Source organism: Grampus griseus (genome assembly GCF_964374135.1).
Source record: "Grampus griseus genome assembly, chromosome: 8".
Classification (NCBI taxonomy): Eukaryota; Metazoa; Chordata; class Mammalia; order Artiodactyla; family Delphinidae; genus Grampus; species Grampus griseus.
In genome coordinates, this window is record NC_139002.1 from 1,484,004 (window position 1) to 1,552,912 (window position 68,909).

A 68,909-nucleotide genomic window follows, 5' to 3' on the forward strand; every position below is an offset into this window, starting at 1 on the left:
TTTTCTCATTTGAACCTTAGAGCATAGTCCTAAGGTGAGAGAACAAGCATCACCCCATCTTACAGGTGAGCAGGCATAGGCCAGGTGCACGGGGACAGTCGAGTCACCGCGGACAGTCGGGGTGGAGCTGTGCACCATCCCAGCCCAGCCTGGGGCTACACCAGCGATTCTCCAGTGCAGCACAGACATGCAAGTGTCTGGGGTAAAGGCTTGTGAGTAAGGATGGCTTTGGAGGCTGGTTCCCGCACATTAGGGCAGCAGGTCCTCAAAGTGTGGGCCTGAGCCACAAGGGGCTCTGCAGGGCGAGTCCTCAGGCCTTTCCTGCTTCTCAGGAGGGCTGGGCCCAGACCTGAGATTTTCACTGATGCTCCTAACGCAGGTGGACCCGGAGCCGCTTGTGGAGAAGCACAGCGCTAGGGGCTGAGAGGAGGACATCTGGAAAAGCTTGTTCCAGCTCAGGGCGAGGACGGTCGGGAGAGGATGTGAGTGATGGGCACCATGTGGGCCTGCGGTAGGTGGAAAGAGAAGGGAAGGTGCTGGGGGGGGGGGGCGGTCCAAGCCACGAATAAAGAGGGGGCGGAACAAGGACCCTTTAGAGCCAGGGTGTCTGGGGTTCACGGGGTTCCCAGCCTCCCCAGTTCAGTGCGTGCTCCTGAAGAAGCTCATTCTTTGGAATTTAGAGGAGGAGCTGCTGTGTTTTTCTTATGCAGGAGGGGGATCCAGATTGAGTCGAGGGGGACACGACAGGAGATGGAAAAGGGGCGGGAGCAAGACAGCTGGGAGGCTGTGCACCTTTGTGGCTCTGCTAATCGCATCAGGCTCACAGCCATTCCTAGTGAACGGCTGGGTTCGTGCTGCCAGCTTGAGGGGCAGAAGAAAAGGACTCTGTCCTGATGGGTCATCAGCCAGGAGAGGAAGGCAGGAAGGACCAGGCTGGGGAAGATTCTGGAAAGGAGGGTTGGGAAAAGCAGGAGGTGGGGTGGTGTGAGGGGTTTAAGGGCCCCTCCGTCCCCGGACAGTGACTAGTCTGTCTTATGTGGAGCAAGTGAGGTCGGGGGGCAGGGAGCTTCCAAAAAGATGGGGCTTTTCCCCACGTCTGTGGAGCAATTCATTTCTGAGAATCAGAGAATCTTCTCCAGGATGAGTCAGGTTGGGGTTCAAGGACTGTTCAGGGGTCTCCTTTCCCCGAAGTCAGTTGCAAACAGAGTTCCTGGTCTCCACGTCCTGCTTTTTGAGGCGGCAGGGGGGCCTGATACCCGCTCACTCTGGCTCTGCTATGAGACCCTCCTAGGACGCTCTGGGCTACAGCAGGAGCTGTCCCATCACAGCAACTCCCAAATACGCCACCGCAGGTGACACGGTCTACACTAGGGCTGTGGCTGCTGACAGGAAGGGAGCTGGGGAGGCTGCAGATAGAATTGAGAGGAACTTCCTGGGAGACTTGAGAATGATCTTAACGCTTCACAGAGCCGTTCGGGTGCCAGGCCATCATGGCCTGAGAAGAGTGTAGCCCCAGTGAAGGATGCTCACGGCTGTGGCGTGGAGCCCCTCTCTCCTGAGTGACGTGCCAGGCCCCGGTGGCACCGAGCCCGTCCTGTTTCCGGCACTCATCCCGGTTCTCGCTCCCGGGAAGTTACTCGGAGCACGAGCCAGACTGGGAGGCATAACAACTGGCCCTCACGTTTGTGACAAGCCTTGTCTGCAAACTACAAGCCAGGCCCATGATGTCACTGGTGCACAGGACACCGAGGAGGAGGTGGTGCAGCATCACGGTTCCGAGCACGGGTTCTGGAGGCAGCTGCCTGGGTCCCAGCCCTGCCTCAGCTCCTGCCGCTGGTGGGATCTTAGGCAAGGGATTTCATTTCCTCTTCTGCAGAATGGGGATGTAACAGAGTGTCCCACCTAGCGTCACGAGGATTCAGTGATCTGCTCTTTGTAAAGTGCTGGGAACAGGGCCAGTGCATAGGAGGCTCGGTTAGTGTTAGCTGCTTCGGGTCAATAAAAGGAGAGCTCAAGACTTAGCGGGGTAAGTGAGCGGCCTGGTTTCAGAGCTAAAATTTGGCAAGGCTGGAGCTCAAACGCAGATCACCAGCTCTCAGTCCCTCTTACCAATCAGATCGGTATTCTCTGCACAGACTAGTCAGCTCCCGGGCTAGAGGGCCATGGGCTGGAACCCAGGGCTGCTGCCCTCGTCACCCTGCCAGGCATGGTGCTGGGGGCCTTGTGGTCTTCAGCTCATGTGACCCTCACAACAGCCCCCGTTTAGAAGACCCCAAAGTCCAAGGATTGGGACTCGAACGTCACTGACTCCAGTGCTGCTCTGGGTGCAGATCAGGGAGACCCAGAGTCCCCCCCTCCAGAATGGCCCAGGGGTCCCCGGCAGGTGGAGGCGCTGTCCGCAGTGCTGACTCTGCTGTCACAATCCTCAGACCAGGGGCTCTCGTTGCTCAGAAATTGGGATGCTGTGTAGCTGGGAGAGCCATCTCTCCTGGGAGCGGCGGCACCGAAAGCTCCCGTATACGGCACGGAGTGTGCAAGTGTGCATACACGTGACGCGGGTGCTGGGCACCGGCGAGCGTCTTGGAGGCATCTATCCGTATCCCCGTGGTTCTGCGCAGGGCCACATATATGTGTGAAAGCACGTGGGCGGCAGGTCCGAACGTGGTGCCACAGCACCTGTCCGCGTGGGCGGTGAGAGCCTGTGTCCCTGGAGTGTGTGGCGTGGAGAGTGAGGACGGGGGTGAACGACTGCAGCGTGTGGTGCTGGCGGTGCGGCGTGGTGAAGAGCCCCGCGAGCTGGGCTTCATCTCCATCTCCGCCCCGAGCCGCTCACGCAGGTGCACACACGCGCACACACACACCTGCACCCTCAAGCCTGTCTACACCTGCGTCTTCCACATCCACGGGCACAGGCAGCCCAGCAGTTGTGCAGGGCACGCGCACACAGAACGTGAGCACGCGCGTCCACTCAGCTGCCGCCCTGCGCCTCCGCGTCCTGACCTTCAGCCCCTCTTCTCCGGAGCCCCTGTTCCTCGTGCTCCCCTCCAGCCCCTCGGCAGTGGGGCTCCTTGGCCTGGTGCTTGTGGCAGATCCACTCACGGGGCCTGGCACCTGCACGGCCGCTTTTCCTCCAGACGGGCTTACAGGCGGCTCCTGCTGGCGCCACCTGCTGGTGGCCTCTCCCCAGTGTCTGCACAGGTCGGGGTGGGGAGCTGGGCCCCCGGAGACAAGAATTGGGGCGAAGCCCAGAGCCGCCTGGACGCGGGGCCCAGGGCGAGTCTGACGAAGGCGGACGTCACTGGACAAGGCTCCTTGGGGCCTGACTTAGGCAAGAGGACCGGATGCCATGCTGGGCCTCCTGGCTGGGAAGGCAGGAGGTCCGTGCACGTGGGACGCTCCGGGGCGGAAGGCTGAGGCACCCACCTGCCGTGTGAGAGCTCGGGAGGATGTGCACTCCGCAGGCGTGTACAGAGGTGGACATGACACGTGCGTGGCTGTGAGAAGAGATCCTGCTTATGGAGGTGGGCACAGGCGTGCCCTGCATCACATGTGTGATTTTTCATGTGTGAGTCCCTGCAAAGGTGTGTGCACTGTGTGTGTTTGTGGAGAGAGATGGGTTCCAGTGGTACAAACACGCCACATGGTAAAGCCTTGGCGTTATCATGCCAAAGGCTTCAACCTAGGCAGGGACCTGGGACGGGTCCACATATTTTCCTGGGCTGTGAACCCCTGACCCCACCCTCTAAACATGCTGCCCGATTTCCAGCTGTTTCTTCCCTTCTCTCCCTTTCTGCCCCCTGTAAATACCCGTCGTTCATGGGGGACAGTCAGACGCTGGAATTCTGCATAGAGAGAACAGCCTCTCAGGGGACTGAAAGCGGAACCAGCCATGGACCCCCTTCTTGTCCACCAGGGAGGACCGTTGCTGCTGAGACTGCAGACCATCTACCCAGCCCCGTGACCCGCGCCTTTCTGCAGGGCTCATGCCTCAAAGAACCTCCACAAAGGACAGCAGCCCCGGGCAGAGAAAGACTCTTTCTCCCACAGCAAATGCTCTTTTCAAACCAGCCCCCTCCTGTTGGAATGGAGCAGGGTCGTCTTGGTGCCCCTCAATTAACCTTGGGAGGCTGCCAGGAGAGCAGCCGTCATGACAGCCTGCCCCCCTCCCCACCCTCTCTCTGCACAGCCCTCCTTCTATGGGCTTATTGTCTGGGTCCCCCATGGGATCTTCTCAGCGCCTCAACTGGCCTCTCCCACAAACCCTCCTGCCCTGGGCTTCCCTGGCAGCCATGACTCCCCGCCCCGCAAGGCCATGGGCTTTTCCAAGTGGGTTTCCTAGAAAGGGAGGGGGGAGGGAGCTTAGCTTCGAAGCCCTCAGAAGTTGGGGCTCTGGAAGAATTCTCCTCCTTTCCAAAATGGCGCTCATCACTGTTTATGTCTTTCTCCCACCCTACCCCAGGGAACACACCCTTCTCAGAACACACGCCAGAATCTCCCTATAGCTGGTTCTTCCCGGGTTGGGTCGGCAATCCTCTCCTGTGCAGATAAATCTTCACTCTGTCACATTGTTTCCTAGTTTCTAACCACCTAGAAACAGACACTGGGCTGCAAGCAAGGTTAGAGGTTCAGCACCACCTTCTAATTTTAACCGGCGCCGAAGCAGCTGCGTCCCACAGGGGCTCCTGGTACACCTCCTCCTCCAGTTATGGACTGGCCACTGCGCTGACCGTTAGCTCTCTGTATTCTTCTGAACATCCCTATCGGCCGTTAGCTGTAAGTTCTGTGACAACGAGGATGTGTCTGCCTTTTGCTCATCCTGCACCTCGCGGGGTGTTTGGCTCACAGTAGGTGCTCAGTACACATTTGTGAGTGCCAGCTGCTGATTACATGGTTGGACGTTTCTGGAATTCCCAGCGAGGCTTAGGGAAGTCGCACAACTTTCTTAAGGATGCACTGTTGGTGAGACAAGGCAGGGAGGGGACTCAGGTCTCCTGACTCTGGGTCCAGCAACTGGTTCTTTACACCATATTTACCTTGTGTCCAAGCACCATGGCAACTTGTTGCTGTGGTACCCTCTGCAATGGATGCTTTTTCCAAGAATAAATCCGGTTCTGTCTCCAGGCTCCCCATACGACTCTGAAACCCAACGAGGGGAGGAACAGAGAGGAAGAGAAGGAGAGAAAATTGGGCAGTGAGGGCTCGTGATAGAGGGGGCAGTGAAAGAAGGAGGGGGCAGGGGCAAAGGGGTGGGGGGTGAGGGTGGAGCCGCTGGGTGCAGAGGAGCCTGGGGACGGGAGGGCGGGGCTGCATCTGCACCCGACCTCTGGCTCCTGTCTGGTCCCCAGCCCCCCCTCCTGTTTCCTGCACCTGGTAGAGCGATGCTCATGCCAAGGCTCTGGGGGAGGGGGGGCATGGAATAAAGATGCCCTGGGCATGTCCTAGCACTCCCGCACAAGGCCCTTTTGTGTGGGGGCTGAGAACCAAGTGTGGAGGGGCCCGAGAAAGAGAGGGCTGGGGGTGGGATGTGTGCCAGAAATAGACCCGCTCGAGCCCTCCAGCTGTGGCCGCACCCCACCCCCGCCCGTCCATCTGTGGGTCCAAAGAGGAAGCGCAGCCCCTCCCCTTTCACTGCCTGGGCCCCTCGTTCCCCCCGCTCCCCCACCGCCCTTGGCCCCTTGGTTTTACTTGAGCCGATAGAGATGCTTCTCTGCAGCCTTTCCTGGCCCACCGGTTCCTCAGTCCTCCAGTGCAGTCTCTGCTGTCCCCGTGTCACCGTACCACCCCGCCTGTAGGTCCATCCCCACGCACGCCCACTGAGCACCGCCGCCCGGCAGGCACCAGGGTACGGAGAGCAGAGAGTGAGGCAGGCCAACTCTGCCCTCGGGGCTCCCAGACCAACAGGTACCCTGGCAGCAGCCCCTGTTCCCCATCCTGCCTCCTCTGCTCCCTCCCTGAAGGTTTAGCTCATTCCTCACACCCTCCACTCAGCTCTCACCCGTCTCCACCTTCTGGAGGTTCGAGCCTGGACCACAGTCTCTCCCCAGGCCCCCGCTGACAGAGTAATAAGTGTTGCTCAAGGGCCCAGCCTGATCCTTCCAAATGGCTGCTAAGCTCCCGGGGGACAGGGCTGCTGGCTTGTCACTCTTCTGTCCTCCTCCTCGGTGCCTGGCACAGTGCTGACTGCAAGCTGGTTCCGAGGCTGCCTGTCAGTTGGAGAATTCCTTCTTCTGCTGCGCCCTGAGCCCTGCTCCTTGATCTCTGCATTTCCTGCGTGGTGGCATGACTTGTTCTTTGGCGGATTCCCCATAAATTCCTGATCCTCCGCTGACATCAATCTTTTGCCAATTTCAATGAAGCCAGGAGCTCCAATCCATGGCTCCATGTGCCTCTGCAGAAGCTTCCACACTATACTAGAATCTCTGGTTGGTCAACGGTCTTGGGATGAGGCCGGGCCCAGCTTTTCTCCGATGTAATGCAGCAGGGGCACAGAACCGGAGACAGAGAAATAGCACATACGTCCTTTCAGATTCCTCTCCTGCAGACCCTCATCCCCATTACCTTCTCCTGCCCCCTCTATGGATGGAGAGAGTATGGCTCAGACAAAAGAATGACCCAGACCCCCAGCTTGTTAGGGTCAGAGCTGGATGGCCCCTTTAGACACCTGGAAGCCAGAGCGTGGAAGTGAGGGCCACAGCTTTCCACCTGCTCCAGTGCCTCGCTGCTGGGCCTTTAGTTCCGGGCAGGCAAGGGCAGACTCAGGTGGAGTCCTGTCAATCATTTTCTGTGACGCAGCCTTTGGCATGGTGAGGGGTTTCTGAAGAGCGACGGCCGCGTATTCCTGTGGGTACTTCACAGGGAGGGCTGTCATCAGGGCTCCTAAGCTCTGTAGGACAGATCTGATGCAAAGCGGAGAACCTCTTTCCTGCATTCTTACATTAAGCCGCAAAAACATGAAACATGTCTTCTTTGAGACTGTTCAGAGCTGGCCTGGAAGGCCACGAAGGAAGAGGAGCGTGGCTGGTAAGGCTGAGAGGGTTATCATCTGGTTTTCAGATAAAATCGTCCTATATTATGGCTCTACTTTCTTCCTAGGGCAAAAACTTGATCTCTTTTCAGCCAGACAAGAAACGAATACAGTTTGGCTAAAATTCCAAGAACTGGCACCCACCTGCTATGTCCCACCATACACACGGTTCTGCAGCATCACGCTCTGTAACAGGTGGGGTCCTGGTAGACCCCCTCCCATGTTTGGGGACCCATCTGGATGAGACATCATAAAATGATCCTATGTGGTGGGAACAGGTGTCTTAAGCCAGGAAGGCCCGGATCTGTCTCTGGGCCAGTCACCACCTCCATCTCACCAAGATGTGGCCTCCAGGGAAACTGTAACTGAGCAGGAGAATACTGGATATTCTGGGAAATTAGAATCATAATGAAGTTTGAGTTTTAAAAAGAAAAGTCTCCAGGAATTTATTTTTGGAGAGGACAAAGTGGACTGTTAGAATAGCTATTCAGGTCCAGAAAAACAACGTATGGCCAGAGGCTGCAGGTGCCTGCAAAGATCTGTGAGCATTTTGAGCTGAGATGGAAAATTCTTATGATAAGAAGGTTTAGAATCCTGCAAAGATTTTCCCCACTTCTCCTGCATCAGATCTTAAGATGAGATATTTATACTTCGGAAATCCAATTTCCTTTGTTTATTTTCTTCTCTCCTTCCAAGTTCTTTTAAACATGCTGACTGGTCTCTGGCATATTGAGAGAAAACAAGGTGAAAGAAGTTGCTTCATAAATGGGCTAGGCTTCCGTAATTGGTCACGCTCACATCCCTGTGTGCCTGGGACTGGTGGTGGCAGCTTGAATTCAAGCAAGAAAATTCTAAGATCTAGATGCTGTCTGTCTACAAATGCTTTCTTTCTAGGGATTTCCTCTAGAGTTCATTTTTGGCTGAATTTTGGAGACTGTTTTCCTGGCAAATTGTATCATTTCCCCAGTGGCTGCAGCACGACCTCCCATCCCACGAGCTTTGGGATGTGGACACTGCTCCTATCAAGAGGTAGCGATCTACATTCTCTGCCTTGGAATCGGGGCAGGGTTTTGACTCTGCTGGAAGTGGTGCTATGCGTCTTCCAGGGCTAGGACATAAAGGGAAGTCTATCTTCTGCCTGGTTCTACTGGGATGCCGGCTCTTGGAACCCGGCCACCATGCTGTAAGGAAGCCCAAGCATCCCACGGAGAAGCCCACCTGGAGAATAACTGCAGTTCTTTGCCTGCAGCCTTGGCTGCCAGCCAGCACCACTTGCTGACCACGTGAGTGAGCCGCCTGCAGCGCTCAGCTCCCCTCCCCCGGTTGGTCAGATGTTGTACGAAGCAGAGAAGAGCTGTCCCCACCATGCCCTGCCCAAATTGCAGATTTGTGAGCAAATAAGTGACTCTTGTTGCTTTAAGTCGCTACATTTTGGGATGGCTTTTTTTTTTTTTTTAATATGGCAAGATAACCGATACAGTTCCTGGCTATAGAAACACTAAACACCCTTTCTGGTGCTCATTGGGGTAAATTACTAGGACCTGGAGATGCCTCTCTTCCTCACAAGCAACTGTTCTGACGGCCGTCCTCACCTAGATTCTACAAAGAGGTCTGGGACCACTGAGGAAGGGGGGATGACAGTGAGTGAACAACTGGTTTTGAGTCCTACGTGCTCAGTGGATGTGAGGAGGGAGTGAGTACCCCCTCCTCTTCTAGATTTGAAGCTTCCACAGACACCTGTCCTTCAGGGCTCCAGGGGGATGTGTGGGTAGGTAACTAGATGGTTTTACATGGAGGAACTGATAAGACTAGCATTTTGTATTTCCAAAATGTAGGAGGGCTGACATCTACTCCCTTACCTGATGTACACACCTGCATTATTAGAGACACTGGTGACTAACCAGCTACACCCAGGAGCTGCTCCCAGGAGTGGCTTACATCCTTCCCTCATGTCCGTCTTGGATTGGGGTCCATGTTCACCTTGAGTCCATTACTGGACGTGTCCCATCCTTCTTGGGTCCCGAGATTAGCCACGTGCCAAGAGGGAGAGACTTAATTGTCTCGTTCCTCACTGGGACCTGACATTGTACATCTCTTTTGAGTTGATATGAAACCAAACTGAGACATGTCTGAGGATGACACTAACTTTTCCCTTTGAATCTCAACTTTCCTCCCTTTTCTCTCTGCCTTCTCTCCCCTGTTCTGCTGCATTTCTGGTAGATTTATCCAGAAGAAATTTAGTCCCCTTTTCAGATCTTTTGAAACCCTTCCCAGCCAAACTCACACTCTTAAGCTCTTTATGTTATGTTTTTCCTTTCAATCTGACAGACAGTTTTAGTTCCCTAGCAGAAACTACCATGCTGAGTAGGACAAAATCAATGACCAAGCAAATACAGTCAAGATGATGGTGAGAGTGGCTCCACCCCTTTCCTTACCCTTCAGGCCCCTAGAAGAATGTTTCCCACTCCTCTGCCGTGTTTATGCCTGTAAAGGGCTAGGGACTGGGGTGGCCCTGGGGGACCCAGCATTTCTCTTTAGGCGAGCTAGCTGCTTAGGGGCTTTAGAAAGAGAATCCTGTTATCGTTAGTTCTGCAAAGGGATCCCTTAAGGCTCATAGCCCTAGGACCCTGGTCACGTGTATACGTTGAGGGCAGAGCTCTAGCTGCTGGGGAGGGGGTCCCAGCTTTCCATCTCCTGGCTGGCAGTGAGCTAAGAGGGTTCACCTTCCAGGGAAGGCTGTTTCCCCAGTATTCAGGCCACTTTTGATGCATGGTCTGTGTGTGCGTGTGTGTGTGTGCGTGTGCGTGTGTGTGTGTGTGTGTGTGTTTTCTTAGAAGCAAGTTTCCCTCTTGTTTTGTTTTTGTTTGTTTTTCTTTGAGCTCCATGTCCTAGAGCCAGTGAGCTCCCCTTTGCTGCCCCTCTGTCTCCCCTCTGTGGCAGCAGCCCATCCTGGGGAGCTGTGCCCCTCTCACCACTGCTCTCACTCCTTGAAAGAACAGGCATCTTCACTTCAGCCTCAGAACGCCCGTGTGAGGGGATTGTTTGTAGTAGATGTTTCCATGACACTCGTTTATTTCTTCTGCAAATACAACTGCATTGGGGGAGGGGATGAGATTGGGAAACATGAACACCTTCCAGTTTCCTCCCTGTCCTCTACTGAAGGAATAAGAAATCCACTTTCCCTGGGTCCCTCCATCCCAGACCCCTACATTGCTCCCCAAATCCATTTGGCTTCATGCTGCTGATGGGGCCAGGCTCCCAGGAGGGTGGGGAGGGGGGAGGAACCTTGTGCTTGAGGAGACAGCCTTTTTAGGAGAAGAACAAACACTTTCACTGCTCAAAGTCGAGATTTCGTGGTGATGAGCAACTATGACCCGCACTGGGGGTGGCAGTGTGCACACGTGTGTTCCCGACGGGGCCCGTGACTCTCCCGCAGCTGAGCCAATGAATCACCCCAAATCTTAGCGACTTTTAGAGGTCATTTTAGTCATCCCCCTGCCTTCGGGCTGGATGGAGCTTAATGTAATCTCACGTTTGGGTGGGAGGGGGTGCGTTGGGGAGAAAAGAGTGGCCGTGTGTGGAAGGGAGGGGGTTGGTGGCGGTAGCGCGTGACCCCTTTGAAAAGATATCCGGCGAAGGACGTTCCCAGCTTCCCAGGCTGCCGTTCCCGGGTTTCCCCATCACTGAATCAGCACCATCCTCCCGGGACGCCTTTTTGCTGGATGGAAACCGGATGCTGGGTTCACTAGGTGGGCGGGGGCGCCGACCCCTCAGACCTGCAGGGTACCCGAGACTCCAGGGTCCCGTTAGCCGGCCCGGCAGCCACATTCCCTCCCCCAGAAACTTGCCAGGCAGCGGGAGCAGGGAGCAGAACCAAGCGGAGACGCGGTAGCGCCTTCTCCCCGGCAATGCGCATGATTCTGCGGCTCTGGGCTGGCCACACGTCAACGCACCTTGAATGGGCTCGCCCCCCTCGCCGCGACGGGCAGGCGTCCCAGCCAATCGGGCTCCGGGTTTGCGAGCCGAGCCCAATGGGCGGACTGCGGGGGCGGGCCTGGGGCGGTGCGGCCGGGCTTCTCCTCGGCGCTGGCTGCGCTCCGCTCGGGCTCTAGTGCAGGTGCCGCTGCGCCGGGCGGGAGGCTACGCGCCGAGCCGAGCGGAGCCGCGGAGGGATGGGGAGCGGGCCGCCCGGTCTGCAAGAGCCGCAGGAGCCGCGGGAGCACCGGCACGGGGCGTAGGCGGCGCGGGGCACTTTGCGATAGGATGAGGCTCCTGGCTGGCGCGCGGTAGTACTATGATTTGGTATGTGGCCACTTTGATAGCAAGTGTGATCAGCGCCCGAGGTCTTGCGGCTCAAGGTGAGTTGAAGTGCAGTGTCCCTCCCCTGCGCCTCCCGGCGCTCTCGGCCCCGTCCTCCTGCCGAGCCCGCGCCCTCCCGGCGGGCGCGCTCCGAGCACCGCGGGGAGGGCGGGGGCCGAGGCCGCGGCCGGCGGGAAGGGCCTGAGCCCGGGCTGCCGGCGCTCGGGAGAGGACGCCTCGGGCTTCGGTCCACTTCGCCACCCTTGGCCCCAGGGCTTCACAGCGGGTGCCGCGCCCGGTGCCCTTCTCGGGCGCAGCCGCCGCCCCGTGCGCTGGGGAGGCGGCGGCTTTCTGAACTCTGCCGCCGGGGAGTTTGCGGGTCCTCGGGCGGCTGCGGCACGCTGGACCCCGCGCAGCGCCACCGCTCCGCAGGAGAGCCGCTGTGGGGCTTGGCTCCGGCTCGCGTCTTTCCGGACCACACGTCTTGGCAGCTGGAGGTCGGGTCCCCTCGCAGGGCGGGGCGCACGGAGCCCCGCGAGAGGAGAAGAGTTGGTTCTGCGCGGGGTTCCTCGCCGGCTGTGAGGAGCGGCTGCCTTCGGCTGGCCCTGCCCGCGCCCCGCTCCGCCGCACCTGAGACTGGCCGGGCAAAAGTTCCCCGGGAGCGCGCCGCAGCCGGGCACAGCTGGCCGGGGGCGAGGGCGGCGGAAGGGGGTCCCCACTGCCGCGTCTCCGGGCGGAGGGAGGTTTTCCTCTTTCCGTTTTTCCGGTCTGAGCTGGGAAGAGGCCAGAGGGAAGCCCGCGCGTTGGGTGATGCGCACGTGAGCGCGCGGGCTTGTGCTCTGGAGACGGCAGAGCCACCTGCCCACCTCTGTGTGACACCCTGGCTCTCGGCCCTTGTATGGAAGTAGGAGCGGAGCCTGAAAGTGCCGGGTCTCTGAGTTCACGGTGCTCAGCGCGCAGACACGACCCGGCTGCGGACAGGTTCCTAGGGCTGGGAGGGATGGCTTCCGGGGAGAACCGCCGGGAGCGGGCGGCAGCAGGAGGACCCGCAGCGGGATACCCCGCGTCCGGCCGCGCTCGCGCAGGAGGGTCCTCTCCTCACCGTGTCTGGGGCTGTGTAGGGGGAGGGGAAGTGATTTGGGAAAGTTTCTGGAATGGAATAGGTCTCCGTGCTGTTTGGGAGTGTGTGAATACAGAGGAGGGCGAAGGGAAGGGTGATTTTGTTAAATGGTGTGTGACCTGGATGGTTTTAAAACTCTCCCTTTGTCAGGTGGGGAAACTGAGGCCAGAGTGACCGCAGAAGCTTGTGGAGTGGGGTGTGAGGTCGTTCGAACTGCGCTTGAGAACCCGTCTCCAGCCTCAGCCTCACCCTCTCATTCCCTTGTAGTCTTCCGATGCCCGCAGCTTCCTCCCCTCCAGTTTTTGGTATGTTCCTGCTATGGGACTGTGGCTGAAAGCACAAAAGGATGTGCTGGGATCTTTGAATAAAAAAGAAACTCCAAAGGGAGGCTCTGAAATAGCCTCCAAGCCTGAGACTTCAGGGGATGAGACTTCAGGGGAGGCGGATGGACTTTTTACAAGTTTAAGCACAGAATAAAGGAAAATGGGCTTTATTACAGCAGCACACAAGGCGGCTAGACAGAAGGAAGGACTTCCCAGCATTGAAGGTTGTTGGTTATGAAGCTTTTGCCTTCTGTCTGCGGTGGCTGGACATGAACCCCTGCCTGCCACCCCTGTGGGTCTTCGGGGTCTTTTTAGCCAAAGGGGCTCTGCGTGTGGTGGTGAAGGACCTAGGTCTAGTCACAGGACCTGGAGTCAAGTCTGGCTCGGCCACTTGCTGGCCTGTGACCTTGGACACGTTGCTTTGCTTCTCTGATTGTCACTTGCCTCATTGGGGGTTAACAACCTGAGCTTGTAGGGTTTTGGTGAACATTAGCGTTCTTTAGTAAGTAAGAAAGTAAGTAAACGATGATGATGATGGTTTCATTGTCTGGGGCTTCCAGGCCCCCCTCTCAATTTCTTTCCTTTGAGCCATTCAGGGCATTGGGAGCTGGGAATGCCTTGGGGTAAAGTTCAGGTGCTGCCTCTGTCGGGAACCAAGTTTGGTTTCCCAGGTGGACCTCGCCCGGGGAGATGTGGAGGGCTGCTCGGAAATCCTTTGAAAGATCTGTAAAACTGGAGTTTTGTCAGTGGCCAGAGCCTTGTGGGAAGGATGCAGGGAGCCCAGGAGGCAAGCAGCTCGTCACGCACAGCCTCCGGGGGCAGGAGACGGGCCTGTGAGGCTGCTGCCTGCACACTGCCAGCATTCAGATGCTGCTGTGTGAGCTCAGCTGTTCTCCGACTGGCAGAGGTGACTTCCGGGAGATTCCTGAGGGGAGGGACTCTGCGGTGCCAGCCTTAGGGTTTGGCTGAGCAGGGCTGCTCTAGCAGAGGGGCGAAAGGGTTGGGACAGAGGGAGGGATGAGTCACGTGTGTCCGGGGGGCAGTGGAGAGCTTGGGGAGGGTGTGCAGAAGAGCCTGGAAGATGGCTATTGGAGTCTGCATCCCAGACTTTTCCTGAACAAGCCTGGGGGGAGGACCCGGGCCTTTACCGCCAAGGCTGCCTCCTCCTGTTGACTACAAATCCTGCATGACTAGTGTCCCCAAAGAAAGTGGGTTCTGACTCAGATCCTGCTGGTAGCTGGACCAGTGCCCTGTACTCTTGGCCTGGCCCTGACCCTCCTCCCTCCCTTTGGCAGCCAAGGTGGGAGGGAGGAAGTTTAGGCCTGGAGGCTGCTAGCAAGACCCACGGGCAGCCTCTCAGCTGAGCAGGACTTGGCTCGGGACGTGGCCAAGTGGCATGTGTGTGCGTCTCCAGCACACACGCTAGAGGCAGGGGTGTGTCTGGCAGGCTGCGCTCAGGAGAAGCCGAGCAGGGTGTGTGTGTGAAGAATCAGCTTTCAGCTGCTGGCCCCAAGATCGGCGTGTGCTGGACCTGGAGCTGCCGGGTCCCAGGGCTGGTGGTTTCAGGTTTGAGGCTCTGAGACAGAAAGCTGGGATCTGGTTACCTAAGGAGCAGATGCTGCCTGGCCGGGAGGTGCTGAACTCCAGCTTTGCTTTGGCTGCCCTCTGTCCTGGCTCCTGGCCCTGTGCTCTCCTCCCTCAGATCTCCCTTCCTCGGGCCTGGCTGCCACAGCCTTGCTGCGCTGAGGGAGTGAGGGCGGACCTGGGCGCGAGGGGGTGAGGCCCGAGAGGGACGAACTCTCTCCTCTCTGAAAGGCTTCCTGCCCCCCTGCACGTCCCATGCCTCCTCAGGCTGGGCTCGGGTCTCGGGGAGCAGCTGTCTCCTGTCTGCGCCCGAGGATGGGTAAAGCAGCTTGTGTGAGAGTGGATCTGAATTGTGGAAAGAGCTGTCACTGGTGCAAGCTGCTGGAGGTGACTGCACACACGCGCGCGTGTGTGTGTGCGTGTGTGCACGCAGTGTGTGCAGCTGTGTGTTTGCATGTGCACGTGAATGCAGCAGACAGGCGACCCAGAGTCTCTAGGAACGAGGTGGGGCATCACTCCCATCTGAGTGTTGGTGGCCGTGGGTGGCAGTAAGGCTAGACTTGGAGCAGACGCCTGACTTTCCCTGCCCCCTGCTCCACACCTGAGTCTGGGCAGCGCAGAAGCCCCCAAAGTTGGAGGCTCAGCCCAGGGGCTGGTCGAAGGATGTCTGAACTCCCCGAGAGAAAGCCTCAGTGGGGACACACACGGGCAGAGCCCCAGGGATGCAGAAGACGGGTCTGTCTTGTAAGGTGGGCTCTGGTCTCGGCTGCCCAGTAGCCCAGACTCTTGAGTGGAGAAGGGGCTGGGTCCCTGGGGAGCCGGGCGCAGAGGCAGCTTGTAGCCTGGCCCTGCCCATAGGGGAGAGCCCAGCCTGCCCGAGGCAGCTGACCTATTTTTCTTAGGAATCTTCCTGCTTTTCTGTTCTCTCTTGCGTGAATAAGCAGAAGACTGGAGAGCAGAGTCGGGGGCTCCATGAAGGTTTTGGAGAGCAGTTCCTCGTGGGCCAGGCTGTGAGCGAGGTCTCAGCCAGCCTGCCTGTCCTCCTGGAAGGGAGGGGACTGGGTGCTGCTCTCTGCCCGACCCTCTACCCCGCCCCGCCCCTGAGCTCCCTCCTGGTCCAGGCCCGGCCGCCAGCTGTGGCAGGTAACTTGCACACACTATATGAAGGCAGCTGCTGTCCTGTTTTCTGGCTTCTGAGTAGGGAGTGCTGACGCTTCACTACGAGCAGACACGGGCTTCGATCCCCCGCTTACTCGTGACCACCTGGCGCCTTACCCGAGGGCTCTCCCGGCTCACGGGCACTTGGACCAGGCCTGTACCCGCCCGGCAGGCGGGCAGGGTGGGTGTCGCTGGGTCTGTCCATGGAGGAGCCGCTGCAGGAGCAGAGCGGAGGTTGGATTGCTGACTGCTTCCTGCCAGTGGCTCCTGGGGAAAGGCTCTTGGAAATACAATCTAGCCCAGAGCAAATTAAGGCTGCTAATACCGTCGTTGCTGCCTCTCGGGCTGCCTGGGCCAGGACGGTCAGGGTGGAGAGGCGCCCACGGAGGAGGGGGCCTGCAGATCCTGCCCCTCCCCCAGGGCCTCGAGAGAAAATGGAAAGGTTCCCAGCCAGGGCCAGGCTGGGCTCAACCGACCTTTGACTTGGGCCCTGAGAGTTTGATGGGGAGTGGGGGCCGAAGGGCCTGAGGTCAGCACTGGGGAGACCGCAGAAGGAGGATCTGCCCAGGAGGGGGTGGAGGTCCTGGCCGGAGGCAGGCTGTCCCGGTGCCCTCCGGCCCGCCTGCCTCCTGGGAAGGACAACCAGGGTGCGGCCTGACGTGGACACGGCCGTTCCTCCGCATCACACTTGGCTTTGGGTGGTATGTCTGTCCTCAGCTTTCCTCGTGCAAGCCTCTGGCTCTCCGCCCCCCGGGTAGGGGGTGGGTGCTGTTCCGGGGAGCCCGATCACAAGCTCCCTGGAATCTCCTGGAACCCCCTGGCGTGTCAGGGAGGAGGGACTGGGGGACTGTTGGGGGCTGTGCCTTTTTTGGGCTCAGCAGGGATTATTTTTAGGCTGGCAGATGGAGGTGGTGGCTGGCGCTGGTATTATTAGACAACAGGCCTGTGGTTTGGGAGCCCGGTGCCCGAGGGGGAGGGGGACGGGGTTGGGGGTTGGGGTGGGCGGGGGAGGGGAGGCTCCCTGAGGACTCGTACTCACAGAGGAGGAGGCTGGCGCCGCCGCCACACCCAGCCCGAGCTCCCGGGTCCCAGGTGGAGGGGGCTCAGCCCAGTGCCAGCAGCTGTCTTCTGACCCAGGCGCACCCCGCCGTCCTGCTTGGGTCCAGGGCTGCAGAGCTCTGGCTGTGAGAACCTGTCCAGAGTGTGCGGTGTGGAGGGGCTGGCCTGACTTAGCGGAGGGGAGGGGGCTGCTTCTTGGGTCGGCGTGGGAGGGGCCTTCGTCCTTGGTCCCTGGGCCTGTGGCCCGGCCAAGGGGAGACACGGCAGCTGGAACCTGCTCCGACCTGCTGCCCGGCGGGCGGCTGAGCCAGCCAGGGGGCCCCCAGCCTGCTCACCTGTGAAATGGAGATGGTAGTAGGCCTGTCAGCCAGCGCTGCGACCCAGCACGGGCCTGGTGTGTAGGAGCGGCCTAGAGGAAGGCGGGTTTGCCTGGTGGCTGGCTCTCCCGCCGTCAGACCTTCCGGTCCTGGCACCTCTCCTCCCCCAGCCCCGCCTGTGGAAGAGCCCCAGCTTGGGGGGTGGGGGCGTCAGGCCCTGGATGCCCCGTGGTCCTGTGCTCACGGGGGATCCAGTGGCAGCCCTGGACCCGGCTACCCGCCGGGCACCACCTGGCCCAGAGAGCAGGAGGTTTGTCCCCAGTGGGCTTTCGGAAAGGTCAGCCAGACCGCAGGGGCACCGCGTCCTCCTTTGCCCTCTCTGCCCACCAGGGTGTGTCCCCAAGATGCAAATTTGCTCTGCCCCTCCGGGTACAGCTGTGTCCTGCCTTCTCTGAAAGGGGTGTGTGGCATCCAGGACACCTCCCACCCCTGCGGTGCTCACCCTGCAGATGCCAGCGTCCCTTTGAGGCTCCCGGCCTTGTCCCTCCGCTGCTGCAGGCTTCTGTGCTGGGGAGGGGTCTGGGGCCTCCCCCCGCTGCAGCCCTCCCACTCAGGTCACCACCCATCCCTGTCTTCCCCTGCCCCCTCTTTCCTGCTGCCTTCTGAGCCAGCCACCGTGAGCAGCCTGCTGCTCCTGGACTAACGGCCTCCCTTCTGCCCCCTCCTGGCTCTGGGTCCTCTGAAGGCCTGTGTCTCTGTGTCCCAGGCTGAGTCCTGTGTGCCTCTGAGATCTCTCTGTCTGTTTGTCTCTCTCTGTCTCTGTCTGTTCGCACCCTACCATCTGTCTCCATTCTTGCCCCTGGACTCTCTTTCACTCTTCGACTTGGGTCGTGTCCTCCTAGGGTTGAGGTCATCTCTCTCCTCCGTCAAGCCCCTCTTCGGTCTCTGCTGCCAGGAATGTTTACTTTTTTTTTTGCAGTGAGCTTTTCTGGAGAAAGTGTTTTATTAGACATGCTTGGCTCAGAAAGGCTCAGGCTGAGGGGGAAGTGCTCGTGGGTGATGGAGTGAGAGCACACGCTGTGTGTGTGTGTATGTGTGTGTGGGTGTGTGTGTGGGTGTGGGTGTGTGTTGAGGAGATGAGGGAAGCTGACAAATATTTTAGGACTCAGAAAGCCAGGAGGGCTGGTCTGAGCGTGGGAGCTGGGGCAGGGCCTCCCCCCACCACGGCCCGCCCCGGCCTTCTTCCTGGGAAGCGGGTCTCTTTTGGCTTTGCTCCCGTCTCTGGACTGCTGGCCTCACCGTGTCCTCTCCCAGCTGCCGGCCGCTGGTGGAAGGGTCCTCGGGAAGAACCGTGGAGGCGGGGCTGAGGCCCGAGTGGGCCTTGGTGGGGTGGGTGCGTAGCCCTGAGTCCAGGCTGGCGGGGGCCGGTGTGGAAGAGGCTGCCTCGCTGCTATGCAGTGAGAATGAGGCAGCCCAGGTGCAGACCCTCACCCCGCCAGAGCCTCCAGAGCCTTCGCTGTGAGAGGGGGGCAAGCGACCCTGCCCCCTGCCCCAGGCGCTGGGGCCAGAGCCTGGGAAGGAGCCCCTTCTGTGGAGGCCTCTGCCCCCAGGTGACGGCCCCCGGGAGGAGCCCCCTCCTCTTACCCTGGTTCCTGTATTGCCTTTCTTCTCCTCCAGAGCCTACACACTCACACGTGCATGCACACACGTACACACGCGCACACACGCGCTCACACGCGCTGCTTTCCCTGCTTGCTCAAGTGGCCTGCTCCTTGCCCATCCCTGCAGGGTCCAGGAGCAGCCTCTGTGCCCGGGTGCTGCGCGGGCTCTGTCCCCACCTGGTGCCCCTGGGGTGTGGTGGGGGTGCCTGCTGTGCTTTCCCTGAGGGGCTGGAATTCAAACTTAGCCTAAAGCAGGGCTGGGAGGGTTGGAAAACCGGCTGGGGCCTCAGGCAGGTGAGGGCAACAGTCTGCTCTGCTCCAAAAATACTCTGTGATCTTAGCTCTTTCTCTAGAAAACAGTGATGTCACCGGTAGCCAATCAGCTTCTGGAAGGGTTGCCTCCTCCTTCTTCCGCAATTTGCAGGAGGAGAGGGAGCTGGAGCGGGAGGGAGAAAAGGAGAGACAGACAGAGACACAGACCCAGAGAGGTGGAGGCAGAGCTCACCACGGAGACCGGGCAGTGGAAAAGCAAAACCCCTTCCCCGGCACAGGCGAACGGAACCCCACACGTTCCCCCAACACACACACGCGCTGATAGAGACATATAAACGGGGAGGTGGGGAGAGACAGGCAGGTAGACAGAATCACCCATGCAGCGGGGAGCTAGAGAGAAATGACAGAGACACAGCGAGACAGACGTTGGAGGAGGATCCGGAGCCGAACAGAGAGTCAGAAAGACACAGAGACACGAAGGAGAGACGGACGAGAGGTGCGGGGCCGGAGCCCCCAGGGGTGGAAGGGGTGGTCAGAATCAGGCCCAGAGGCGCGCGGTGGACGGGGGCTGCTCTCCTGGGCGTCCCGGGCTGGGAGCCTCCGCGGAGCAGCCGCTGTCCCTGGTGCTGCCTGGAGGGGTCCAACCGGGACTGGAGGGGAGGGGCGGGGTGGAAGGGCTGGGGTTTGGGGGTTAGTGTGGGTACTGGAGGGAAGGCAGCGGGAGGGGCCTCTTTCACTTTGGAAGGGAGCTGGACAAGGTGCCTTTGGGCTGAAGGTGGGGTTGCAGGCCTCGGGGCGGAGCCTGGGTTAACCGCTTCTCTCTGCGGCTGGACTGGGGGTGGGGCTGCTGGGGAGCCTCTCCCGGCTCATCTCCCGTCCCTTCCAGTCCCTTTCGGGAGGGTGGCCGAGCCCTATCCAGCCGTGCGCCTCGTCCTCTGCCGGAGGTGGGGATGTTCCCCTTAGCTGGCTGAGGTTATCAGCCCCAGGGTCCCCCTCCTGCGTCCCTAGTCTCCTGCGGTATTAATGGTGATGTCTGGGGCTTCGCAGCCTGATAGGCTTGGGGCGTGGAAACTGGCGGGCTGGAGGCACCTCCCGCTCCCTCCTCGGCGGCACGCGCGGCGGACCGAGGGAGGAGGGGCAGAAAGGCCAGCTCCGGCCCCCGGGGTTTTCCGTCTGCTGATGCCACGAGCACTCTGCGCAGCCTGTTAGGGATTCCCCGCTCCTGCATGGAGCACTCTTGCTTCGCGCTGTGAACATCAGGCTGAGCTGGGGGCGGGGCGTGGGACGGCGGCTGCCTCTGCAGCCCCTGCCAGGCTCCATTGGGAATCATCCTGGTGCAGGAAGACGTCCCATGTTCACCCGCTGCAGCGCCCGGGCCACGGTGTCCACAGAGGGGCCGAGGCCCCTCCACCTTCTCAGTGGCCACGCTCCTCAGAGCTGGCGGGGGTGTCATGGGGGAGGGCGCGGTCGGGCTCCGCTCTTTGGGGTTGGCAGGGCAGGGGTGGCCTCTGGGGGGGCCGGGCAGGATCTCCTTTCACCTCCTTCCCTGTGTCCCCGTGTGGCTGTCCCGATAGGTGCCCACGGCCTGCGAGAGGAGCCCGAGTTCGTGACCGCGAGGGCCGGCGAGAGCGTGGTCCTGCGATGCGACGTGGTCCACCCGGTGACGGGGCAGCCCCCGCCCTATGTCGTCGAGTGGTTCAAGTTCGGGGTGCCCATCCCCATCTTCATCAAGTTTGGCTACTACCCGCCCCATGTGGACCCTGAGTATGCAGGTAAGGCCTTGCCGCCTGGCTCCAGGGCCCCCGCACCGTCCCTCCTGCCTGTGTCTCGTGGCCTCTTGTCTTTTCCGACGGGCCTCTTATCTCTGTTTTCCAGTCGCTGTCTCTGTCCTCCCATCCTTTGCACTCTGGTAGGTTTTAATTAAGTGGCGTGAGGAGAGGGACACGGAGGTGGGGCAGACACAGAGCTTCCTGCACAGCCCCGCTGGGCCGCAGGGGCCAAGGCCAGAGGAGGAGAAGGGAGCCCAGGAGCCTGATGTGTGGGAGAGGAAGCCGGCGGGAGGGCGGCTGGCTCGGCAGGAGCAGCTGCGTCAGAGCCATGGTGGCCACCGGGTTTGCTCTGTCTGGCTTTGCCCACTCCCTCCCTCTGGCTCTGAAGTTGGGGCCTCATCCAGTCCTGAGTGTGGGGAAGTGTCTGGGCGCCTGCTCCACTAGGTGCCTCATCCTCCGGCCTCCCTTCTCCCTCCTCCTGGCCCCAGTGCTGTCTTGCTCTGCAATTACTCCTGCCAGTGGTGGCCTCACTGAGTCACTGTCAGGGCCTGCCCGCCAGGGAGGAGGGCGTGGGGCGGTGTGAGTGAGGGGCGTGTGTGCCTGTGCGAGGGTTGCACGTGGGCTTGTGTGTGTGCATGCATGTCTGAGTGTGTGTACGCATGCGCGTGTGTTGGGGTCTAAAGGAAGACAGGAAACTGGTGGGACACAGCTTTTATCTTTACCTCTGATTTCTGAGGTCTGCATTGCATTTTTCTCAGCTTCTATTTTTCTCTCTCCCTCTTCCTCCTCCTGTGTCTGTGTCTCTTCGGCCCTGGTTGGTTTTGACTGTCTGGTTTGTAGGCAGATTGCCACTACCGAGGAGACAAGGAGGAAAGCACAGGAGGTCGTGACACTGGGGCGAGGAGTGGGCCTGAGTGGAGAGTGGGCGGAGGGGGGACCCCGAGGGCTGCTCTGGGGAAGGGAACGGAGTTAGGGAGGGCGGCTCCGGTCTTTGCTCGCCTGCCAGCCACTCCTCATTCTTGGGCTACAGGCCCTGCGGCCACGCTCGGAACCTGGGCTCTGGCTGGATGAAAGCTCTGCTCTCTGGCCTCCGCGACAGGACTAGGAGGGGACGCCGGCACCCTGTCCCCAGCGGCCTCTTCTCTGCCCACCACAGGAGTGCTGGGCAGACAGGGTGCTGGGCGTGGCAGCCACGGGGACCTGCTGGGGCGGGGTCCCGCTCCTCTTCTTCTGGGCTCTCTGGCCCCCTTCCCGCCAGCTCCGTATCCCTTCTGCCTTTCCTTGGCTCCAAGAGAATGGGAAGTTGCAGGGAACTGAGGCTTTCTCGGTGCAGCTGGCGGGCAGCGAGGCTGGGGCTCTCGGGGCCGCCCTGCTCTGGGCCTGCCCGGCGGCGGGCTGGGGTCACAAGGGTGCTCTGCGCGCCCCTGACCCACTTTGTCCCCTCTCCACAGGCCGCGCGAGCCTCCACGACAAGGCATCCCTGCGGCTGGAGCAGGTGCGCGCCGAGGACCAGGGCTGGTACGAGTGCAAGGTGCTCCTGCTGGACCAGCAGTACGACACCTTCCACAACGGCAGCTGGGTGCACCTCACCATCCACGGTGCGTGCGTGGGCCTGTGCGTGCGCGTGCCTGTGTGCAGGCATGAGAGTGTGCGTGCGTGCGAGTGAGCGGGCAGACGTGCATGGTGCGTGCTTGCGTGACTGTGCACGCAGGCGTGTGAGCGTGCGTGCGTGCGCGTGCGCCTCCTTCCGGCGCTCCTGGGCTGGGGGCCTCAGGCCCCCTCGCTCGTCCTGGAGCCCCTGGGGGCCATGGGCACAGAGGCCTGGCAGCTCCCGGCACCAGGGCGTTTGCTGCGGGCGGGGTCGTCAGAGCCCAGCGCAGGGAGGTGGAAACCGGCACCCGAAACTGGTAGGGTTAAGGATCTGCGGGGCGGACTTGGGAGCAGCCGCAGGAAGGCTCTCTCCGGGCACCTCCCCGTTACAGCCTCTTCCTTTAGACCGTTCGCCTCAGTAACCGTTGGGCGCCAGTCTCCACGCTGGGTGATCCGCAGCAGCAGAGCGCACCCAGGGCCGGGCGGGGATCCTGCTGGTCCCGGTCCGGAGGGTACCTTCTGATGCCCGCGGGTACTTACTGCCCTCGTGCTGTGCCGTGCTTCCCAGGGGCCGGGGTTTCCCTGGACCGAGGGTCCCCTGTGCCCTTGGGAGCCCTCGCTTGGGAGGGGACATTCCGGAGGAGCCAGGGGGCGCCGGAACCGGCAGAAAGTGGAAGAAGTGGTCCCCATGGTGGAGGGGAGCAGGGTTTTTGCTTTGATTTTTTTTTTTTTTTTTGTGGTACGTGGGCCTCTCACTGTTGTGGCCTCTCCCGTTGAGGAGCACAGGCTCCGGACACACAGGTTCAGCGGCCACGGCTCACGGGCCCAGCCGCTCTGTGGCATGTGGGATCCTCCCGGACCGGGGCACGAACCTGTGTCCCCTGCATCGGCAGGCGGACACTCAACCACTGCGCCACCAGGAAAGCCCTTTGATTTGTTTTTCTGACCATACAGTTACTCTTGCTTCAGTTTATGAGCCGACGTGTTCAGCCACCGCGTGTTGCAGACGCTGCACTGGTTATTGAGGTGTCAACAGGTGTGCTTTGGACACGCCCCCCACTGCTTGCGTCTTTCTGGGTGTGATGTCTGTGACCCTGGGTGCCACGGTCTGGAGAGAGCAATGGGCGCTTGCCTGGGTTGCAAGTTTCTCTGAGCCTCGAGGGTCCCTGCCTTGTGGGGTCGGGTCAGGCTGTGCTCCTTCCGCCTTGAAAACCCATCCAGGGCCCTGGAAGAACAGAGTGTTTTAGCCAGAGCACTGGTCTCTGGAAAGCGAAGTTAGGGACGGTGGCCCTGGGTCAGTGGTCCAGGCTGCGTGAGCCCCTGGATGCAGGCGCATCTGCTGGTCAGTCCCCAGAGACCGATTGGAGGCTTATTTTGAATCTTGGTTGGGCTGTCCCCACCACCCGCGAGTTTTTGAGTCATCCCTTTTCGACGCCAGCTGTTGTGTGTGCCCAGAATGAAAACGGCTTAATATTAGCCCAAGCAGAACATAATTAGGAAGGTAAACCTGCTGCTGACAGCGTCACTGATGAGCACCGAGCCAAGAGCCCCACGCTGCTTGCTTGCTTCTGCCCTTTCCCGAGGCGGGCCGACGCCTCCTGCAGCCTCACCTCCTCCCCTCACATCACTGCTGGGTCCGGTCCAGCGAGCAGAGAAGCAGGCATGCGCAGACACTGCGAGCCGGGACGCAGAGCTTCCTCCTGTTAGAGTCGTGTGTCCTGTTAGAGCTCGGGCTCCGTCTGCACCAGGCGAAATTCGTGGCTGGGAATTCCTCATTGCTCGGATGGACCGGCATGGAACGCGGCCCGATGAGACTCAGCTTATTTCACGGATCCACCGCGTTAGCTGTCTGATCCCTGGCACCCGTATCATTTCTCTGGGCTTCCCTTTTGTGTTTCCAAGAACAAAGCCTGTTTGTAGGGCTGTTGTGAAGGTTAAGGGGAACGCTGTGGGTGAAGACGTCTGGCACCGCGCCTGGAAGGTTGGCTGCGCAGGGTCATCGTGTGCAGAATGCTGGTTATCCTCCTCCTTAGGGGAGAAAAAGATGAAGTCGGGTAGCACAGGAGGCGCCTCAGGTTGGGAGAGGTGGCCTGTGGTGGTCGGAGAGCCCTTGGGAATACACCCACAATCACCCATTCAACACACATTTCTGAACATCCACTTGGCCGGCTGTGGGGAAACGCAGTGGGCGTGACCCAGACCCAGCTCTGAAGGACACGTCACGAGGCAGTCAGGTCCAGAGAGGATTGCAGTATGGGCTTTGGGAGCGTGAGGGATGGAGGGCTTCTCTGAGGCAGTGAGCCCTGGGCAGAGACCCTTCGGGGAGGAGGAGTCTGCCAGGTGCGGGGGCAGGAGGCGGGAAGGGTGTTCCAGGGCAGAGGGAACAGCATGCCTGGAGGCCCAGAGGAAGGAGAGCCGGCGCACTTAGGCAACGTGGCAGGTTGTTCGTCCGGAAGGGTCAGCCTTTAGCACTGGGGCTCATCATTGGATGCTTCCCCTCACCAGGGGCCTCCCTCTCCAAGGGTGGACACCACAGGCACCTCCCAACGTGAGCGATTTCACCCTTTCTTCCTCCTGCATTCTGAGGTTCCTTCCCGTGTAAATACTTCCATTATCGAAGGAAAGAGTTTGGAGCACCAACATTCCGTTGCTTCCGAACTAGAATATTTAATGTCAGGCATTTCTGACTGGGATCACCTTTGGAAAGTGAAAAATTAGAATCACAGATTGTCTTATTCTCCTTCTGTGTTTTCTCGAAGACCGGTTGGGAGGAAACAAGCCCAGTTGTTTCTTTATTGCATATAAAATACCTGGAAAGCCAGAGTGAAACCTTGCTTTAGGTCGACGAATTGCTTGGAGGAGAGGCCAGCCCATTTCTAACCTGCACGATTAATTATAGGGCATTTGTGAAGAAGAATTAAGCCTAGAAGTGCAGCTGGTAAGCTCACACCTGATCCAGTAAATAATCCGGAAAACTCGAAATTGTTCAAAGTGCTTTCCTGATTAGCACCTAAACAGTAAAGTAATTATGTAATTAGTAATTAATTTGTCACTTCAGGATGTAATTTATCATATTATCTTTTCTTTAAGTGTGACGCAGAGGTAACAGAGGCCATGGCTGTGTGAGCTGGAGTTCAAGGGCAGGCGTGGCGGGAGGGCTCTGCTGGGGTGAGCGCACGGCCAGGCCAGGAGGGGCCTGGGGTTCGGATGCCAGGTTCCCTCTGCAAGGACTTGGAATGAGTTTTACCATCACTTTGGGTGTATTAGACGTTGGGTGAGGATGGACTTTCTCAAGGATGTGTCGTGAGTGATGAAGCCTGCTTTCTGGTCACCCAGTCCTCACTCCTGTGCCCCCTGTGCGGCCACGCTCAGCGGAGGGGTGGGGAGATCGTCGAAGAAAGCCGTCTCGCCATGGTCTTGTCTTCGGTTTTGCGTTTGCATTTGTGTTGCTCTGCTGTGTGTGTGTGTGTGTGTGTGTGTGTGCGCACGCATGTGTGCAGGTGTGTGGCTCCTTCATTGCATTCATCCGTCTGTTCAACCAATGTTTGTCGAGACTCTACTACGTGCCAGGAACTGCGCTAAAAGCTGGGCACATAGTGGGATTCTTGGAAATCTCTGCTCTCAGGAGACTTGGTCGTAAGTGCTTTAAACAGTCTTGAGGAGACAGGAATGCAGCAGGTGCCTTCCTAGCCCGGCTGACCAGGTGAGGCAGAGGTGGCATTTTAGCAAAGGCGAGCAGGCGCCGAAAGGGTGAGATGTGGGTCCAGCCCAGGAGGGGGGTGGCCGACGCAGAGCCCCCAGGAACGGAAGTCCTTGGCACGTGTAGGAAGACGGGAAGGCTGTTATGTCGGAGCAGAGTTGAGGGGTGTGCAACGGGAGGTGAGGCTGGTGGCAGGTGGTGGGTGGCCGCGACCCCCGGCGTGTCCTGGGCCTGGGGCAGGGCAGCCTCCGAGGAGACCCCTCTCACAGCTTCTCGTCAGGGCCTCAGGAGCCCTGGGCGGCCGACAGCAATGACAGTGACGACAGAATGACCACCATTTCACATGTGTACGTCTTACCTGCTCCTTTCACGGACTTTACCTCGCTAATTCCTGCCACTGGTCTTGAGGGTGGGGTTTAGGTAGAGCCCAGAGCGGCTGAGCCCAGGGTTACAGAGTGAGTGGCAGCTGGATTTGAACTTGGAGCCTTGAGCCCGGTGCTATGGACCCTAGGCTGGTGTCAGCAGTGCCCCCCACTCCAGAAGACCCCGCATGATCGTCCAGGGGGTTGGGGTTGATCGGGTGGCTTCTATAGGCAGCTCAGACAGGTGAGACAGAGTGTGTTATTCGTACCGGATGGGATTTTAGTCAGAACTCCGAGGCAGGTGCTGGGGACAGTCTGGCACAGTCTTAGAGAATTCAGGAGCGAGCAGCCCGTGGACCGGGCCGTCTGCCTGGTGGGGGGTTGTCGCTGCAGAGCCTGGGCGAGTCTTTGTCACCTGGCTTGAGATCCGTGCTAGGCCTGACAGGGCTCAGACGGCAAATGTCCCAGAACCGTGGGCCTGGTTGGGCTGGGGTTACAGGAGGAGGGGCATCTGGACGATCGTGGGGTGACGGGTGCCTCATTCATTGCCGCATCCCTGGTGCTGAGCATGGGGGCCTCCCTGTGGGTGCTGGACAAACAGTCCTTTATTGGGAGTTGGGTGTGTGCAATGGGGGAAGTTTAGACATGGGATCCAGCCATGCTGAGTTCCAGGTCCCCCCGCACAAGGCAGGGCCTGCCACCTGTGTCACCTCCGACCTCCTGGAGGGCGCCGGCCTTGTGGGGTGGCCCAGTGCAGGGCCCTCGCTGTGTGCAGGGCCGCTGGCTGACCCCACCCCGCGCCTTGGGTCTCTTGCAGCTCCTCCCACCTTTACAGAAACCCCCCCCCAGTACATCGAGGCCAAGGAGGGCAGCAGCATCACCATGACCTGCACAGCTTTTGGGAACCCGAAGCCCATCGTCACCTGGCTGAAGGAGGGGATGCTGCTAGGTGCCAGCGGCAAGTACCAGGTGAGTGTGGGTCTGCCGCGGCCGCTGCACCCACTCCTCCTTGCCCTGAGCCTCCGTCCCCGTGACAGTTCACACTTGCGGAGGCGCAGGTGGGGCTGGAGGCGGCAGGTGGAGCGGCTGGCACCCGTGTCCTCGGAGGGAGAAGCCTGCTTCCGTGTCCCCAGGTGCATGGGCCCCAGGCCACTTCCACCTGGGATGGGGTTGGCGGGCCCAGGGCTGGGAGCTGAGCCCATCTCTCCTCGGCCACAGGTGAGTGACGGCAGCCTGACGGTGACTTCGGTCAGTCGGGAGGACAGAGGTGCCTACACCTGTCGCGCGTACAGCATCCAGGGGGAGGCCATCCACACGACCCACCTGCTCGTCCAAGGTGAGAGCGATCTGACCTCTATGCCCTGGGCCTCTGGCAGGGAGTTCCGGCCCCACTGAGCTTGGGGGGTTCTTTCCAGGGCGTGGGTGCCTCAGCTGGGGGTGGTGGGAGCTCCTCTCCATATCGTGGGGCTCCTTGGTGGCCTGCGGCGGCCCTCCTGTGAGGTGGCGGGAGGCACCATGCCGAGTGGGTTTCTGCTTTCTCTGAATGTCCGGAGGGCATCCCGCTGGGCCTCTTCCTTCCCCGGGGGAGGAGCCCTCTCTCAGGCCTCCACCCTCTGACGATGGCATCAGTAAATAAAGATAGGAATTCCGTCCAACCCCAGAGGGTTAAATAACACGGAGGGCATTTGGTGGGGCTGGCGTCTGTGGGGTCAGCACCTGAGATGCCGGCCTGCCTTGCCTGGGGCCTCGAAGCCCCCAGAGGGGGCAGCCTCCATCCTGCTCGAGGGGTCGGGTGGCGGCTGTGCGCTGCTTCTGCGACTCGGGCCTGTCTGGAAGGCTCGCACTGCCGGGGCTGCTGGAGCTCCACCCCTCTCCTCCCCTGCCCCAACCCGCCCGTCACCCTTATCTGGTCAGCGCGAAGCCTCTTACTCCTCCAGAGGCAAGGCGGTTCCTTTCTCTTTGCTGCACATGTGCTGCCCTGGGCTCCACTGCAGAGAAGGAGGGGCAGGGAGGGCCGTGTGCGTGTGTGTATGTGAGTGTGCATGTGTGCGGGCGCGCGTGTGTGCGTGCCTGTGTAGGGGTTAACTGGCTGTTCGGAAGCCAGGTTTACAGCGGGCCTGTGCGTGGGGCGGGCATCTACAGCAGGCTGGGAGCACACGGCCACACCTCCGGACCCCTTGCATCCCTGGGACTTGCAGGGAGAGGAAGAACCTGAGCACAGGCAGCAGCTGGATGCGTCTCCATGACAACTGCTTGGCTGCGCTGCCAGCTCCTGGACCAGTGCCTTCCCCGCTGTCCCTCCCAGGGCTTGGGGTGCCCCTTCCTGAGGGTCGGAGCCTCCTGGGAGCCCAGCGCTGTGGTCCCCCCCAACCCCCCCGCCGGGAGAAGTCATGCTTGTTCCTGTCCCCCCAGGACCTCCCTTCATCGTCTCCCCTCCTGAGAACATCACTGTCAACATATCCCAGGATGCTCTGCTTACCTGCCGGGCAGAGGCCTATCCCGGCAACCTTACCTACACCTGGTACTGGCAGGACGAGAATGTCTACTTCCAGAAGTGAGTGCCCGCCCTTCCCTTGGGGCCCAGCCAGGCCTCCTCGGGGTGAAGCTTCCGAGCAGGGGCTGCCCTTGGGCTCTGGGAGCTGGCAGGGGTTGGGGGCATCCAGTCCACGTGTCCCTCATGCTGAGGCCAGTGTGTGTGCAGACGGCGCCTGTCCCCCTCAGCCGTGCGGAGGACTCACTGGCATGTTGTCCCAGTGTTGAATGGAAGACACCTGCCCCCCGCCCCCAGCCCCCCCCCGCCATTGTGTCCTGTGTTCTGTGTCCCTGCAGTGATCTGAAGCTGAGGGTGCGGATCCTGATCGACGGGACCCTGATTATCTTCCGGGTGAAGCCTGAGGACGCGGGGAAGTATACCTGCGTCCCCAGCAACAGCCTGGGACGCTCGCCCTCGGCCTCGGCGTACCTGACTGTGCAGTGTGAGTGGGGCAGGCTCAGGCCACGCTGGCCACATGGGGGGCTGGAGGGCTGCGTGGAGGCAGTGTGGGCGGAGGAGGGGCCGAGGCGGGGACGGGACAGCGCGGGAGGAGGTCTGACCCGGGCTGGCCAGCGGAGGTGAATCGAGCCCCCGCCAGGCTCTTCTCCGGGCCGCACGGCCGCCCGTGTCCACTAATCCATTCCGTCAGCCTCGCCCCGGTTGGGCTCAGGGACAGGCAGGCCTTCTGGACGCCGTCCTCGTGCCGGCGCTGGCCAGCTCCTCTGTCCGCACCTTGAATGAGGTGTTTTTTTCTTAGTATCTGAGGGCCATGTGGCTCAGACCCAGTGGGGCAGCTCTGCTGCCGCTCTCTGCTCCCCTGCTGGGTGGGCAAGGGGGACAGATCCTCTCTGGGGTGACTAATCCGCTTCCCCAGCAGCGGGCCCCTGGTGGCTTCCCTGCCGCGCCTTCCAGGGCTGCCCGAGACCCAGGGGAAGGGGCTGCTCTTGGGCCGGAACGACCGAGCGCTTTTGTGCAGCGTCATTCAGCTTGCTGGTTTCGACTGGGGGAGAGGATGAGTGCCGAGGGCTAATCTCTTCCTCCTGATTGGAGGATGGCTCCGTCACTTTGACAATAAAGGCCCCTCTTGACGTGGTAGGTGACAGGCTATCCATCACACAAGGGCTCGTGTGCAAGAACCACTCCCTCCCACAACACGGAGGGGCGGGCGAGAGTATGACCATCTGGAGAGGCGTGGCCCAGAGGTTGCATCTGAGCTGAGGACATTAGAACAGCTGGTGACCTTGGGAGGCGGGCTGAGCATGGGCCTGGCAGTGGGCCCCCCGAGTCCCGACCTCACACCCTCACGTGGTGATGCTGCTGGTGCGGGCAGAGGCCTCCTCTCCGCTGTCCACAGCCGAGGACGACTTTCAGCTGCTGTCTTATGCGTCCCGAGTTCTTAAGAGCTGTGAGGCCTAAGGAAAGCTGTGTGACTCAGAACCCCAGGCCTGTCCCACCCAGGAGAGAAAAAGCTCTGACAAGTTACTTACTGTGTGCCCAGGCTGTGAAGGTGCCAAGGGCGGGGCAGGCTCCTTGCGGAGCAGAACCTCTCTGCCTGTGTCACCCGGGCATGGAGGGGGCAGTGGCGGAGGGAGAGGGCCGGCAGGGGTGGTCTCCAAAGGACGATGATCCACCAGGACCAAGGCTTCCGTCCTCCAGGCTGTGGCCGTGTCTGCTGAGGGAAGCGTTTCTCTGTCTCCCTCTGGCACCATCACCCACTCCCACTTGTCGTTTTTTACCTCTTTCCTGCCTTCAAAGAGAACCTGTTGGGTGAGATTTTCAGGTGGGTGAGACAGGGATCTTTATTTCTGCTAAAAAGCAGTGTTCAGAGTATTTCTCATTCATAAACCCTTTGAAAACCTTGGAGGAGAAAAAAAAAAATCTACCATACGAAAGTAGGAAGCCGTGTCTAAATATATACTTCGGCCTGGTATTTATGCAATGCTCTTCTCTGAAGGGCTCCAGACGCTAACAGAGCCGCCCATTCATCCTCACCGCCTCCCGGGCAGTTCTGGGTCCTTCTCCTCCATGGCCCTCGTGGGAGCCCGGGAGCCTGGCGGGGGAGGGCGGGCGGCTCACCCACGTCACAGAGCTGCTGCTCCTGCTGTCCTGAGAAACTTCCAGCAGCTCCGTGGCTGACTCTGCACCCCACCTGCACAGATGGGAAACCGAGGCAGGGCAGAAAAGCAGCCTTGTGGTTCCGCCCCTGGTCGCCGTCCGCAGAGGACGTGGGGCGAGGAAGGGCTTGGGGTCCTGCAGACACTCGGGAGGGATGCTGCTATCTTATGCGTCCCGGCGGCTGTTGCGTCTCCGGGCGGAGGTGTGTGGGGGGAGCTGCAGGCCGGCAGGAGCAGCGGTGCCTCCGTGCATTCAGACGGGTGTTCTTAAGAATGCAGGGCTGCACAGACAGGACGGTTGCTGTGGCCTCTGGGCGGTCAGCCCAGGGAGTGGGCTTTGCCATCTCGTGGCCCCCGCTGGGCCGACACCTGGCACTGCGCCGAGTGGGGGGCCCTGGGCTGCGGGGTGGCTCGCCTCCCCCCCGCCTGCCTTCTCACCTCTGCTTCCCTCCCCACACCCGCGGCCCTGCAGACCCAGCCCGCGTCCTCAACATGCCCCCCGTGATCTATGTGCCTGTGGGAATTCATGGCTACATCCGCTGCCCTGTGGACGCAGAGCCACCGGCCACCGTGGTCAAGTGGAACAAGGACGGCCGCCCCCTGCAGGTTGAGAAGGTGCCGGAGGGCCGTGTGCCGGTCGCGGGAGGCCCCCGGCCCTGAGGTGCTACCTCTGGGGATCTGGTTCCTGCCAGGGCCCCTCCCCTCCCCCCAGGATTTGGGGAGAGCAAAGAGCTGTTTCCCGTGGGCCGAGTCCAGCAGGGCCTGGCTGTTCTCGCATCGCGAGACGCCCCCCCCCCCTCCAGCCTGCACACGGAGGAGCAGCTGAGGTCCAGCTGAGGGGCCTGGGCCGAGCGCCGGCTCCTGACGCCAGCTCCCCTGCGCTGTCTGTGCCCCAGCAGAACCTGGGCTGGACCCTGATGGAGGACGGCTCCATCCGAATCGAGGAGGCCACAGAGGAGGCTCTTGGCACTTACACCTGTGTGCCTTACAACACCCTGGGGACCATGGGCCAGTCCTCCCCCGCGAGGCTCGTCCTGAAGGTGAGGCCGGGGCTGCGGGCCGCCTCCGTGCGGGCACTGGGCGCCTGAAATGCCCGACGTCACGGCCTCGCCGTGCTCTCCTAGGACCCCCCGTACTTTACGGTGCTACCAGGCTGGGAGTACAGGCAAGAGGCCGGCCGGGAGCTGGTCATCCCCTGCGCCGCCGCCGGGGACCCCTTCCCTGTCATCACGTGGAGGAAGGTACCTCTGGGCTCCGGGGCTCCTGGGGAGCGCGGTAGGGGCACGGCCTGGGAACGGCGCTGTTCCCACGGGGCGGGGGCCGAGTAGCGACGGTGACTCCTGGCGCGGGGTGGGGGCGGGCAGGGAGGGCTGCGGGCTGGGGCCCGGTGCCGCCCCTGTCCTTCCTGGACCCCTGAGTGTTGGTGGCTTCTCTTCTTCCCTGCCCCTCCTCCCACCCTCCTCCCCGCCCCCGTGTTTGGCCAAGGTAGGGAAGCCCAGCAGAAGCAAGCACAGCGCCCTGCCCGGCGGGAGCCTGCAGTTCCGCGCCCTGAGTAAGGAGGACCACGGGCAGTGGGAGTGCAGCGCCACCAATGTGGTCACCAGCATCACTGCCAGCACCCACCTGACTGTCGTCGGTATGGGGCGTGGGAAGGCGGGCCGGGCTCTGGGTGTGGGGCTGTCTGCCTCCAGGTCTGGGCTGGGCCTGGCAGAGGGGTCCCCTGACCTGGGGCTCTGGGCACGTGTGCCCGCTTCCTCTGCCTGCATGTTTTCCCTGCCCCTCTGGGGACAGACAGCCACAGTCGTGACAACAGCCAGTGCTTTTTGAGCATTTACCACCAGCTTTAGGCTCAGCACCTAGGGGCGCCTCGTCACACACGTGTGTGAGGTGGGAGCTGGTGTTCCCCCCACGCTCGCTCATTGAGACCGAGGCTGGTCTGGGGGGGACGCCCTGCCTGGCATCACTGCACTGAGTGGTAGGCCCAGGGCTCGAGCTCCTGCCGGAGGTGTTGACTGCCGTGCCGGGCTGGTGGGCGGCTCTCACGTTGGTGTTTGGGTCTCAGGCCAGAGAGCCGTGTGCGACGGGGGCCTTTGGGCTTCACCTGTGGCCGTCGGCTGCACTTGATGCTCTCCAGACGAGCGCGGGCCTTCTCGGGGCTGATGACCAGGGGCTGGTTTCCCTCCGGCCCTTATTCCTGATGCTCACGCATCTCCTGCTGGAAGGACGAGCCTGCCCGCGGGACGGTTTTCCTCCTCCAGCCCCATGACCCAGCAGGGCTGGGCGCAGCTCCTCAGAGCGTCCTTGTCCCGACGTCTCCCCCGGGGCACCGCTTTTGCCAGGTGCACGAGGTCACAGCCAGCCCGGCTCCGCGGGCTCAGTTCCTCCCGCCTGAGGTGTCCGCTTGGCCTGCAGGCACCAGCCCCCATGCCCCGAGCAGTGTCCGGGTCCAGGTCTCCATGACAACTGCCAACGTGTCCTGGGAGCCAGGCTACGATGGAGGATTTGAGCAGACATTCTCTGTTTGGTACGGACCTCTGTGAGTCACCCCCGCACGCCTTGCTCTCTGCTTATCCCCCCACCCCCACCCCTCATCAGTCCCTGGGGTCAGGGGGCAGGTTATGAGAAGGGTGTGGCTCTCCACCTGCCCTACCTCCCTCCGGATGGTGGGGTGTGTTGCCCGGTGACCAGGCTCCAGGGGGGTGGGGTGTCTGGGATGACGGCGGGGCTGGGGCCTGGATGGTCCGTCACCCTGTGCTGCACGTCCTCAGCTGATCTCGCGGCCCCTCCCTGTCCTTGGCTTGCTCCTCCAGCTTGCTCTATTCTCTGGAGCCTGGAAGAGAGTCCGGATGTTCAAGGGCATCGTAAGACAGCCAGCCACAAGCATAGATCTTTTATTCTGACCCTGCACCAGTGGTTCCAGAAACCCAGTGTGAAGTGGCGCTCACCTTCCTGGCCTTTTCTGCACGTGTGCATTTTCTCCCTAGGACCGTGTGTCTGTCGTCTTTGTACCTGGTTATACGTTCACTTAGCGAAGTGCAGAGATTTGAGATTTTTCCCAAACCTCGGGGCAAACAGACATCTTAATAATGCATGAAGCAGGCTGAGGACAGGAGGTGTAGAAAAGCTGGGAGGAGAGGCCTCAGCCGAGGTCCACCCCTCCCCTCAGGATTTTCTCTCCCCACATCCCTCTCCTGAGCCACGCACTGGCCACCTGCATCATGGGTGACATCCTCGAGTCGGGAGGGTGAGCCCTCACCTCCTCCTTTCCAGACCTGTCTCATCTGGGTGTGTAGCCCCAGCCAGGCTCACCAGGTTGGGTCGGGGGCGCCTGGAGATTCAGGGAGAGCCCTCCGTATACTTCTCAGCAGCAGGGAGTCAGAGGGACCTGGCCTGCTCCCCAGCCTCTGATTACCTAGGTGTTCTGAGCTCTGGATGCCCACTGGACCTAGGTGGTGAGCTTGGGGGGCTCGGAGTTGAAGCGGAGCCCCCTCCCATGCCCACCTGTTCCCCAGGGCAGGCGGGAGGCTGCCAGGCGGCTGCGTGGCCAGGGCAGGGCGTGTGGCCGCCTTTGGGGAGGCCCGAGCTGAAGGTCTGGGCGTGGACTGTTCCCTCGCTGCCTGCGGCTCTGCTTCGCTTTGTCACTCTGCTGCCTGCTGTGGTGCCGGCGGGGGAAGGGCGGTCACGGGGCTGGGGAGGCCTCCTTCCAGCGCTGGTTTCTCTCTGCTGTGCTTTCGGCTGCCTCCGCTCCGATTCCCGGGCAGAGGCTTGAGCTGTGAGCCGTGAGCCCTTAGCCTGCAGGGGCCTGGCCTCCACGGGGGTCCTCAGGCTGCTGAGGGACTGCGCGGCCAATCCCACGGGACGATGTGTCCTCCCCGTGGTGGCGCCGGGCGCTGCGCCTGGGCGCCGGCTTCATGGCTTGCAGGGAGTCAAGTGGGCTGCAGAGCAAGGGTCGACCCTCACCCCTGGTTCCAGTGTTCTGTAGCCACAGCGCGGCCTTCCTTGGTGACCTCTAACCCAGAAGCCGTAGGGGTGGGTCCTGGTCCCCACTGTGGGGAAGCACTGATTATTTCTGTCCTGCGCCCAGCTCTTCCTCAGTGACTCAAGCCCACTCGGACATATTGTGCCCTCGGGGTCACGCAGGTCCCACTTTGGCTGTCCCCGGGAGGCCGGGTGGCCAAGGGCACCCGGCCTCCCCCTGGTCCTCCTCATCCCCACTTTCCCACTTTGGTACCTGCCTTGTTCCCAGCGTCCTCACTCCCAGGGCTGCGCCACTCTTAGGGCTCTGACCAGGGTGAGATTCTCCCAGAATGCAATTGGTAATTTGACCAGTATCTCGAGCATCAGTAATGCCAAGGGTCCCTTTTCAGAGAATAGGCGCCAGTAGTGGCTGGGGACCTGGCTTCATGGGGACCGGCACAGCCACAGCTGGGGGGTTGTGACCTGCTCCTGACCTCTAAGCTGGGGAGGCTGGGGCAGCGCCCCCAACTCCAGCACCTGTGTGCCCTCTCAAGTCTCCAGTGTAACCCACCCCGCGCCCTCGTCCCCGATCCTTTCTCTCTCGGGCAGGATGAAGCGGGCACGGTTTGGGCCCCACGACTGGCTGTCCCTGCCTGTGCCTCCGGGACCCAGCTGGCTGCTGGTGGATGCCCTGGAGCCCGAGACAGCATACCAGTTCAGTGTCCTGGCCCAGAACAAGCTGGGCACCAGCGCCTTCAGTGAGGTGGTCACTGTGAACACTTTAGGTGAGGCCGGGCCGGGATGCTCCTGGAGGGGCTGGGATGGAGAGCAGACATTTCCTGCCCATTGTATGCGGGCGCCTTGCTAAGTGCCTTATACAACCAACACTGACCTCCCAGTAAGGGTCTATCCTACCGTCCCACGGGGTTTGTCCGGGCCAGGGTGCCTCGTGCCCCGTCTGAGCGTTGTGGGCTGCACTGACGTGTCCTCAGATGGTTGGAAGAGCTTCAGTTCCATCGTTCCTTACTGGCCCCGTGTTTGCATCTTTCTGTGGCCTCCCGGGGTGGTGGGGGTCCTTCCTCCTCCTTTTGCACTCCCGCTGCTCCCTTCCTCTGGCCCCCGGCCTCGTCTGGTGGCAGGCGTAGGGCCACCTCTTCCTCCCTGACCCAGCGGCTCACCCTGCCCGCCTGCTGTTGCATTTGGCCCCTGTCTGCGGCCAGAGAGGTTGGCTGTGACCAGGCGGCCCCACGCCAGCCTTGTCCCACATTCTTTCTTGCCGAGGCTTGCCCCACCCCGAAGCCCTGTGCCCTGGGGCCTGTTTTTCCACCTGGGCCAGAGGGGAACGGATGGAGTGAGCAGTGCTGAGGGAAGATGTTCCTTCTTCCTTGGAAGAGAATGAAAGATACATTTTGTAGTATCTTTTTTTCTTTCTTAAGATATATTTGATGTGGACCATTTTTAAAGTCTTTGTTGAATTTGTTACACTATTGCTTCTGTTTTTTTTTTTTGCGGTACGCGGGCCTCTCACTGCTGTGGCCTCTCCCATCGCGGAGCACAGGCTCCAGATGCGCAGGCTCAGCGGCCATGGCTCACGGGTCCAGCTGCTCCGTGGCATGTGGGATCTTCCCGGACCGGGGAACGAACCCGCGTCCCCTGCATCGGCAGGCGGACTCCCAACCACTGCGCCACCAGGGAAGCCCACTTATGTTTTTTATGTTTTGGTTTTTTGGCCCTGAGGTATGTGGGATCTTAGCTTCCTGACCAGGGATCGAACCCACACCCCCTGCATTGGAAAGCGAAGTCTTAACCACTGGACCGCCAGGGAAGTCCCTATAGTATCTTTTCAAAGATACTGTCTTATTCAAAAGATAATTACATTTCCTTCTTCCCTGAAGTTCCTGACTCTTTTCCTTTCACGGGACCTGATGCCCTTGTGTGTGTCGTCAGAAGTGCTCTGGAAATGGAGTCAGGAGGCTCGGGCCCACCCACCCTGCCCCCTTCCCTTGGGTCACGAGGGCTCTTCATGGGACACGTGTCCTGAATTGATGCCTGCACCCTGGGGATGTGGGCCTCATCGCCCTGGGGTCACTGCCCCCACAGGGACGTGTGGGTAGAGGGGTTGCAGTGGCCTCGGCAACCCCGCCATCACCTCTCCCTCCCCCGCAGCATTCCCTGTCACAACTCCAGAACCCCTGGTGCTGGTTACCCCACCGAGGTGCCTCACAGCCAACCGGACCCAGCAGGGTGTGCTCCTGTCCTGGCTCCCACCTGCCAACCACAGCTTCCCCATCGACCGCTACATCCTGGAGTTCCGCGTCGGAGAGCGCTGGGAGACGCTGGATGACGCCATACCTGGCACTGATGGGGACTTCTTTGCTAGGGACCTGTCCCAGGTGAGGTGCCTAGCGTTTTCCCCGCTGCTTTTCTCAATTCCGGAAGTGACGTGACTCTTCCTAGAATCACTGGAAGCTTTGAGTGACCCAGCTCAGGTGTGTGTGGGCCGCTGCGTACCGTCCCACACCTGCACTCCTGTGCTCGCAGGTCTCCTGCCAGGTTTGGGATCCTCAGATCACTGCAGCTGAGGTCGGCAGGTTCAGGGCCTGCCCTGTGGCCGCCGGGAGTGCCGTTCTCGCTTGAGGGGTCTCCAGGTGCCGACACGAGCCAGGGTGGGCTGGGGGCCCAGCTCCCTGCGGGAGTCTGACGTGGGCAGAGGCTTCCCAGAAGGGTTGTCTTCCACTTGCCCAGAGTAGGGTCCCTTCGTTAGCAATTCCGAGCCCCTGGAGGAGAAGACGGTGCTTTTTTCCAGCTGACTCCCCTTAACCCGGGAGGTCTCTCTAGTTGGAGAGGCAGCAGCGTATTTCTCAGTGGCCCCCTGTCCCACCTATGTTCCCTCTCCCTTCCCTGCACTCCTGAGAGCCCATGTGGCATCTCTGCCCAACTCTGCTTTCAGTGACCTCACGTTGGTAGCTTGAAATCGGCCACGGTGGGAGTATTCATCCCATGGAAGTCGGCAGATACTCCCGAGTCGCAGAGCTGGGGTGGGGGGAGGATGGGCGGCTGTCGCAGGTCCAGGTCGCTTGGCTGATGATGGGGTGTCCTCCCTGGGGCTGTAGGACACGTGGTACGAGTTCCGGGTCCTGGCTGTCATGCAGGATCTGATCAGCGAGCCCAGCAACATCGCCGGCGTCTCCAGCACAGGTACTTGGGGGAGGGGCGGCGTCTGTGGAACAGCTCTTATGGGAAGAGGTTGAGCTGGAAGTAGAGCGAAAGCGCCGGCTGAAGCCTGCCAGGTGGGTAGGATTTCTCCGTCTAAAGAGCTGCGTTCGTGACCGTTTCTATAAGGTAACCACAGAGAGAAATCCAGTTAAGGTTCTTGTTAGAATAGTTGAAAAGGACTTAAGCCCTTTTGCTATAACATTTCTGTTCCTCTGGTGTCATCCTCTTGGGGGTGGGGGGCGAATTGGAGCAAAGAGACAGAAACAGGTCAGCAGTACTTACTGACGCCTCTCGTTAAGATGGCTTCATAATTAGGGTGTTTCATTTGGAAAATTGCTGTTTGGTGTTGTTTTCCTCCATTCCTTCCTCTCCGTAGATATTTTCAGGCTAAATAAAGCCAACTCCCCAGCATTTTCTCCATTTATCTTTCTTTCTCTTGGCTCTGGTCCCATTTCTATACATCTTTCTCCAGCTACACTCCCTCACATGTAGCAGGCCCCTCTCCCAGAAGTGGTTCCCTTGGTCTGGGAAGAGGTTTTTGCTTAGTGATCCAGCAGTGGCTCACGTCCTCGGGCAGCGCTCGCAGAGACCCTCGGAGGCAGTGGGCAAGAGCTGGGCCAAGAAGCTCGTGCTCGGGCCTGGTGGAGATATGGGGGCAGCGGGGAGGGCGGGGGGTGGGTGGGCGAGAAAGCCGGTGGGGAGCGGCTGTGACTTCTGTCGCGTATACTAGGCACTGTGGGGCTGTTTTTCTCTACACGGAGGTGCCTGCTGTAGCAGCAGAGACGAGCGTACTTCTGTCTTGGCTTCCCTCCAGGGAAGAGAGCTGCAGCCAAGCTAGAAGAGAGGACTTGAGGGTTTGGGGGTGCCTCTCACGAACTGTTCTGCATTCGGTGGCTTTATGTCTCGTTCCCGGCAGTCGGGAGGTTCCCGTGGTAAACAAGGATGCAGCTCCCTCGGCGTTCCCTGTCTTGAAGCCTCCCACTTCCAAAGGCTGAGCCCTTGTTTTCCACTCAGCCAGTCAGCACGATCTGGATTGTTTTAATCCCTCGCTGTCCTTGACATGGCAATGGATTCTGGCCAAATGTATCAAGATACATAGGCTTCCCCTTTGATGAGCCTGTAGAGCAGCACTTATTAACACAACTGTCAGGTGACACGTAACGCAGTGGACTGGTCCAGTCTCGGCTGTCACTCTGAGCTCTGCGGACCTGGGCACCAAGTGAGGCTCACTTCTGCCTGTAGAACAAGGACGTTGTTTGATGCCCCGATCCGTGCCAGCACGTGCCTGTGGTGCCCAGGACACGCTGACCCCCTGCAGAAGTTGCCCGCCTGCACCGTGATGGTTAGAAAGGGGCACCTGCGTTCTGCAGCAACAGCCCTGCTGCTGCTGCTGCAGAGTTTCACCCTCTGGGCCCTGGTCCTATAGAGAGGTTGGTGGGAGTCACGATGCCCGTGTGACGCTTAGGCCCCTGCAGTGTCCAGTCAGCTAGTCACGGGTTCCGTGTAGAGCGTGCTGGTAGGTGAGGGTGGCAGGTAAGGTGCTGGGCCAGCGCAGACCATCACAGAGCTGGCGTCCCAAAGGGAAGAGATAACAGATGGTGTTTCCTCTCCACAAGCAAGGTAGCGATTCCTCGGCTCTGTAAACGCCCTCTTCTCCGTCTTCCCGCCACGCCACCTCTTCATTTTTAGGGCGGAGCCTTAGTGATGTCTGTCCTACACAGGTGGGGAACCACCTGGGGCCCTGGGGAGGGAGGATCTAACCCGTGCTCTCCCCCTATCCCCCCAGACATCTTCCCGCAGCCGGACCTGACCGAAGATGGCCTGGCTCGGCCGGTACTGGCTGGAATCGTGGCCACCATATGCTTCCTGGCTGCGGCCATCCTGTTCAGCACCCTGGCCGCCTGCTTTGTCAACAGGCAGCGCAAGCGGAAGCTCAAGCGCAAGAAAGGTAGGTGTCGCCTTGAAAACAGGGAAACTGGGACCTCGTGGGCAGAGCTGCCGATGGGACTTGCTCTGATGGTGGGAGAGTCGGCTGGGACCGAAACGAGGGTGGAGGCAAGACCCGGTGGGGGCACGTGATCCTGGACCCAGACGTGCCAGGTGCTAGGGTGCTGCTTCCCTGCGGGGCTTTGGTCTGGGCCCTGCTGACAGCTGGGGAGGGCTGTGTGGCGTCAGGCCTCAGCGGGCTCCCCTCTCTCTCCCTCCAGACCCTCCACTCTCCATCACGCACTGCAGGAAGAGCCTGGAGTCTCCGTAAGTGGTCTAGCCCCAGAGAGACAGGGTACGGCCATCTGGGGTGGAGGGTGGAGGGCTCGCTCCGCCCCATGACAGTGTTTCTAAGCTGTTTTCCCTTAATTGATCTGCACGGTAATTTTAAGTTGTCCGCACTAATGGGGGAGCAGTGTAGATGACCCAAAATGGTAGATGAGCTGCTCCTTTCTTGGATTTTTTTTCCATCCTAACAGATGTATCTTCTTAATGTGCCTTGTTTAAGTTACTCTTAGAATGAGCTTGCATTCCTTGAGCAACCTGGGAGTGAAGTTGCAGGTGTGACTGGAGAGAGGTAGCAAACATAGGAACAGGCAGAATAAACGCGGAAACGAGGTGTCCATTTGGAAAGTGGACAGCGCACGCCTGGACAGTTGGGAGTTGAGAGTCGGCCAGAGTATTTCACGCCGGCACACGCCACCCGCCAGCATTCCTCCTCCTCACTGGCATCCTCCTAGGCGCGTGTGGTACTTTGCAGGGAGAACGGAAAGCAGTAGTGTCCTCTGAGCTTCCTCACGCCTCCTGCTCTCTCCCTGTCCCCAGCTTGTCCTCCGGCAAGGTCAGCCCCGAGAGCATCCGCACACTCCGCGCCCCGTCCGAGTCCTCCGACGACCAGGCCCAGCCGGCGGCCAAGAGGATGCTGAGCCCCGTGCGGGAGAAGGAGCTGTCCTTGTACAAGAAGACCAAGAGGGCCATCAGCAGCAAGAAGTACAGCGTGGCCAAGGCGGAGGCCGAGGCGGAGGCCACCACGCCCATCGAGCTCATCAGCAGGGGCCCCGACGGCCGCTTTGTGATGGACCCCTCCGAGGTGGAACCCTCTGCGAAGGCTCGGCGCATTGAGGGCTTCCCCTTTGCGGAGGAGACCGACATGTACCCTGAGTTCCGCCAGTCGGACGAGGAGAATGAAGACCCGCTGGTGCCCGCGTCTGTGGCCGCCCTCAAGTCCCAGCTGACCCCTCTGTCATCCAGCCAGGAGTCTTACCTGCCACCACCAGCATACAGCCCTCGGTTCCAGCGCCGCAGCCTGGAGGGCCCTGGCGGCCTGGAGGGCCGGCTCCAGGCCACTGGCCAAGCCAGGCCACCCGCTCCCCGGCCCTTCCACCACGGCCAGTATTACGGGTACCTCAGCAGCAGCAGCCCTGGGGAGGTGGAGCCGCCGCCCTTCTACATGCCGGAGGTGGGCAGCCCCCTGAGCTCTGTCATGTCCTCGCCACCTCTGCACACCGAGGGGCCTTTCGGCCACCCCGCCATCCCCGAGGAGAACGGAGAGAACGCTTCCAACAGCACGCTGCCCTTGACTCAGACGCCCACCGGCGGGCGCTCCCCAGAGCCCTGGGGCCGGCCGGAGTTCCCCTTTGGGGGACTGGAGACCCCGGCCGTGGTGTTCCCCCACCAGCTGCACCCGTGTGATGTGGCTGAGAGTCTGCAGCCTGCAGCCGGCCTCCCCCGAGGACTGCCGCCCGCCTCCCTGCCGGTGCCCGCAGCCTACCCGGGCATCCTGTCTTTGGAGGCGCCCAAGGGCTGGGCTGGCAAGGCGCCGAGCAGAGGCCCTGCCCCAGTGCCCCCCGCCGCCAAGTGGCAGGACAGGCCTGTGCAACCTCTGGTGAGCCAAGGGCAGCTGAGACACACCAGCCAAGGCATGGGCATACCCGTGTTGCCTTACCCCGAGCCGGCCGAGCCGGGGGCGCACGGCGGCCCCAGCGCGCTGGGCCTGGACACCCCGTGGTATGAGCCTCAGCCCCGGCCCCGGCCCAGCCCCCGGCAGGCCAGGCGCGCCGAGCCCAGTTTACATCAAGTGGTGCTACAGCCCTCCCGGCTCTCGCCTCTGACCCAGAGCCCCCTCGGCTCGCGCACCAGCTCCCCCGAGCTCGCCGCGCGGGCCCGGCCGCGCCCCGGCCTCCTGCAGCCCGCCGAGGTGTCGGAGACCGCCCTGCAGCCGCCGGCTGCCGTCAGCTTCTCGCGCAAGTCCACGCCGTCCACGGGCTCCCCGTCCCAGAGCAGCCGCAGCGGCAGCCCCAGCTACCGGCCCACCGTGGGCTTCACCGCTCTGGCCACGGGCTACCCCTCCCCTCCGCCGGGCCCCGCAGGGCCTGTGGACCACTTGGATGTGTTTGGACAGACGCCTTCCCCTCGGAGGGTGGGGGAGGAGCTGCTCAGACCGGAGCCGCCCCCGCCACCGTTACCTACCGCAGGGTGAGTGTGAGCCGTCTCTCCTGCCCACCGCCGCCTGGTCATCTTCCTCCCCTTTCCTCCCCTGCCCTCGCCCTTCCATCCACCGACTGACAGGGCTTGTCGGGACACGCTGCAGCATCCCTTCGGGAGAGGAGCGCTGGTCTTGGCAGCGGCAGGGAGTGGTCACTGGGGGGGGGTGTGGCTTACCTGCCCAGGTACCCTGCCAGGGGCATGAGGGGTCTTCCCCATCCAGCCCAGAGCTCTCAGGAGGCCATCCGGGGGCCGGGGGAGAGGACGTGGCCAGGGGATGTGTGGTGTGTCCCCATGAGTGGTCCCCCGGGGCCTTCTGGAGTGGAGAGCCCATCACGTCCCCGTGAGCCTGGCTTTGGGCGGTTCCAGGGTTGGCCCAGAGACCTTGTATCCAGCCTCCTTTTCTTCCTCAGCCTCTCCTCCTCGAAAGCAGGACCCTGGGGCTTGACTTCCCTGGACCACCAGGCTCCCGTCCCCACCCTCCTGCCCTTAGCAGCCTAGTGAGTGCCGCCTCCCGCCCCCACCTGGCCCCCCAGCCTCCCTGGAGGCTGCGTCCTGGAGGCTGGGAGCAAAACCTCAGGCCTCTGAACCGTGTGCCCGAGCCACACGCCCCACCCCAACCTGTGTGCCTCGCAGGGAGCTGCAGACAGACAGACAGACAGACAAGCCCCTGCGATCAGCCGGCCTGGGGGAGCCCACTGTAAACTGTAGCAGCTGGTGTGCCAGGTACCAGTCAGCCTGGACGCCTGCCCGTGTTCTTTCTCTCTGGTCTTTCTTCTGCTCTCCTCCCTCCTCCTCCCACTACTTCCTCCCCAAGTCCGTCCTTCTGTCCGTCTCTCTTCCTTCTCCATCCTCTTTGGGTTGGCCCGACTTGCTGGGAAGAGTCTGCACCGTCCGTAGTCCCCCATCCCTCCTGACCCCTGCCCCGGTTCCGTCCTTTGGTCTCTTCTTGATGTGGCCGCCTGTGCAGGGGAGCAGAGTCCAGAGGAGGCTGGCCTGGTGGTAGGCAGACGGGAGGAGGTCGAGAGGAGGGAGCCCAGCGCCCTTCCCTTGCCCCCTTCCCTCCCCCCCCACTCTGGTACCTGGAAGCACAAGCCTCACCTCCCACCCCGGCTCAGGTGGGGAGCAGCTCGGGAGGTGGAGGAGAGCTGCGTGCTGTCTGTGCAGGAGATGCGGGGGGCTGTGCCCTGTCGTCTGTGCTTTGTGCAGCCCTCATCTGCTTCGTCCCATCGTGCCGTCTGGGTCTCTGTCTCTCTCCTTACTGCTCACCCCATTCTCTGGCCTCGCTTGTCGGTTCTCTGGTCCCTGTGCTCCTCCCCTTCCCTCTGGGTGTGCGTGGGTGGTTCCCCGCACCCATGTTGATAACCGCTTTGTTTCTGATTGATCTCAGCTATCTGGGCAGTGTTGTCGAGACAAGCCTCTCTTCAGCTCAATAGGTAAGGGAGCTCCGGCTGGGTGGGTGGGCAGGGGGCGGACCAGCGGACGGGCTTCCGCAGGGCCAGCGCTTCCTCCATAGGGGAATCCAGACCACAGCCCTCACCCCTCTGTGGGGCGGCAGCCTCCGCCCCGATGGCCCGTGGCTTCTGGGTCCCCACGCCCTGCTGCTGCCACAGCTGCCGGGCCTCGCTCGCACTGCCTCGCTGCAGCTTCTGAGCCCCTCCCAGAGCCTCCCTGCAGTTTTTGCACTCAGACACCTCGCCATCCTGCTGCCCAGAGCTTCCCACAGAAGCCCTTGGGGCCCTGCATGCACCCTCAGGGGCCTAGAATGCCTACGAGCGCTTTGCACCTCTGCACCTTGGAAACCTGGCCGGGCACGTGGTGTCTCGGAGCACCGGCCCCTTTCTGCCCGGTTTCCCCAGTAGCAGGCGTAGAGACCCCCTTCCTCCCTCAGCCCCCCGGGTGCAGATCTCCCCCTGGGGTGGCCGCTCCCTCACTGTCCTCTCGGGATCCTGCTGATGCTCGGTCCTCCCAGGAGCATGCGGCTGGGCTACGGCCCTGCTCCTTTCCTCACCAGCCGGGTCTTTCTCAGGGCCAGGCTACCTGTGGTCCTCTGAGGGCAGGGGCAGGTCACCACTCCTAAGCCTGCTCTGCAGCCTGTTGGCTGTCACAGGACTGAGGCGTGGACCTCGCCCGCGGGCTCACGTTGCTCTCAAGGCCCCTGCAGTAGCCACTCCTGATGTCCCTGGGCCACAGCTCCGGGAAGGGGTCTTGGAGGAGCTCCGCCGGAGAGGACAGGCCCCCGGGCAGAAGGCAGCTCTGCTCTCCATGTGGGCGACTCCTTCCAGGTGGAGGTCTCGGGAGCTTGACAGCAGAGGGGTGCCAAGTCTCTCTGAGAGGTTTTTGTGGTCCCTTGAGGCCTGCTCAGTCTCATGGCCGCTGACAAGATCTTCCTTTTGCCGTGGACGCCAGTCCCGTGCTTGTGGCAACAAGCAAACGCAGGCACCAGGCACTCAGATGGGAGAGGGAGCCTCCTCTGGGCGCTTCTGGCTTCCTGGGTTGAAGTCTCTGCATCCCTTCCCCACCTGGAGACGGCAGGAGGGCTAACGGTCCTGACTCAGGACCATCGGTCTCCTCTGGGCGTAAGGATGGCCTCCCGTAAACAGGACGGCCGTGCCACGAGAGTGTCTGCAGCCAGAGGTCGCGGGATTGTGTGAGGCTGGCCGGGTGCCACGCCGCAGCCATGAGCTCGGGGAGACCAGGGACGGTGTAGTTAGGAGCGGCCAATGGGGTGACAGTGATGGGACCGCCCTCCACCTTCCTGCTCTCCTCCCTGCCCCCAGTTGTGACCCCCCTGCTGCCCCCAGAGGAGTGATGACTCCAGGCCCAGCTCTCACTCCACTCCGGGAAAGTGCCTGGGCCTGGGCCCCGTTCTGGTTCGTGACCCCCTCCCCGGTGTCCCCACCTGCCAGACCTGGGGGCTGGGTGCCCTCTCACTGCTGTGGTAAACCAGGAAACCAGGGGCGCGATGCAGGGTGGTTTCCGCCTGGCCCGGCCAGCTCTCCAGCCTTGGGGAGTCAGGCCCTCACCGTGCTGCCTGCCGAGAGCTCTGGGTGGAGGCTGCTGGGCCCTTGCAGGAGCCAGGCTCCTTCTCGGGCGCCACCCTCACACTGCCTTTGCATGTGTCCCCGCTGGGTCTCGTTGGAGGTGGTGTGACTCGTCTCGTCCACGTGTGTCCTTGCTCTGTTCCCACTTCCTTTGCTCTCCCCTGTTCTGCCCCCGCCCCGCCCCGCCTCCTCTCCCCTTTCCTCCTCCTCCCAGCTCCCTTCTCGGACCTGTCCCTTTGTGGATGGGGCTCTCCGTTCCCTGTCTGACACCAGTAGCGGCCCTGTTCTTGCCTCCCCTCTGATCCCCTTTCCTGTTCATACTGACCTTGGCCTCCACGAGGCAGGTGGGTTGGGAGCGTGCTGGGGCCCCTTGTACTGGGTGAACCGTGGGAAGGAGGTCCCGTTGGTAAAAGCCTCTGCCGAGTTCGGAGGCCACACACTTGCCCCACCAGAGGGGGGCTGTCTGTGGACGCAGTGGTGGGCACTGATCTCCGGACTCCTGGCTGGCTGTGCTGTGGCAGAGGGTGGGTTCACCCATGTCCTGGCTACACCGTGGATGTGAGTGGGTGTCCTCAGTCTCCACCTCAGTCCTGTAGTCAGATGGCAGAGTGTCCACTCAGGAGAGGAAGGAAGTGCTCCTTCATCACTGCTCTGTCACCGGGCACGGCAGCCGCCGGGGTTAACGGCCAGCTCTTGGGGCAGGAGGGCAGGAAAAGTCCGGAGGATTTCGACTGTCCTGCCCTGTGGTTTGCCTTTTTGAACCTGGCTGTGTCTTTCTTCCCCTGCTCTGGGTGAGCATAGAGATATGCACTAAGGCCTCTGGGGCTGTCTGGTTGTGATTTGGATTTTGTACGGATTTTATAACAGGTGAGAGAGAGAAAAAGAGAGTGTTAAGGTCAGTTTCAGGCTGTCTTTGGTAGGTGTGAACCACAAAGAAACACCTGTGGGACAGAGAACTGGGGTTCATGGGGAACACGGTCCGGAGAAGCCCCTGGGCTTTAATTTCAGGCCTTCACCTTCCAGTAATGCTCGTACTTTCTGGGGGATGGGGTCCAAGTTTGCTGAATTCTTGCGTGTTCTGGAAGAACTGGGGCTGACTGGAAAGAGAACTCCGGCCTTGCCTCCCTGGAGGGCACCCCACTGGCCAGCCCTGGACTACCTGCTGCCCTTGTTCCAGGGATGGGATGCAGCTGCTTCACCCAGCCTCCTACTGTCTGAACGTCATCGGCATCAAAAGCCCATTACCTGAAAGTCCCCTGGGGGGCTTGGTGTTGATAGGGGACATGGCCCCCCTTTCCCCCTTCCCAGAGAAGGGAGGTGGTTTGATGTCTGCTGGGACACATTTCACGTGACTTTTCTACATAACTAGCTGAATATAAAGACCCATTTTGCCCCTTCCCCTGTACCTCCCGTCCTTCCAGACCCTTGCTTTTATTTTTTGCCTCCTGTACCGGGAGAGTGTTCCAGTGCCTTGGGGAGCCTTCTCCTGTCGTGCATCTGAGCCTGAGCACCAAGCCAAACGCGAAAACAGGTGGACAGCAGGTGCCTTGGAAGAGCTGGAGCTTGGCTGCTTCACAGGGGAAAATTGGCTTCCCCCACTCAGTGGATTGTTGCTGCTCGGGAATCATCGCCTGAGGGCATCACTTCAGCCAGCCTTCCCCCTCCCTGGTCTGCCTTCTCTGGCTCTGCCACCGAAGCAGAGGATGTCAGTGACCGTGGCAGCAAGCGCGTGCAGGGCAGGCTGATTGCTCAGGTGCACGCGAAAGCAGTGTTTTCCTTCCATGCAGCTTCTGCACCTGTTTCCCTTGGGAAGAAGCTGGACACGCAGTTTATCTGATGTTGAGAGTCCTGGCTCTTACCCCATGATAACTGGATTATAAGATAGACTGCCTAACCTCTCTAAACTAACTTCAGTTTCTCCATCTGAAAAGTGGGATCAATATAGCATTTGCCTCTTAGGGATGTTGTAAGGGTTAAAGAAAATTATTGCAGGGAACATAGATCAGTGCCTGGCGTGGTAAGTGGTAAGTAAATGCTGTATGATAAAAGTGGTAATAGTAGTGATATGTTGCTTGTAATAATAATGTCCCTGGAAGTTTCAGCTGGCTTGGAGCATCCCTAGGAGTTTTCGGGGGCACCCTGTACCCATTTCTCTCATGCCCAGAGGGTCACCCTGAATTGCGCTGTTTGCTTACTGGACCCTGGGTCCACTTGCTTGCCATGCACCTCCTCAGACTGTACACCATTCATCTGTATGGCCTTTTGGAAGACTCTGGCCAGGACCAGGAGGCAGATGAACTGAGCTGTGGATTCATGTCTTTTTCCTTTTAGGCAGCACGAAGAAGCCTTAGTCCAGGATGAGCGGGGGGTGAGGACGTTGCATCAGCTCTGGGAAGTCATGCTCCCTCGTGCCCTGGCCATCTCCAACCTTTGTCTGCCTCCCAAGTTTCCTTCCTATTGCTGCTGTGCAGGGTCTCCATGGGTAGGCTGTGGGGTTTGTGAAAGAGGAAGGAAGGGGGAGTTGGCAGGCAGGTCTTCGGGGTGAAGACCCGACCTCCAGTGGTGAGCTGGACTCCTTCTCTCTGAAACCGTGTGTGCATGTAGCTGGGTTCTTAGTTCTGTGCTCTTAGGGGGCTGTTGAAAATTAATGTCTCTGACCTGAACTTGGGAGCAGCTTCTCCATGCTGTATCTACTAAAGGATGCTGGAATGATGGCATCCATCAAAGAAGATGTAGGTTACTTCACTGTCAGTTAGCGCAAGAAACCCCAGGAACCAGAGGCTTATCTACAGTTAGTCTGTATGCTTTTCTTTCTCATCCCTGCAGAGATATCTGATGTTGGGGAGATGCGGCTGTAGTCTTCCCACCCCTCTTTTTTTTTTTTAAACCTTAGATTGCTTGCTCACCACTGGGGGCTTTTTTTCCCCTCACAGGTTTGGCTGTCTACTCCTTCCTGTCAGCATTTACCCACCACTGATTGTGAGGGAGGTGGAAGAGGGAGGTGTGACTCGCCCCCCCCCATCCACCAGGGTCCTGGAGTGTCCCTGCTTCCCTGATGGCGTGCTAATGCCAGCACTGGAGGGAAAGAAAGAGCGACCTGTCTCCCTCTTCTCCCCCTTACTCCTCAGAGTCCAAGTTTGGCTTACTTTGAGAAGAAATGGCATTGATCCATGTCTTCTAGATTTTCTTCTTTTATGATCCTTGAACAGTTCTCTCCGGTAAGCGCAGACTGTCACAGACAGTCCATCCTCTCAGCTCTCTTTGGGCCCCTTTGTCACCTGGGCAGCACAGGCTCCAGTTAAGTTGTTGCCTTTGTCCTAACCGTGCAGTTGCTCTGTTAGGCAAACGGCTACACCCACTCGACAACCGGGGCAGAAAGAGACGCTGACGTAGGTGGTGGTCTCTCCCATAACCTTGGTTTTTCTGTCGAATCTTAAAATATGGATCCACTGGATACCTGCTGCGGATATCAAGGGCTTTGCAAGCCTGCCTGATTTGGACACTCTCACCGTCACAATCCACTTCCATCCTCTTCTGTTCTCTCACATGACTGATGAAGCCTGAGCCCAGTCTGCTGCTGAAATGTTGGTGGACGACAACTGTTAGTTGCTATTGGCTGCCGGGGTTCTGCCTGAATCTTGGCGATGGAAGAGATGATTTCACTGGGCATTGGGTTCCCATCTGGCCCGGCCCTGTCTTTCCCGGAGCAGGACAGTCAGTGGGGTGGGGTTGTTCTTCCGGTCCTTTAATCTGCCCCTTTACTTTTCATTTCAAGGTCTTGACTGTGATGATCCACAAACTTCAGACATCCCAGCTGCTTCCTTCTCCGACTTCCTTGCCCCAGCTTGAGTGCCGTGTGATGGGTTCGCCATTAAAGCCTGTCTCTCCCTTTCCTAGGCCATCTGATGGCTCTACAGATTGGTGTCCACCTGCAGCAGGCCTCCCACTGCTGGAGCTCTCCATTGGGGTTCTCTCTTCCAGGAGCAGCAGGAAGGCAGGTGTCAAGGAGCTGGTCACCTGGGATTCCGTAGAGCTGTGCTCTGTCTCCTCTGGGTCAGCTACTTGGCTTTCTTCCAGCTCCTCTTCCAAAGCTCTCCCGTCCGGGAGCTGACCTGTGCCTCTCCAATTGTCCCTTCCAGGACACATCCACCTGCTCCTGGGAATGCTGCTGTACCTGAGAGGCTGGAGGCTCTGAAATACCAACGGATAAAGAAGCCCAAAAAGTCATCCAAGGGCTCCTCGAAGTCAAAGAAACGATCCGGTAAATGTCGAGAAGCACCCTGCTCCTGTCTTCCCACCCTGACCCGCCACTACGGGCTTGTCTGGCTCAGGATCCCAGCCCTGGGTTCTCTGCACAATCGACTCCTCCAGCTTATCTCGTTCTTTGCTTCTCTTTAATACTAATTGTCAAGGAATACACAAATAGAATTTTCATATCAAAAAATGAGAAAAGTAAGGTTAAAAGTCTCAGATCATCCTCCCAGTTCTGTTTCGTCCAACCTGGGAACCATCCTTCTTGGGGGGATGTGTGTTCAGAACCCTCTGTGCATACGCCTTTAGAAAACATGGCATGGTTTCAGTGTTTTTTTTTTTTTTTGGCTGCGTTGGGTCTTTGTTGCTGTGCGCGGGCTTTCTCTAGTTGCGGCGAGCGGGGGCTACTCTTCATTGCGGTGCGCGGGCTTCTCATCGTGGTGGCTTTTCGTTGTGGAGCACAGGCTCTAGGCGTGCGGGCTTCAGTAGTTGTGGTGCACAGGCTTAGTAGTTGTGGCTCCCAGGCTCCAGAACGCAGGCTCAGTAGTTGTGGTGAACGGGCTTAGTTGCTCCGCGGCATGTGGGATCTTCCCGGACCAGGGATCGAACCCGTGTCGCCTGCATTGGCAGGCGGATTCTCAACTACTGCGCCACCAGGGAAGTCCCCTGTATTTTTTAACAACATAAATAGTACTTTTCTTTCTCATTCTGTCATATGCCTTGGACATATCCCTATCTCCTTAAATATTTCCTCTTTATCATTTCAGGCCTCTGGTTGGACATGAAATTCTGGGGTCCTACTCAGTGTTAAGGGGTCACTGTGGCATGGACTCAGCCTCTGCGGGCTGGCCAGACTTTTCTCCATGAGATAGAGTGAAATTGCCGTATTTCATGAAAAGGACACCACTACTGAAATGTGTGATGTTTATCCAGCAGCGATAGGTAGCTTCTAATATAATGCAAAAATAATTCAGCCGTTTTTCAGACTTAGAAAATATTTATCACGTGCTGTCTTTTTACCAGTGGTTTTAGAAGTGCTGTGACAGGCCGTCCAGGAAGACCACTGCACAGCTTCCTTGCCAGTCTTCCTTATCTACCAGAGTGCAGCTTTCTGCAGAGGCTGGGTTATGGAAGAGTGACACACAGAGGCCCTTGAATCTTTGGGAGGCAGTGAGCACTTAGTTCTCACTTAGCCTTCAGGTGGTACTATTATCCTGTTAGTTTATAGGTTGGAATACTGAGGTGGAGAGAAAGAAAAAGAATTTTTTAGGTTTTGGGAGAGAAATTAGAGCCCCAAGCTGAATTTTCAACCCATTTAAGCCCATTTCAGGTTAAGACCCATCTACATACCTACCTACCTACCTATCATTTATCTATTATCCTTTTTTTTTTTTTGCAAAAAAGTCCCACGAGATGCCTATATTCTCTGTTGTTCTGCTTGCAGTGGTCCTGTTTCCTGTCATATGTCCACAACTCGCAGATGCCCCCCGTATTTAGCCCAGATCTTGTCCATGAGCTCAAGTCTCATATTTCCAGGTGCCTGCTCCACATGCAGCTGGATGTCCTGTAAGCCTTTACCGTGTCCAAAATAGAGTTACTGATTATCCAGATGTGCTTCTCGGTTCTTTCCCAGTTTCATAAAAGGCACTCCTACCTGCCCAGTTGCTCAGGGTGCTTCATCCTTGACCCTCTTCCTTTCACGTCTTACATCCAGTCCATCTGGTAAGGTCTGTTGACTTAACTTTTAAAACACATCCTGAATCTGACCACTTTTTTCTGTCTCAAATGCTAAAGCTAGATTACGAGTCATTCCCATCTCTCACCTTGCCCAGAGCAGCGGCCTCCTCTCTGGCCCTCCTACCTCCGTCCTGGCTCCTGCAGTGTATTCAGCACACAGCGACCAGAGTGATTTTTAGAAAGTCCCGGGAGTGTGCACACACATACACGCATGCACACATACACACACGCTTCTGATTAAAACCCTCCAGAAGCTTCCCTTCCCCCTGCAATCAGAACAGACTTCTGCCCGCCCTTCCTGCCTCACCGACTCTGCTCGCTCTGAGTTACCGCGATGTCCTTCCTTCGGTCAGCAGGTCACATTTGCTCTCAGCCTGGGGCTTTCACACCATGGGAACACTTCTCCCCCAGGTCTGTGGAAGGTTCATAATTCAAGACTCGCCTCGGGGTTACTCCTTCAGGGTAGAAGCAGTGCCTCGTTCATTTGCCGTCTAGTGATCCTATTTTATCTTCCTTGGTAGCACTTGCAGTATCTGACGGTTTTATATCTGTAGTTTTTAAGTCTTTATAGTTTGTCTCTTCCTCCCCATTGCCACATTGAAGTATAATCTTCTAGAATGCAAGGGCTTTACCTCTGTGTCCCCAGAAGGACCATAAGGCAGAGGGATGGCCCTGGCAGTCCAGGGTGGGCCAGACCTGACTCTAATGCTTATGGATAAAATCTGTGTGACGTCCATCACTGCCTGGGGGAGGCGGTGGGGGGGAAAAGTGTGCTGAGTCCCAACCGCAGTACCTAGAATGATGCCTGGTACCCAGGAGGCACTAAAAGAGACGTATGAATATTTCTTTAATATCGATAAATAGAAGAAATATTAGATAAAAGGTATTGAATATATTCAATATTAAATACAAGATGAAAAAGAGATGTTGCTTGACTAGATCTGTGAATCTGCAGGAAGTACAGCCACAGCTGTCCTGCTTCCTGGCTCTCACTAGGACAGCACTTGGGGTGGCCCCGGGCACTGGCCCTTCGTGGTTCCTCTGCTGCACACTCTGCACTTGGGTGATTCCGGCGTGTAACCCTAGAGGCCGGGCACCGTGCCCTGCAGAGGACGGCTGGGTGTGTGAGGCTGCCTTCTCCCTTTCACCACTGTCTTCTCTTTTCCTGTGTGTGTGCACCTGCTCCTCCTCAGATGGTTCTGCCTCCCAGGCTCAGAACCTTCCAAACTCTCAGGTCCTGTGGCCCGACGAAGCTGTCTGCCTCCGGAGGAAGAAGAGACATTCCCGGCCCGACCCCTTTGCCCGACTCTCAGACTTGTGCCACCGCCAGCTTCCGGAAGACCAGACGGCAATTCTCAGCAGCGTGGAGCACGATGATCCTGGCCACGCCACTTTGCTGTGATGCCACAACTTAAGCGTCCCCTGGGCGAGGATGCTGGCCGAGGGGCAAGGGTGGGCACGGGTGATGGGTGTGCAGGGCTTCGTCCTCTCCTGCCAGTGGAGGGGTGGCCTGGTCGTTAGTTTCCAGGGCTGCTCAGACCCTGGTTCTGCTTGTTCTCCCTTTGGCCTGAGCGGGTGTCTCCTCTGCATCCTGGCCTGCTGGCCTCGTGTCCAGCAGAGAGGGCTGAGGGCAGACTGGCCGCCGTGGCTGTGTGTAGAGCTCGGGAAGTGAACTGGGGACAGGGAGAGCTATGCCTCCTCCCCCGCCTTCCCCTCTTCACTGGATGGATTTTTCCCACCTCCTCAAATATCTCTGGAGTGCAAAAGAGGAAGCAATGGCTCTCACTGCTGTCTGCTTCTGTTCAGTTTCTCAAGTCCTGAAAGAGGGCTGGACTTCCTGCCATCTTCCAGACTCTACATATATATAGATATAGATGCAAATGCGTATGTGTGTAGTTTGTGGGTTTCTTTATGTATATATATGTACGTGGAAGCAAATGCTGTTTACTTCTGTGGTCAGTGGAAGGAGGAGGGAGAGGGCAGCTGGCATGTGGGCTTTGTGAGGGGCTCGCGGGGGCCCTGGTGTCTCTATCTCGGGAGTGAGTCCTTCTGAAGTGGGATTCATGCCTTCTCAGCTGAATTCCCCGTTTGTCTTGACCTTCTCCCATTCAGAGTGGAAGTAGGGCTTGCCATGGTTCCTGCTGCCTGCTTTGGGGGGTTCAGCAGTGAGTTACCACAGAACTAAACATAGCCTTTATTTCTTGGTTCTGGGTGAAGAAGGGTGGCTGGTGAACGGCCAGACAGGCATCTCTCTTCGTTTCATGGTTTGGCTCAGAAGTAGAAGCTGCTTAGCAGCGGGGCCGGGAGGTGGCCCTGTGCTCAGACTCAAGCTCATCGTCAGCCCGTTGGTCCAGCCGGGCTTGGAGCCCTGTGGCCGAGGGCCTCCCACTCTGGAGCCATCTGTGCCGAGCACCAGGCGCCGTGGCTCTATTTATATCCCAGCCTGGCTCCGCACCCTCTGGAGCGCTGTTCCAAAGCCCTGATTGGATTCCTCCTTTCCTTTTGTGGGAGCTAATTCCCCAGATTGATTAATTGCCACGTGTGGGGAGCCCGCCCGCGCTCCTCTCCATGCTTCCCACGTGCAGCCCGCCGCAGACCTGAGCTCCCACAGGATGGGATCAGATAAAGCTGGGGGGCCTCAGATTCTGGGTTCTGGGGGTGCTCAGGCCCCTATTCCCCCAGGTCTGTTTATATAGAACTGGCTGAGGCCTGGGAGTGAAGCTGGAAGGGGTGGGAGGCAGGAGCCAGGCTCCATCCTTTCCCTGCCGAATTCTTGTCCTAACTCAGACTCTTAGCACCCAGAAGCTTCTGCGAGGTCGTCTTACAGTGACTACAGATGTATCTCTCTCTTCCAGTAAGGTAACGGCGCTGCCCTCGACAGGGCAGAAGGCCTCAGTGTGGCTGGGGTGCGTCTGGCGTCCTTCTCCTCCTCTCGTGCAGGAGCCTGCTCTTCCGGCCACCCGAGAATCGAGGGGGCTATCAGGTTCTGCCAAGTACTTCCTTCTTGGTGCTGCTGTCTTGGTGGGTTTGGGGACATCCCTTGTCCCCAGATGCCTGCTTGGATGTTGGCCCAGTCAAAGCACTGGAGACTTCTGTGGCTCTCAGCCCGGTGACCCAGGCGAGGCGGCCCGAGAGCAGGCAGCTGCACATCCCGGGGAGCTTCCATCCTAGGGGTGAATCTGCTGCCACGCAGACCCGCCCCATGCTTCCTTCTCTTGCCCAGCGAGTGGGGACCAATTCCACCCTTGAGGCTCTGCCTCAGAAGTCACAAAAACCACAGTTTCTTTCCAAACGCGACACATCGTGGAGAAAGGAGTGGGAGGGGCAGCACTTGTAGCCTCGCCGTGTCCACTGCCCAGCCCCCGGGTGGAACCTGCGCCATCTGGCCAGTGCACTTCGCTGGGCACCAAGTCCAAGTCCAAGCCACCCTCCGGGCGGCAGCTCCAGCGAAGTAGCGACTCTGCTTCCTTCCTGAGGCAGCACTACCTCTGCCACCGTGCCCGACAGGGGACACATGGGCACCTCCTCTGGGCCCTGGGGTCGGTTGTGGCCTTTGTGCGCACTCTCATGGTGGCTGTTTCTCGAGCAGAGCAGATCCTGCTGGACTGTACGTGGGACGTCAGGGCTGTGTGTCTTCAGGGTGAACTAGGCCACCCTTTCTGAGCCCCGTGCTGGGACTGTAGGCCCCGAGGTTACAACAGAAGAGGAGATGGGGGAAGGCTCTGCTGCTTTACGGTGGCATACAGGGCCCCGCCCATGAGCCATCCCCAGTGGTGACAAAGGTGCTGACTTCTTCCTTCCTTCCTTCCTTTCTCTGGCTGTGCCCTGTACCTCAGCAGATAAGACCAAATGGTTGGAGCTGTGCTTTTTGATGGCCACTGGGTGGCAGCTGGGCTGGGTGTCCCCAAAGCTGGGGAAGGACATAAGGCCGACCTATCTCTCAACAGCTTCGGACTCATTTCTCCTCCCAAGAGGGCTTCCTTCTTGTGACAGTGTGCATGGAGACTGGCAGCGTTCCTGCACCTTGGGGAGCTGGTTCAGTACTTCCTGTAAGGATTGCGATGGAAACTGGCAGAATACAGTTCCCTCTGTCCACGAGGTGGAGACAGGGATGTCACAGGCACACACTGAAGTGCTGAGTGTGAGCATGTGCGAGAGGGTGTGCTCGTGAATGTCTGCATCGTGGGGTGCAGCCGTTTCTAAGGACCAGATGTCCTTTGCGCTCTGCCCTTGAACAACTGCAGTGACGACTCTGAAGCTTCCTCTGACTTTCACGCTCCAGTCCATGGGAGATCAGGTGTCTTCCAAACTGCCCCTTGGATGATCTGGTAGCCTTGCATAGAAGTAACCTGCCCCTTCGTCCTGCATCTTGCCTGGAGACTGCAGCTGTTTCAGGTTAGGTGACTCGGAGCCCGGGGAAAGGGTAAAGTGATGCCATAAGCTGTTTAATAAGGAAAGTGGGTTTCCTGTTTCTTGATTCGCTGGCTGACCAGCTGGGGTTGAGTGTGGGCCCCGCCCAGCACGCGGTGGTCAACTTTGTCTGTGAGCTCCCAGCCTGTCTCCCTCAGCTTTCCTCAGAGACACGGGTCTGAGAGGCCTTCTGAGACTCCGCTTTCTCCAGGGGAAGGATGCTTCATCCCACAGGGCGGGCAGGGTCTGCGCCCCCTTTGAGGAGGAGCCCATGTCCCATGGTCGTGTGCAGGGGGGTGTCTCAAGCAGGGGTGGACTGGAGTCATTATTAATATTTTTCAATACTGTCTTTATTTTTGATTTGAGATCTAAAATATTTGGGGTTAAACTGATTTCACCTGTTTTCCTTTGCCCTTTTCATGCAGAGGAAACCTGGTAGGATTAACAGGTGAAATTTCCTGACTAGGGTTTGTTTTTTTTTTTAAAGGTTGACAAGATAGCTTCAGGGAGGAAACAGACTTCACAGAGCATCAGGGCGACTTTGTCACTCGCCAGGATTAGAATTCGGGGCCAAGGTGTGCATAGCTGGAGCTGTTTCTTCCAATTTTGTTAGAAAAAGCCTTTTGGTGGATTGGGGTGGGCTGGGGGAAGCAACTGTACATAAAGTACATTTTATTACTATGTAGAGAAACATAGGGAAAGAAAAGCTCATAGTTAACCCGAGGCTTGCTTTGCTTGCGTGTGACAGAGCTTTCGGCGGGGGCATCACAGGGATTGTTGGGGAACAGCAGGAAGGTAGAGTTCCTGGGGGCTCCCCTGAGTTCGTCCCCCAGCCCCTCTGGGAAGCGGGCATCCATGGCTCAGTTCTACCTTTCTATCTTCAAAATAAAGGGAGGCTGGAGGCTTGGAGTCCCGTGGGTCTGCATTGTTGCCTTGAGGAGAGGACCCAGGAGTGTTTTCGGAAGGGCGTTAGAAAGCTGGAGTGTGGAGAGGAGGTCGGCTTTCTGCCGCGTGTCTGTAAGGCCGGAAGGGGAGTAGACAGCCAGGTCGGCCCCGGAGTGGGAGGCGGGGATGGATGTGACAGTAAGACCAAAGCCAGGGACATCAAGCTTACCTTTCTCTCTGGGCACGTGGTAACTTAGTTACTATTCAGGGTGCCGTGTACAGGTTGGGCGTGGCCCCAGGAAGAGAAAGAGGAGAGGCTGCCCTGGGGTGGGGTGGAGGCAGTGAAGACCTTTGCGGGGGGCGATGCAGTCATTGAAAGAAGCCTGGGGGTGAGTCTTGGATCCCGAAGGGGTCTTGCTTCTTGGCTGGACGTCCTTGCTCCCTCTAGAGTCAGCCTACGACGCTGAGTGCCCAAACCAAGCATGGATGTATTCTCTGTGATGTCAGTTTGTGGGGACTCCTCAGGCCCAAAGCTGGGAGACTTGTCTTGAGGTCCCTGTGCTACCAGCAGCTCTGTGTTAGTGGAGAAGGAAGAACTGTTCTTAGGGATTTGCATCTGTTCTCATAAGGAGAAGGGCAGCTGGCCTCTTCCATGCTCTGAAACTGGTCCTGAGACAGTGTCGCTGGGGGAGGAGAGGAGGGACTGAGGCTGGGTTACACCTTTCCTCCTGAGGGGGCGAGGCTGCAGCACATCACAGAGCTACACGGTGGCTGTGTTCCTACCGCTTTCGTCCTCACCTCTCTTCTTTTGTGAGATGAAAGCTAGCAGTCTGGTGGACGTAGGAGGGTGAAAGGGTTCACCCTGAAATCAGACCAGCCATTCCTCTGTCCTCTTTGATGTCTCCAAACCTGCCTCCTTTCACATCAAGAGGCAGAATTTAAAAAGTTGATAAACCAAGGATCAATGCCCATATTGGACTTCAGCGCTTTAGCAACTCGATGTTTGGTTAGGGGTGTCCATTACCACCCCCTCTGACTGGCAGTGAATCCACACTGGTCCAGTGCTTTATATCTGGGCCCCCTGTCTGTGCTTTCAAATAAGTTTTTCATGAGCAAGTATAATATTTTGTTTGTTGGGTTACTGAGCGGGTAGAAGTGTTTCTATGACCCATTTTAAGCTAGAAGAATAAATCAATAGGTTGACTCTTAGCCAAAGACATTCCCACACCCCAAGGGTTTCTGTGTAGGATGAGGAAAAGTGAGGCATAAGTGCAAACATCACTGCTGGCTGCCCATACGTTCTAGAAGAGCTGGTGCATCTTGACTGCTAAATACTGGGGTAGAACAGCAGCCATTAATAAAGTCACTTGGACAGTCTCCTCCGTGGTGGGTCAGCAGTGGTAGTTAGGGTTTCCGAAGAAGGCTGATGAAACAGTCATTAGCTTCAGATCACTGGCTGGGAGAGCTGGACTGGGGGGTTAGGGAGAAGTGGTACAAGTCCTCAGTTCCTGTCCCTGGTCCTTTGCCATCTGTCCTTCCCATCCCACTTGATGGTGACATGAATGGCTGCTGGGCCTCTTCTTTTGGAGCTTGAAGAAATATGCTCTACCAATCCCTCCCCTCCCTGGCACTGGATTCCCCGTCTTTATTGTAGGACCCAGGCCACCCTCTCCCTTCCGCCCCATATACACACCAGTTACTTCCTTTTCCTTCCTATCCCACTTCACGGCTCCAGGGATCCTGACCTTGTGCATGGTTTATGATGGGGAAGTGGTTGGGTGGGGAAGGGAATCTGAGAGGGGAGAAGGTTTGGGCTGGGGAGGGGGGATTTGCATTTTCAGCCTTGCAAACACTGCCAGCATGCTTCTGATGATGTGCAACATACGTAGAAGGAAGGGGCAAATGCCGACTTTCCTCCTATTGGTTGATGAGGGCTTAGGGGCTTTTTGGTCCTTTTTGGCTTATGGCATCTAAGAGACCTTGTTTCTGGTGTGGGGAGTAGACCTCCTGACGGCCATCTTGCAGTCTTTGGAAGGGAAATTGTCAGTCAGTCTCAACGAATATTTCTATTGCCTACTGCGAACCAAGAGGGGTCTGTTGTGAACAGACAGTGTCCAGGCTGGGGCAGAGAGGTGGGATTGTCTCACCTGTCTCTCTGCAGTCACCAGGCTATCTCCCTGGTCTCTTGCCCCAGCCAGCTGTCTTGTCCATGTTCCTTTCCTGGGCTCAGGAAGTGAGAGAGAGAGAGAGAGAGAGAGAGAGAGAGAGAGAGAGAGAGAGAGAGACCCCGCACGCATGCATGTGGTATGTGACGTTTGCATGGTGGGTGTGTGTGTGTGTGTGTGTGTGTGTGTGTGTGTGTGGTGTGGGGTGTGTGTGGGGTGGGGTGTATGTGTGTGTACCTATGCATGTAGTATGTGGTGTGTTGTGTGGTGTGTATGGTATGTTTGTGGTGTGGTGTGTATGTGTGGTGTGTTTGTGGTATGTATTTGAGTGTGTATATATGTAGAAGAGATTTGTAGGGACACACTAATTGGCCTGAGTAGCCTCAGGCCTAGGAGATCCTCTTTTTGGTTGACTCTTTCTTTGCGAGGCAGCTCCTACTTTGGTAGGAGGGTGAAATGAGTAATATACCACCTCTAGTGTATTTTTTATGGAGATTGTATATAAAATTATATAAATATATATAATTTGTTCTATTTCAAGGAGAGAGGGGAGCTTATGTAAGGGGGGGCGGGTGCAGGGGTAGAATGCAACAGTCATGATTGGGAGGCTTCAGGTAGTGGGACATCTGGGGAGTGGGAAATGGGAGGGCAAGAGACTAAAGCCGGGCGAGAGGATCGGGGATTCATGCCCTCGGCACACATATATAAATGGACAGAAAGCCTATATAAAGTCTGTCTATCTAGCTTGTCTATATATCTATATGCAGTCATAGTTGGCTTTATTTTTGTACTTGTGCTTAGAGTTGTGTGGGCAGGACCACCTGGGGTGACCTGGGATTCTAGCTCATGCCTTGGTGCCCCCCCTTCACTGTCCATCCTCCATGCCTCGTCTTTTGAGACACTCTCTGTTCAGAGTTGCTTGGGTCTTTCTGATGGAAATGTGTATGTAAAAGTTAAAAAAATAAAAAAACAAACAGTGCTCCCGCAGAGAGGACAAGTGAGCCGAGGGTTGTGGGAAGCTACTGGATCTGATAGTCCTGGAGAGCCAGGATCCACAGCGTCTCTTGTTACTGGGAGGAGACACTGCGGCTTGAAAGCTTTGGCACAGGTGCATAATATAGTGAGTGTGGAGAGGGGAAGACTCTGAGTCCGTCCCCATATTGCTGGGGGTGGTACCCTCATCGAGGTTACCTGGGGGCTGACAGCAGTACCTATCCTGGTTTGCAGCACTTTGACGCAGCACCCCTGCAGGTGTTTGCAGCACTTTGACGCAAGCACCCCTGCAGGCATCTCAGGAGAGTTCTGTGAGGCCTTTGGCATGGGCTTGGTCTTGGAGAAGAACACCCTGGTCATTCTTGCTGCAGGTTCTTGGAACCAGTGTGGGTGTAGTGTCTGGTATAAATACATCATAGACGCTTTTTCCAGTTATTATTTTAATTGGAAAATAGGTGGCATTGGAAACAGAATGGTCCAATCCTGGGACACTGAGTGGAGGAGGAGAAGTGGGAGGAGAACCTGGGGCATAATGGGGAGGATGGGGCCGCTGGACCCTCCTTCTGGCACCTGGCCTGGGACTTCCGGAACTGAACAGTGTATCAGTAGAGTCTGACCCAGAACTGGAGATTCTGGGGAGTAGGCACTCAGTGGCACTTGAGCAAGAAACTTTGTGTGCCCTGAAGAATACCTCGCTGAGAACTCAAGACCTCAAATATGCTGCAAGGACCACGTACCCTGCAGCCTCAGCAGTCGTCTCTGGGTGCTAGCTTTTTTGTCGACTTGCCAAGAGCTCAGAGTGATGTGTTTGAAGCTGGTGCAGGGCCAAATGGTGCAGACAGCCAGGAGAGACCTGTGGAGGCAGTCTCTCTGCCCACACCCTGCTGGTCAACTAAAAAAATGCAATACTAACCCCTCCTCCCCAACTAGAGTGTCATGCTAGCCAAGGGCTTTTGTCTTGTGGAATCTGGTCATTAGAGGAATTCAGATACCTCAGCCATGGGAAGGGCATTTTTTTACATTTGGGATATTAATGGGAAGAGTAGGTAGGGGTGGAGCTTGAGTTTGACTCCTGACCCTTCTCCCACCATACTGTAGACTTAAGGGGCCCTGGCATTCACTCAGACACTGTCCTTAGTCCCTTGCATTCCTGCTCAAGACATTCTCATTTCCCAAGGATACTGAAGGAAAATGGGCTCTGTCCATGCAATACCAGGGGAGCTCCAATACTGGGTCCCACTGGCTGTGTGTCCATCCTTGGCAGGTAACTAATCTTTCCTGCAGTCTTCTCAGGAGGCCAAAGGAGGATATGGCCAGATGTTTCTTGTAAGATTTTTCAGGGAGGTTGAACAAGAGGAAAAGCAGCACATTCTATGTCCCTTCCCGGCTTGCACCCTTTTCCAACCTGCCAAAAACTCCACACCAAGAGGGCTTTCCATTACTGTTTTTTTTTTTTTTAGCTCTTAGAGCGATCCTCTCTCTCCACAGACCCTGTCCCACTTCCGGTACCATGCAACCAGCGAAACAAATCACCTCGGCATCACAGGCCCCTCAGAGGGTTAGTACCCCACTGGGTCTGGGGTTACTCTCAAACTCTTGCTTCTTTCCATATGAAAGCCTAGATGTGGTCCTTAGCATCAAGGAGTCACTGACCTGTGCATTCCCATCCCATCCCTCTACCTCCAATTGGAGTCTTCATTTATGGGAAGAAAAGTGAAGACAAGGGACATAGCCCTACCTTGAGATTTCAGAGCTTGGAAGGGATGTGATGTTTATCTCTACCTGGTCTGTGATCCTGGCCCTGAGTCTCAGAAAGATGGCGAAACGGTAGACATTGGCGGGGAAAGGATAGATAGCCCAGCCGAGATCTCCAGTTTCTCTGAAGAACCAGCCTTTCACAAAGGCAGGTGGGGCAAAACGGATTGAGATTTGATTATATGTGGAGTAAGCAAAGTTTTCTGTCTTTGAACCTCTCAGTTGCTAAGACAGGCGGGTGGGATGGGTGCTCTGGTTAGGTCTTTGGGGGCTGGAGCCGCGCGCCGGCCCACGTGCTCGTGCCGTACTCCTCGGTCCCCATGTGGTGGAAGGGATACTGAATGTTGGTGCTTCTCCCTGTTGGTAGGTGGTGGGGGCATCTACAGAGTTGTTTTAGTTTTGCTACCTCTGTCCGCTCTATGGAACAGGGTTTGGAGTAGACAGATGCACTGGGCGTTGCTCACCCAGGGATCAGCGTGGGCCGTATCCTTTCTCCTCGGTCATCGAGTAGTAGCTTGGGGAAGCGGGGTTTGCCCATTGCCCTCTGGCCCTTCCGCTCCTCTTTGCTGTAGGTATTCATGCTGACCCACTTTGGGCAACGTCAAGGCAGAAGGTGGGAGAACAGGAGAACCCACATGGCACATTCCCTGTCCCTGAGGGTCTGGCCCCGGTGTTGGCACGTAGGGGTCTCTTCTGTGCCGCCATGCCCAGGGCCTGGGAGGGGTCGCTGTGTGCAGGGGTCTTGATTGCTGGGACTTTAGACGGAATGGCTGGTTTAGGGAAGAATAGCAGTTTAAAGCCCCCCTTGCCAAGTCGTATACATCAGTCTCCAGAGGTCTTAATGCCTCGTTCAGATTTCATTTCCGAACCGTCATCTGCGGGGCCAGAGGTAGGGGCGCAGGTGGGTGTGCGCTCACCAGTTGCTCCTCCTTTTCACAGCCGCTGATCCGAAGGGACTCTATCGGCTTCATGTCAGTGATGCCCGGTTCCTCTCGTCTCCAGCTTTTTCTCTTTCACCAGGAGAGACTCTATCACCCTGGGTATGATACTTCCATTGCGCACCTGGAAACGTGTGTGGATTTCTTTTCCTCATTTCACCCAGTGGCTTGTAGACACGGAGGGGGGCGGGGAGGGGTCCCGCGGCCACCTCACCACACCCCAACAGCCCTGCGCCTCTGTCTGCCCGGGACCTCTTGCATTAGTTCTTTTCTGAGGAATCTGGGTATGACTCTCGGTTTGGTCATGGGAGTTCCTGCTCTCATAGCAAACGCTTTTTCCTTCTTCAGCTTTCTTTGGGGGTTGCCCCCATCCATGCCAGGTCTTCTCGTGAAGATCCTTCAAACCTCATTTCCATTTCTTGAATGTTGAGTACTACAACGTAACTGCGCTAGGGTGCTTTATGGTGCTGTTCTTGAAGAGGCCAGCTGGGCTGAACCTCCTTCGTCCAACTGGTTCCTTAAATCTTGCTGTATTTTGTCCTCTATTTGATTTTTCCCCTAGGGGTTTGGGGTGGGAGACGTAGGGGTGGCTTTTGTGTTCTCACTCTCTCTCTCTTTTCTGTATGTATGCAGTGGAAAAAGTCAGTTATCATGGGCAGCTGACTTCATGGTATTGGTTGGCTGACTTTGGTTAACCATTAAAGACAAACCAACAAATTGTACAGATGCACACAGAACACCTTTGAGTGTGAATCTGAATGGCAACTAGAGGCTTACTTTTTGAACTTCAGGTATGTAACTCAAAAGTAAATAAAAACACTATTTTTTCAGTAAGCTTTTTTTTTCTTCTAAGAGACAACTTAGAAATCAAACGATAAGAACATTTAATCGGTGCTGTACCAAAGCCTTATATGAACATATTCTACACTCTGTACAACCTGTCTCTGGTGAGTGCCCTGTTCTGTCACCCTCTTCTCAAAGCCTGGGAATGCCAGTGTGTGCCAAGCCTGGGGCCAGGTCTTGGGGACCTGGGGGCCAAGGAGACCCCTTGGAGCGGAGGATGATGGTGAAGATGGGACACCATTCTGCTTCCTGAGTAGACTCTGGAAAGACACCAGGCATTTGTGTGTGTGTATGTTCGTGCATGTGGGGGGGCTGGGGTGTGTGTGTGCATATGTGTGTAGGTGTGCTACAGGTGCACAATGCCAAAGTGAATGCACCAACCGGGGGCCTGAAGGGGAGACCCAGGCTGGCTCTGGGAGTGGGCTGGTTGTAATGAGAGGGGTAGGGTGTCCTCCCCCGTTTCCTGTCTCCTTCCCTTTCCTCTCTGTCGGGGAATGGAGGTTTATGGAAATAGCTACACTCTCAACCAGGTGCTTTTTCTTCAAAATCTCCAAAGTCTAAGCATTTATAACGGGCCCGTCCAAGAGGCAGGCACCTCCAACCACCAAATCACAGGACGGGCAGGAACCTTTCTCCTTCCCAGCTCCAGCTTGCTTTCTTGGAGAAGGGGTTCCTCCTGCAGGGTCCCCTGGCCTCCCGTCCTGGTCCTGGGCCTGTTCCAGCTGCCACCCCTTCAGGCTGCCCACCCCCTTCTTCCCAATCCACAAAGAAGACCCGGCCAGAGGTGCCCCTTGGCCACGCCTGCTCTGTGGCCTAAGCAATAAAGCCTGCCCTGCCTACCACAGACAGTGACCTTTGGCCTTAGGCTCTTGCCAGTTGAAAGCTGAGTGACACCCCAGACTCAGGAGAGGACCTGTGGCTAGCCTCGGCTCAGGTCACTGTGCCAGGCTCCCCTCGCTGGCATTTCCAGGCTTGCTGGATACTAACCAATGCATCGCCAGTAACACTGCATGTTCATATAGTGAGTTAAAGAGCAAAACAAGCAAACACAGACATGGGCAAACAAGCAAAGGGAAAAGAAAGGGCACAATGGGAGACAAGATGTGTAGCCAGTGAAGGAATGCCGGGAGTGTTGCAAGTTAAAATTAAAGAAGTTTAGGATTTAACTGCTTCTCATGTAACATTACTCTGCTTCAGAAATGTTTTGTATTTTGATATAAATAAACATTTGCTAAAAAAGTTCGTTTTCTAACTTTTATTTATACCTAGGAGGTACTTTCTGATGACATCTAATCTCACCTCTCTGGCTTTTGGTCTCCTTAATCGACCCCAGATTTTAAACTCATGGCTCAACGTGATTGTGAAAGGATTTGAGGCTGGAGGTGAAGGAAATACTCTTCATTCACTGAGCAGACGTGCACTGAGGGTAGATCATGTGTGGGTCACTGTACAATTCACTCGGGATCCATCATGAACAAGTAGGCAAGGCTCCTACCTTTCTAGGCCTACATTCTAGTGGTAGGGAGACAGACAGCAAGCAATTATCGCAGTAAGAAAATCACATGTTGTAGAATAAGGTGATCCTAGCTTTGGGAAGAAACTAGGGCAGGATGAAGGGCAGGTGGAGTGAGGAGGAGGTGTGGGCGCAGTTTGAATCAGTGCTGGCGGGGGGCCCTCAAGGACAGAAGTCAGCCCCTGAGCAAAAGCTGAACGGACCACTCATAGAGTTTTTAACTTGCAGACTTCACAATGCCTGACATCTTTAAGAACAGGGAGAAGACAGCTGACACTTCAGTTGTGTGATGAAGACAGTCTTGGGGCCTGACTCCACCTGTCTGAGCGGGTCCCAGCTCTAACGGGCCTGCGGCAACATTCACGTACAAGTCAGCGGTGCAGCGCCTCCTCCGACTCGGAGAGGCTGTCGGCCCTGGGGTGGATCTGCGGGACCAACCGCGAGATCAGCTCACCTTCCCCTACCGCACCGGCACCCCTCCTCTTCCTTAACAGCCTCTCTTCCTATGTTCTGTCTTGGCAATACTCTGGTAATCTATCAGCTCCTACTATGCTTATTTTTAGTTTCATCTGGTCTTTAGGTGGAGGGCAAATACCAAAATATGATACTTCTATTTATGCTCATGGTTCCAAGTGAAGAAAAAAACAGCCAACCCACCAGCGAAAAAAAAACAGGTCCATCTACAAATTTAAAAACACCTGCCGTGGTAAAAAGTCTCCATATAAATGCCCTAAAAGCTGTGCGCCCCAGGGCTGCTGTGCCGGGAGAGCGCCTCCTAGTGTCTATCTGGCTTTCTCTGCCTCAATGAACTGTCACAATTCTCCTAGTGTCTGTTTCCTTGGTCCTTTTTCTTTTTGAGACTTAATGAAAATCTTTTTGGTATTTCATATACTCTGGTCTTAATTTTTGAAAGCAGATACTTAAAGTGTTTTGTAGTCTCCCATTTTCACACAAAAGTGCCAACGCTTCAAACTCCTCTGCACCAGGCTGTGAGCCGGGGCAGACCCCTGGATGGCTGAGAATATGGACAGAAATGAACCTTTTTGTTTAGATCTGTCAGCTCTGTGGCAAAGCTAAGTTTTAAAAAAATTAAGTAGTGAGGAGAAATAAATAGTTTAGGTCAGGAGGCCCTCCTCTGTGTTAAACTGTGTTACTTAAGGGCCTTTAATCTATTTTTAAATTGTCCCTAACTTCATGCTAACCCAGTGCTCCACACTTTAGAACATTCTTTTACATGTATTTCATTTGGTGCCCATGGTGACCTTATGGATTAAGTAAAACAGGTGGTGGTCTCTCTTTTTTAGAGACAGGAGTGGGCAGTGAGACCCATTAGAGCCAACCAACCAATGTCCCTTCTTTCCTCCCCCCCCCCCACTGCCTATACCATCCCTCCGTTCTTCCCTCCCTCCTTCCCTCCCTCCCTCCATACTCCTCTTTGTTCCACAAAGGCTTTAAGGCAGCAAGAAGTTGCCTAGAAAGCAAGAAGAGGCCTCAGTCTTGAGTCCTGGTCCAGTACTTTTTCCTTTAGGCTAACTTTCAGTTAACACAAACCAGTCCCAGGATATCTGTGTCCCCCAGTGAGATCATGTAGGGGAATGAGACTCTGGAGCCCTACTGAGCAATGTCAATACACCTATTAATGGGAATTCAGGTAAATTACGGTGACAAAAAACGGTGGGAGAGACCATGTGCCAAGGAAGCTTCATGGACTTTATAAACCTCAAGAACGCTGATTTCAGGGATCCAGACCCTTTGCTTTTAGGTTGCGGGACAGACCGGGCTGGTTCTGGTGCAGGAAGGGACCCTTTGTCACCTTGTGGATGGCATGGTACAGGGTGTGGCCGGGTCAGATCTGTAAACCAGCCAAAGCTCCTTTTGTGTCCCCAGCCTCCCCTTTTGGGGCCCTTTCCCTTATTTCCACTGAATCCTTTCCCTCTATGGTCAGGGGCCTCAGACCCTTTGTCTACAAACATGTTGTCAAGGAAGGATTTCAAGATGCTTTGGTTTCTTCACCAGCCGGGGACAGTGGACCCTGAGATCTCAGCTCCGGATCACTCTGCTCTTGAGAAACCGTGCCCTTCTCCTTGATGCCTCAGCCCCAGCCCCTAAACCATCTGCATTTACAATGTCGGCTCCCCATTTAGTAACTGATGAACGCGGGCAAACCATTTAACCTTTCTGAGGAAGTTGGTCTTGCCAGGTTCCCTCCTTTAGAAACACGGCGGGGTGCGGGGTGGCATACAGGCTCAAAAGTCAGGGGTCAGGGGCGCTGGGCAGTCCCTCAGGGCCCCCCTTAGGCCCTAGGTTGAGTCACAGGCTCTGCGGCTCAGCCACTGGCCATTCCAACGAGAGAGATGACGAGATGACGCGCTTTCCTGCTGGGACGGGTTGTCCTGGAGCCCTTGTTTCATTTGGCTCTGAGGGGAAGCACACCCTTTCTGAACCCGCACAGCGAGGAGAGGATGTGCCAGAGCCTTTACAGTCTCTCCTTGCAAGGCAGCCACTCTGCACTGGAGCCTCCCCAGGCTGCAGAGGCCTGGTGCATGGTGCTAGGGCCGACCAGGCTGCTCCTTGGGAGGGTGTACCTGGAACCGGCCCTCTTGAGAAGGAGAGGCACACAGCTCCTGTTCGTCCTGTCTGGGTTGCCAATCTGAAGGCAGCAGGAGTGTCGCCTGTTAAGTGCCCTTAACACTCTGATACACTTGCTCATCGTGTGTCTGCCTCAGTAGTGTGTAAGCTCCTGGGGGTTAGGCCCTGTCCGTCCTGTTCACTGTTGGGGCCCGAGTGCCTATCACAAAAGAGGGACTTATTAAAAACTTACTGAAAGAATGAATGATTAGTCAGAAAACACCTATTTGGCATCACTGGACGAGGAGGTTATTGGTAACCTCGGTAAGAGCAGCGTCAGTGGGATGAGGGAATAGACACCAGGCTGGAGTAAGGTGAGGCATGGGAAGTGAGCAGTTAGAGACACTGCAGACAACACTTTTGGAAGCCTGGTGTTTTAAAATATAGGACAGGCCAGCAGATCAAGAGACAACTGCCATTAAAAAAACAGTTTGTTACAGTGCCAGGAAGGGAGACATCCCATGCCATAACGGGCCACATGGGGAAGCACCAGGGTGGTCAGGAGCTGGGGCTTGGGGGAGACTGTGGGTAGGAGCCTTTATTGTGGTCTCCAGGGGGAGGAATGGGCGAGGCAGGGTGGCAGGCTTAGGATGGGCTGATTTGAGTAATTTCAACAGGGCATAGGGGCTGCCACTGGTTGTTTGGTACCTGGCCCTGGGGTGGTTAGGGTGGGGAATGACGGCCTGGAGTGTGAGAGTTTGATAAAGGAGGTGGCTGCGGTGTAGGCACTGGATTGGTTGGCTTGTATTTTAAAAGTGCACTTATGGGCAAGTTATCTGCTCTCTCTGGAAAGTGGCTAATCTTGGGAGAGGCAGTCCCTCCAGGGTTGTCAAGGCTCCAGAATAAAAAAAGCATCAGAATACAGAAAAAAGACAGAGCTAATACACCTTGTAGCAAAGGGGAACAGAGAAATGGGATGGTTACCAATGAGGACATGATGTCACAGGGTGAGCTTTACTCACTTTTATGTCGGGAGATATTAAAGTATGTTTTTACGTTTCAACAACAACAAAATAAAGTACGTTTTTATGTTGCTGGAATGAACCAACAGAGGAAGAAACTAATGACAAGAGAGAGAGGTGATAACAAAAGTAACAAGGTCCTTGCTACAACGACAGTAAAGGGGATCCAGACCACACATGGATGAACCAGCCATTGAGCAAAGCTGAGCTATTTTATTGTTTGGGACAGGAAGGAGGAAGATGCCAGATGTCATGG

The 68,909-nt window shown here is 57.9% G+C and overlaps 1 protein-coding gene across 3 annotated transcripts; it reads left to right on the forward strand.

Annotated features, from left to right (window-relative positions):
• Positions 1–11,318: 11,318 nt before the first annotated feature.
• IGSF9B (immunoglobulin superfamily member 9B) lies at positions 11,319–52,963 on the forward strand (the record flags this gene model as incomplete). Of its 3 annotated transcripts, none has more annotated exons than XM_082660546.1 (20): positions 11,319–11,382; positions 20,393–20,590; positions 22,039–22,185; positions 27,057–27,208; positions 27,458–27,575; positions 28,652–28,793; positions 29,069–29,214; positions 31,359–31,501; positions 31,786–31,926; positions 32,011–32,127; positions 32,372–32,522; positions 33,299–33,422; positions 35,453–35,628; positions 37,010–37,236; positions 37,957–38,041; positions 39,846–40,007; positions 40,267–40,312; positions 40,871–42,520; positions 49,713–49,834; positions 52,755–52,963. In XM_082660546.1, the coding sequence occupies 20 exons, from the start codon at positions 11,319–11,321 to the stop codon at positions 52,961–52,963; spliced, it is 4,320 nt and encodes a 1,439-aa protein (XP_082516672.1). The 3 variants fall into 3 exon arrangements, with proteins under 3 accessions (XP_082516672.1, XP_082516673.1, XP_082516674.1); XM_082660547.1 differs by having other exon boundaries at positions 33,299–33,410; XM_082660548.1 differs by lacking the exons at positions 35,453–35,628; positions 37,957–38,041; positions 39,846–40,007; ... (2 more) ...; positions 49,713–49,834; positions 52,755–52,963 and having other exon boundaries at positions 33,299–33,410; positions 37,010–37,187.
• Positions 52,964–68,909: the final 15,946 nt, after the last annotated feature.